At 46.1% G+C, this 72,089-nt stretch overlaps 1 protein-coding gene across 1 annotated transcript; it reads right to left on the reverse strand.

Moving 5' to 3' along the window:
* Positions 1 to 26,407: 26,407 nt before the first annotated feature.
* On the reverse strand, positions 26,408 to 51,509 carry LOC129327711 (uncharacterized). Its single transcript, XM_054976466.1, has 6 exons — positions 51,428 to 51,509; positions 35,545 to 35,689; positions 31,320 to 31,670; positions 30,869 to 30,922; positions 29,179 to 29,282; positions 26,408 to 28,233 (listed from the first exon to the last, which is right to left on the reverse strand). Exons 1-6 carry the CDS (start codon positions 51,507 to 51,509, stop codon positions 28,193 to 28,195), a joined length of 777 nt encoding a protein of 258 aa, XP_054832441.1. The 3' UTR covers positions 26,408 to 28,192.
* Between the last annotated feature and the right edge of the window lie 20,580 nt (positions 51,510 to 72,089).

A 72,089-nucleotide genomic window follows, 5' to 3' on the forward strand; every position in this document is an offset into this window, starting at 1 on the left:
AACATCCTAAAAAGGAAATACCTTGTCTTTTCTTGAATAAAGGACTATATACATACCTTACCCTGATAATTCACAAAGTCAAATGTCACTAATCACAAACAAAATCAAAGCTGTAAATTAGCACAGTCAAGTTGGCATTTTCGAACGCAATTGTTAATCAAGAGGCAGGATTAAATACATAGCCTCATTAAAGATTTCCTCACATCATTTAAAGAAACCAGCAGTTATAAGTAATTATAGCCAGTCCATATAAAGAGAATACAGAACGCAGATAATCTCTACAAGATAACAAGCATATGTGCAGCATTACAAGAGGCGCAAGAGACCAAAATTTACAATCACAAGTTTATAAATAACAAGAGAGATCCAGCTCGCTATTCAGCCCCACAGGTTTCAACGTGTTTAATGAAAATTTCCATTGTGCCTCTCCTCTAAGTAACGTGGTCTGCAGAGATCGTGTGGGGATACCCTCTCCAGAGAGCGAAACTGTACATTGGAAGTTGTTTTCCTGATGACCATATGAAATGAAATGATCTACTAAGGGGGCATCTGCAACCCTATTTGCGAATCCACAACGTATGTTCTGACAACCAAGTCCTCAATGTTTAATGTTCCTAGTTCTCCAGAACCTATTGAGGGCAGTGTAGAGCAGCCAGGAATATTCCTCAGCAATGGCCAATATTTGTATATCAATTTGCGGATACGGTGGGCTTTAGGAGTAAAGTCTATAGCCCATCGAATTTGGTTGGAAGTCTGCTTAGTATTCGTCTGGAATAAGCTCTCTCAAGTTGGCTTTACTCAAGTTGGCTTTACTCTGAGCATTCTGTAACACTCCGGTACGGTAACCTCTGTTGTAAAAGGATTGAAGTAAGTTGCTAGATTCTCTATCATAGTCAAAAGGATCCTAGGCATTCCGTTTAAGACGGGAGTTGAACCAGTCTCCAAAATTAGTCACATCTGCAACATCTGAAATAATCAAGAACAAATCATTAATGAATCTGTAATACACTTTGATGTTATAAAAATATGGGTTGACAGAACTATTAAACACCATATTCTCTTCCAAATTGGACATATACAGATTTACCACGCTGGGGGCAGTGGCGCACCCCATGGTGACTCCCTTAGTCTGAAAATAAAACTGATCAAAAAATTGGAAATAATTCTTCTCTACCACTAGATCAAAAACTGTAGCAGAAATTCAGTGGGAGGGTCATGATGTGGACGAAATCTTAAAGTCAGCTCCACAACCATCCGAGCCCCATCATGGGGAATGGATGTATATAGGGCAGTCACATCCATCATCAATAATAATGCATTCTCCTCTATACTCTGTCCCTCTATAAGTTTAATGAAATCCCCAGAATCCCTAATATACGCTCTGCTCTTCTCAACCGCTGGCTGCAAGAACAAATCTTATTACAGTTCGTGTAATAAGTTAGGGTTCAATGATATGAGAGGTACACCAAAGTAAAAGTAAATGTAATCGTTTATTGCCAAACAAACAGTATTTCCCTGACTTCCCTGAATGCACTCTAACCTCTAACGCCTGCAGCTCCTCCCTCTTAGCTGGTGGGGATCCTCTATAAACTCCCATCCTCTGTGTTCCTGTAAGGAGACAGCTCTAAAATACAACAGTTAACATTCTATGGAAAAGTCAATGATGCTTGGAAAAGTGGAAGGCAGTAGGAAAAGAGGAAGACCTAAAATGAGATGGCTTGATTCAATAAAAGAAGCCACGTTCTCCAGTATGCAGGATCTGAGCAAGTCTGTTCATGATAGGATGTTTTTTTTGGGGGGGGGGGTCTTTTATTCATAGGGTTGCCATAGGTCAGAGGCAACTTCATGGCACATCTCCCACACACACACTAGTAAAGTGAATATATTTCAGTTGCATGCAAGGAACTTGTATATCTCTCTACATTTTTCAGCAGTATGGCTTTATGGCAGTATTATAATAGGTTTGCGGTACAGAGATTTAGCAAGATACACACTACTTCCAGGCTGTACTAGCCAATAGTTAGAGTTTTTTTTTTTACTCTAAGGGACACAGGTAGACAAAGTCCAGACTGTAAACTGGAATAAGTGATGTTTGCTGCTTGATTGCACCGGTCTAAATTTTGCTGTGGATTCTGATAATTTATTGTGAATAAAATATTCTTGTTAAGCGCAGAATGCTGCTTTCACCATACAATAGATCACACAAAGATATGTGCGTGCTATAACAGGGGAAAAAATAGCTTTCTCTCTGTGTCAGTGAACCGGCAAAACATTTTATTACTATATGGAGATTTTGTTGACAGGTATGTGGTTGGGCAGAAGACAAAGAAAAGGCAGATCTGATACTTCGAAGACGTTTTGCAGGTGAATCATATTTATGAATGAATAACAGAAGCTAACGTAGCTAATCCTTAAATTGAAATAGCTCTGGGTGACTAAAATAGTCTCAGTAGATTTGGAATGCAATAAAGGAATGCCATCCACCCATGTAATCCACCTTTTGGGGTGTCTTGTAAATATGTTGTGAATTGCTAGGAAGAGTTTCCTTCTCAAAAATCTTTCAGTGAGTGAAGAGTTTTGTCTCTGTTGCACATGCTGAGATATGCAGGTGCACAAACTAAGCAGTACACTGCTTGCCATTTCACACATCAGCTTACAGCTGCTATGGGATTGTTGTAAATTTATAGGAAATGTTCCCATCTTGTGGATGTGGCCTGCCTATGGGGGGGGGCAGAGACTATGGTTGAAGAATGGTGTTTTTTCTTAATGACTATAGGTATCTTCTCAGTAGACCTTAAATGTTAGAAAATTGCTCTTCCCAAGCAACTTTGAGGTCTTGGAAGAGGTGAGCCCACCCGTTCAAAGCAAAGAGAGGAAATGGATATATGTGTATGTTTATAAAAAAAGAACAATTTTGATTCTGGAAGAGTCCGAGTAAGAAGCAGATGGGTGCTGCTGTGAGATGACTGAAGCATGTTGAGATGCAGGCTTCTTTTTTTAGAGATAATTGATATGGGGGAGCAAATCTGGTGCCTCTTCACCTCCACCTGTGTTGCACCTGTATATTTTTAAATAAAGCAAATATTCCAAAATGCCCTGACTCTCCAGGGCTTTTTCCTCTGAAGGGAACCACCCCAGGTAAGCAAAGCCCCATGATTTCTGACTGCTTGGAAAAGTGAGGGCATGCAACAGTATATTTTAAACCATCATTGGATGTTATCAGAAGTTTTGTAAGATATCTTTAATCCAAGGAACTCTATATTGGAGAACTAGCTGTCAGGGCCAGATCGGGGGCAGAGCAGGGGGTAGCCTACCCCTAGTGCTGCCAAAGAGGGGGCACCAGGTATGGCTGCCAGCTGCTGGGAGCGCGCTGTGGCTTGCCACACGGGAGGCTGAGCGCAGGGTTGGGAGGCCCTCGCCTGTCCCACTGATGGGGCGGCTGGCTTGCCATGTGCACAGGACCTCCCAGCCCTGTGCTCAGCCACCCGCACAGCAAGCCAGCTGCCCCAGCACACACCTGTGCCACCGCCGCCAGCTCTGTGGCACACCGTGGCGCACCGTGCACTGGGGCAGCTGGCTTGCCACCCGGGCAGCACAGGGCAGCAGGGCAGGTGAACCACACGGAGGGCCTCCTAGCCCTGTGCTCAGCCACCTGCATGGCAAGCCGGCTGCCCCAGCGCGCACATGCCCACACCACCACCACCACCGCCAGCTCTGCAGCGCACTGGGCACTGGGGTGGCTGGCTTGCGGTGTGGGCAGCATGCCTCCCGCCCTGTGTGATGATGCCATGGAAGTGACATCATCATGCAGCAATGTGAGCGCGCACACACACACAGGACGGGACAAGGGTTGCACCAGGTGCCGGCAACCCTCGATCCGGCCCTGCTAGCTGTGACAGAGATGTTATAGAGAAAAGAACCTTCAGTGAAGGAGAGTGTGGGTGGACATTGATCTGGGTGTCACAAGGCAAAAGAATTTGGGGGGCAGGGACAACTTATTCAGCATTGCACAGACATGCAACTCATTTCTGGCACAAAAATAGAAATGGCATCGTCACATTGGGCGACACTCTAGATTCACCAGATTCCATGGTTAAATCCTGTTGAGCAGCAGCAGAGGAAGAGGGACCCAGGACAGGAGGGCTCTTGCTATAGCAGGACACTTGGCCCCTACAGGCACAAATCCACTCCTCTTTTCACCTCAACTGGCATCCAGAAGTATACTGCTCTGAACATAGAGATTCCACTTAAGATCTCCATCTCCACATACTAAAACTGGGGATCAGAATCATGTGGAGAGAAAGGAGATCTTTCTAGAAACTTGAAAGAACCTCCAGGTTTGCTGAAAAATCCAAAAATTTTTTTTTAATGATGGGCGGTTAATCTCCCCTTCAAACAGAGGCATGTCATCTGCAATTGCACAGACAATGCACCTCCATCATCCTGTCCCGCCAGCAGACAGGTATGGAGGGCAGGGAAGGTACAACAGAAACTGTGAGCGGAACTACAAGTGACAAAAGGCACAGGTTGGACCCTTGTCAGCTTCCCTCAAGTTTTGATGGGAAATGTAGGCATCCTAGTCTTGCAGCTTGGCTCTCTGACTGCTGTCCAATGGACTTTTCAACTGTCACTTGTCCAACATTCCGCCAAGCTGCCTACATTTCCCATCAAAACTTGAGGGAAGCTGACAAGTGCCCAACCTGTGCCTTTTGTCACTTGTGGTTCTGCTCTGAATCAAAGTTCCATGATCTTATATAGGTTTTTAGGATTGAAGGCACATTTTTGTATGTGTCTATATGTACACACACACATACATGCACATGTATACCATGACAAACCCCATATAATGATGATTTTTTAATTTATTTTATTCGACTGATGATGATGACAATGATGATATTGATGATGATAATTGTGCTTATATACCACTCTTCTAGACAGATTAGTGCCTTACCCAGGGCGGTGAACAAGTTAGTGTTATCCCCATGATACAGCTGGGGAGCTGGGGCTGAGAGGAGTGGCTGACCCAAGGCCACCTACTGAGCTCATGGCAGTAGTAGGATTCAAACCAGTATAGTGCTGGTTCACAGCTGAACTATTTAACCACTGTGCTATAGCAGCTCTAGTGTGAACCTACCCAACCATTATGCTTATCTTTAGAAGCCCTGCTTTGGGTGCCCCTATCACTAGAGGCTAGATGGGTGGCAACCTGAGAATGGACCTTCTCAGTTGGGGCACCAGAATAATGTAATTCCCTACCAAGGGAGACAGATACTGAGCATCATGTTAATCTTTCTTCCTTTCCTCCCTGCAATGGCTTAGACATTGTTACTGAAAGCCAGACAAGATTCATCTGGAAAAAATGCTGATATGGGAGTTTTGTATTTTGGGAGTCTTATTGGGAATGTCTGAATATACAATGAACATGAAACATGAATGTACTCAGCAATGTGTTTAAGTACCCTTTAACAAATTTAGCATTCATCTCCTAAATACTGTGCCAAGAAAACCCTAAGATACATGCCACAAAAAGTTGAACTCTTCTAATTCTAATTTTCCTACAAATTAGGAAAATGTGCATATATAAATTACTAGGATCCTATCATTAGGATGGGCAAAGTTCTAAAGCCCCTTTCCCTGAAAAAACAAACAGCTGTGATGCCTCCTGATACAGAATGAGCTGCAGACTCAGAGAGGAAAGATGTAACTCTTCTCCTTTAGGCAAAAATGGTCCCCTCAGGGCTTCTTTATGTCCCAGCCTGGGAGGGGGGGGGGTCTTTTTCAGTTGGAGAAACTGTGTTGATTAAAGCATGTGTACTTTAACGCCATAACCCAGATCTCTCTCTCCTCCTCCATCAGTAGCTGTTTTTTGCTGCTAAATGAGAGATCTCCAAAGTAAGTCGTTAGACTTTGATTAACAACCAGCATCATCAGTAATAATTTTTATCTTTATTTATTTATGTTATTTATAGTCCACCTTTGTCACTGAGACTCAAGATGGATTACATTGCATAGCATAATTCAATATGATCTACAGCTGGAACATACAATAAGCGATGCAATCGGGTATTGGATAGAAGAAAATTTCAAAACAAACAGAAATTTGATACAGTTTTTAACAATGCTGAAACAAAGCACAAGCATTTAGATATGGCATGTTAAACAAAACAAAAATTACCTAGTAGGGGCATACTTAAAGCAACAGACAGTACATAGTAGTATAGTCTACAGTCCCTGTCCCTTGACCAAAGTATCTTTCTGAACCATTCCATTCAGTTTTGTATAGTTCATGGAAAGCCAAGCGAATGGGTGCCCTCCTAACCTCCTCAGGCAGGCCATTCCATAAGGTGGGAGCCACAACAGAGAGAATGTGCATGCATGGGCAGCTGTTGATTTTGCCCATTTGCATGGTGGCACCTGCAGAAAGCCCTGTTCAGATAAGTGAAACTGCTACGGCGGAGCATAGGGAAAGAGGTAGCCCTGCAAATATGAGGGACCAATGCCATAATATGTGATAAACTGAGCCCAGCAACTATTGATGGGTACTAAATAGACGCTTTTTACTCAAATGGGTGGGCTGTATTGTAGGGATGAGGTCTCAGATGCTTTACTAATGACTTAGAGACCATAGACCTCATCACTATATTGCCTTACATATTATCTGTTGCTTTAAATATGTACCCCTATGTACCACCAGTGCTCCATGTTGTCTAATGTTAGTCCTAGAATTAATTATGTTTCTGCTTCAGTATTTTTTTCTACTCTGTATTGGATTCTTGCTAAATACTATGTCTTTTAAACTTGTACCTATTGATCCTATGGCATTGTTTATGGAAACGTCCTTGATACTGTATTGAAATGTACTTGATACTGATTGTACTAATCTCATATTGTGTAATCCGCCTTGAGTTTCAGTGAGAAAGGCGGACTATAAATGACATAAATAAAATAAATAAATCTGTGCTTGTTGGCTCTGCTGTGTGCTTTGTTCTCTTCTATATGAAAACAAAATTTCAAAATCAAGACACGTAGGGAGTTAGCCTAAGCAGGTCTACTTAGAAGAAATCTTGATGTTATTCGGTGGGGCTAACACCTAGGAAAATTTACCTAGCATTATGCTTTACAGGATGTGAAGATCTGGAAGAAGGGGCAATGCATTGAAATAAAAATAACAGGCAGCCTTGTTCTCAGGGGACTTTTAAAAACATAAGCATTCCTTATTCCTCTAGCTCCCCCCACCACACACACACCCAAAGAAACAGACAATACAATAAATGCTTTCATTAGCAGTAACATTTCAAGATGCTGCTAGAATATACATCTCTCATGAATCATATTTGTAGCTATGACAAGGTGTACAAACCAGTCAGGGAGAACGCTGAAGACCTGGGATGGTATGGGAGGGGCTCATACACGATATGATGTTACCTGGGGTATACAGATTTTTAGTACATTGCACTATGATTGTAAGCAGGGCTGTGCTGTCTCCATTGTATTGTACTCTTTACTTCACCAAACAAAGTCAGGTTTCTTTTCAGAAAAAAATGTTAGAAAATTCAGAGGTTTTAATTTTTTTATATATCCGACTCCTTTACATTTTTGCAAGTGGAGCATCAAGTAAGTCCCCAAATAGCCAAATAAGGCAGTTTCTTGCTAGCCAGCTGCATAACTTAGGCACTCATCTCTTTCTTTAGCTACATTTCAATTGTTAAACTGTCTCCCTCCAGCCCTCACCTTCAAAGGTGGGGTGCATAAGTGCGAGTTGCCATCACCTGTCAAAACCCCTTAGCAAAGATTTCTGGCAAAGATACACAAAAGGAATGTACTGTGTGCTTTTTCTTTTTTCAAACAAATCAGCATTCTGTTCCATAAACCTTGTGAACTTGGCCCTGTTGGAAAAAGACTATCAAATTAGCTGGGACTATGATCTGATTGGGGTGTGTGTGCGGATTTCATATGTTCTTCAGCCAACCTTTGCACTGGGACTAGAGCCAGGTCCTTGAAACAATACAAGATGATGAATACTTGGCCAGTGCCACAAAGATCCTCACTCCATCAGGTCATCAAGGATGAACAGCCAAATGAGGCACAGTTTAATAGGGTAACAACTGAATAGCCAAATAATGGCTCTGGCATGAGAGAGCAAGAAACCAGTCATTTCCCCAGCAAAATTACTAAGGCTGTTACAACTTGCTACAAATGCGGCTGTAGATCAAACTCTTTGTCATGCTGGAATTCTGTGACTGGAGTTCTAGGTGTGTTTTTGTCCCTAAAAGCAGCTGAGCGGGACTATTGTATTTGTGGAAGGGGGCAGTTATTCCCCCTCCCATGCTGTTTCTCCAACCCCCAGGCCGAGTACCAATATTGAGATTTCTTCCCAACTAACATGACGGATCCATTTTTTATTGGGGTAATAGCATAAAGAAAAGAATTAACACCCCCCCACACGCACAATCCAGTTGAGTCCTGTTTACAATTTACAGTGACCGCACATATTATCCATGTACAATATATACTTGATTTTTCTTTACGTGTATTTTGAATAATTCTTGTTACACATCCATAGCTGAACAAGTGATTGAAATCATAGAAATATCCAGGTACTTGTCCTCAGTTTCATTTGTAAGGTGAGTGTACATTTCTTATAAACGGATCATGTACAGGCACCATGTATGTGCATTCACTGTAACATGTGGATTCAGCTTGTTGTTGTTTTTTTGAAAGTTTTTTTATTTTTCAATATCTAACATACAAAACTGCAATAACAGTAACTACAAAAGACTACAATAGCACAAGGGAAGGGAAAGAAGGGAGAAAAAAGAGAAGGGAAAGGGGGGTGGAAAAAAGGGGAAGGTACCCTACAAACACTAAACACTACACTTCAATGCTTTCCCTTCATACTGCCATAATAAAGAAATAGCTTAATAAAGTAGTGATGGAGTGGCTGATCATACAAAATACAAATTACAATTCAAATTAAATCTTTTTCCCTCCCCTGGGCCTCGGACGCAGTTCTCTCTAAGCAGCTACAGCCGCAGCGCTCGTTGCCTCCCCGCTCCCTTCAGGCTTCGGATCTTCTTCTTTTTGCTTGGTGTCTGGCCCAAATTCTGGATTTTTATCCACAAAATCCCTTAGCTGATCTTCCGAATTAATCTTGTAAGCTTGATCTTTATAACTAAACCCGATTCCTTCCGGGAGTAGCCATTTGTACTTTATGTCACGTTCCCTCAAAAGAGCTGCCAACTTCTTGTACTTAAATCTTCTCTTCTGAACTAAAAATGGAACGTCCTTCAATATCTTGACTTTATTTCCCAGAAAGTCCAACTCCGCATTGTATGAATTATATAGGATACTGTCCCGGACCCTCCTAGATGAAAACTCAATAACAATCTCACGAGGCAGCTGTCGCTTCATTGCATATTTTGAAGATGCCCGACGGACTCCCAAAATGGCGCTTTTCACTTCTTCTTTAGTTGCCCTCGCGGGTGTCGCTAAAAGTTCCGAGGCGAGATCCCACAAATCCTCGTTTTCCTCCTCTTTAACATTCTGGAGATGCAAAATGGTCTGTGTTCGCTCCACTTGCAGTCCGATCAGCTGGTTTTCCACCAACTTTAGCTCCCTGTTCGTTGCTCTCATAAGTGACGCACTTTCCCGGGCAGACTTCTCTGCCCCCCCGCTGCTTCTTTAATGGCTTTCACGTCGCTCTCAATTAAGCCCACCCTTTGATCTGTTTCATTCAGCTTGTCAACAAAGGGTTTTATGGCTTCAATGACCGATCTTTTCACCAGTTCCTCGAGCGTCTCGCCCCTCTGCAAGGCCGCCGTAACTGACTTGCCAAGAGCAGGACTCTGCTTTTTCACTGCCATTTTAGGGGGGGGGGAACCGCCAATCTTCCGAGACTCTGCGAGGGGGGAAAAATCCGAGTCTTCTAACCATCAGACCCCACCACTCCTCACATGCGCTTGTAGTAACAGAAGGGATTCGCTTACTTGCAGGCTTTCGCCTAATCCTGTTCCTTGCCGTTTTCCATGGCCCGGCAGCACACTAGGTGCCGCGCTCGTCTGCCGGCCTCCATAGGGACAAACGGGCAATTTACCCCCTGCCTCGATCTGTCAGAGGGCTCTTCCCGCCACGCCCCGGACTGAGACTTCCTCCCTGAGAGTCTGGGAGCTAACCTTTGCAGATCAGCCGCCCGGCCATGCGGCTCGGCCGCTTCTTCCCAGACCTGCCGAGAGGAGCGTCCGACATGGCCGCGAAAACGAAACCGAATCTGGATTCAGCTTGTTGTGACATCCAGTTCGGTGTAGTGGTTAAGAGTACGGGGCTCTAATCTGGAGAACCGGGTTTGATTCCTCACTCCTCCACTTTAAACTAGCTGGGTGACCTTGGGTCAGCCACAGCTCTTTGGAGCTCTCTCAACTTCACCCACCTCACAGGGTGTTTTGTTGTGGGGATAATAATGATATACTTTGTAAACTGCTCTGAGTGGGTGTTAAGTCATCCTGAAGGGCGGTATATAAACTGAAATATTATTATTATTATCCCGCACAGTGAATTGTGCATCTAAGAGACCTGACTTCAAGTCTCTACTCTGCCATGAAGCTTTCTAAGTGACCTTGGGCTATTACTCTCTCTCTCAGCTTCACCTGTCTCACAGGGCTGTTGTGATGACAAAACAGGGAGAAACATGTATGCTGCCCTGAAAAAGAGTGGGATTAAAATGTACTAAATAGATGGACATTATGAATCATTCCCTGTACAGGTCAAAATACCTGTCTGGAGTTCAGGACCAAAATACTTGTTAGGGTTACTACTCTAAACACTAGCATCACAGGTAATATGGCCCTCGGTTCCCTGATAATCCAAACTCTGACACTGAGAAGTCTCCAGAACACCAAGAGAGTCAATATTTGGAGGGAAACTGTGGCAACCCTTCAGTGCCTCAGGTCCACAAATGAAGTCCTCCTCCAACTCCCACAAGCATCTGAAGTAAAGTAGATGGGTCAGAAGATCTTCTTCATTGCTGGTACCTTATGTATGGAATAGTTTTGCCAAGCTATCAATGTTTTAACATTAAAACCTAGTTAAAGTTTCTGAAAATTCTTTTTGTTAACAGTGTCTTTTCTGTCTTGTTTTAAAATCTTGCTTTGTGTGGCTTTACTGTTTTATTATTGCAGCAGTCTTGAGAGCTTCATTTGGGTTGAAAAGGGAGCTAATATTTAAAAATGAAGAAAGGAACACATGGATTTTAAAATGTAAGAGATTTGCCTTGATATGTGGCAGCAAGCAGTTAACACTTTGCTCACATAATGAGCCTTTTCTGATTCATAATGTTTATGGTGTTTCATCGGAGGCCATTAAGAATAGGGTGTCAAAACGGAGAATATGCTCAGCTGTGATAGATACATAGGAAGGAGATTAACTGTCCAAATGACTGACCTAGAAAGAAGGGAGTTGCTGCAGTGGATAATCTCCACCTCCCCCACCCTCACCCCTCACAATTCCTTCCACACTAAAGAAGAGTTACTGCATACCATTTTGCCTTGTGACTCTACTAGTCATCATGAAATGGAGGGAAGTTCATGGTGGGCAGGAAATGCATTGTAAGAGGAGAAGGGTGATCTCTCCTTCACACATTAGGGAGAATACAGTTTTACAATCATACATGAATTTTGGGTTCTCCTCAATTCCTGAGAATGTGGTGCCTGACTAGGATCAGGAGTAGGGGTGTGCAAGGAAAAAACTTTCGGCTTTCTTGTTTCGGGATTACCCGAAACAAGATTCTCTACCGGCATTAGCCGAAAGCCGAAACAAGAATCTCTTTCGGGATTCGGGATTCGGCATTCTTTCGGGATTCTTTCGGGATTCTTTCGGTTTTTTTTGTTGGGAAAATGCCTCCGTCTTTCAGGACGCCTGGAGGAGGCATTTTCCCACCAAATAAGCCCAAAATTGGTGGGGACCTTCCTCTAACCCTTCTCTAACAACTACCCAAGTTTCAGACAGATTGGACTTTGGGGGGCCATGTTATGGCCCCCCAAAGCAGGTCCCCCCATCCTCCCCATAAGAAAGCAAAGGAGCAGCATATTGTTAGCATGCTGCTGCTGATCTTTCTTCATTATTTCCTTCCTTTGCCAGGGGTGGCATTTTGCATGCAAAATGCCCCCCAGCCCTCAGGGGCCCTTCTCCCACCCCTCCTCCCACCCCCCACCAAGGCTCAGCCTGCTCCCACTTGGGGGGGCCATTTCATGGCCTCCCCAAGTAGGTGCTCTAATCTCTACCACTGACAGCTGGGGGAGGCTTGTGTTGCCAGGGGTGGCATTTTGCATGCAAAATGCCCCCCAACCCTCTGGGGCCCTTCTCCCACCCCTCCTCCCACCCCCCACCAAGGCTCAGCCTGCTCCCACTTGGGGGGGCATTTCATGGCCTCCCCAAGTAGGTGCTCTCAGCCCCTAAAGTCCACCCCTCACAGCCCCACACAAACCCAATTCCCCCCCAGCTGCCACACACAGACCCAAATCCCCCCAGTAGCCCCTCACAGACCCAAATCAACCCCCACCTGCCCCACACCCACCATAACCCCAGGAACAGGCTGGCCTGCCCTCCCCTTTTGGGAACCCCTAAACTCTCTTTCCCAGGGCAGTTCTGCACAGACAAGGGGTGCCACAATGGTGGCAGTGCCAAATCGTCCCTGGGAAAGAGCACCTGCCCTGGCACACAGACAACCACCCCCCTGACCCCCCCACCACCCGCAGAGAAGGCTGGCCAGCCTGCCCCATTGTTCCCTATGCTGGGAACCAACCTCCCATCAAAGAAGGGAACACAGACACACAATCATTAAGTTTAAAAAACCTTTATTTTCTCATTTTCAAATTACAAGTGGTCAACAAATCACAACATATTACACTTATTGTCCCTCATAGCACAACACAACACAATTAACTACACATCAGAGAATCTTAAACACAATTTTTTTTTTGAAATGGACAAACAGTAAAGTTTTGAACATTACAACAGGTTACATAGTGAGCGGGCACAACAGGGCATGGAAACAGAAGATGATCATAATAACTACCAGCCTAATACAACTCTCCCTCCATAACATGACTTAATGGGGGGGAACCACTGCAACAAAATCCCCCCCCAACCCTCTGGGGCCCTTCTCCCACCCTTCCTCCCATCCCCCCACCAAGGCTCAGCCTGCTCCCACTTGGGGGGGCCATTTCATGGCCTCCCCAAGTGGGTGCTCTGCTCTCATCTCTACCACTGACAGCTGGGAGAGGCTTGTCTTGCCAGGGGTGGCATTTTGCATGCCAAATGCCACCCTCACCCTCAGGGGCCCTTCTCCCACCCTTCCCCCCACCCCCCACCACATGCATTCCTTGACAATCAAGAAATCTGGAGTTAAATATAATGTGCATGTAAGTCCCTCAAAGACAGAAGCAATATGACCCATTTGATTTCCACAACCTCAGACACAATTAGGGATCCGTTTCCCCTTGGTGGGGGATCCCCCACTCTCACCTATCACCCCGAAGGGGGAAAGTCAGTGAATGAGCCTTCAAGGTACGCTCCAGGGGCTGCTGCCGTGATGTCACTGATGTCATCTGGCTGCCCTGAGAGTATGCCTGTGCTTTGCAGTGGGCTGATTTGGGCCCTACAGGCCAAAGCAGGATCCCTTGTGGCCCAAATCTGCCTGCTGTGAATTGTGCGTGCTCCCCAGCCTTGTGTGATGATCACATCACTTCCTAGAACAGACATCATCATGCCAGAGCATTGCCATTAAATGATCATGCGTGTGTGAACAGACCCTAAGTATCCTGTAGGCTTCAGTGATGGTATAGTAATGTTTTCACTCACATTATAGAGAGAGAGAGAGAGAGAGAGAAGGGGGGGAGGCACTGAAACTAGATTATTTCTTCTATTTTACTGTCCCCTTCCAAAGCCAGGGTGGCATTGGCACAATGCCCCCCTCCCCCCGGCCAGAGCCTTAGTACCAGTATGCATTGACAGGCCCATGCATCATAGTCCTTTTTGAGACCCAGCCAAGTTGTGTGCCTTTTGGAGAAAAATGTTCAAGTTGCTGGTGGGGGTATGAACAATTTTTAGATATCCACTGTAGTGCAATGGCTAGAGAGTTGGTCTAGAATCTGGCAGACTCTGATTCTGTGCCTTGTAGGCTTGATGGATGTTCTTGGCTCAGCCTAAGTAAACAATTGTGTTGTGTTTTCCAGAGGCAGTCTAGGTGATTTTGGGGCCCTGGACAAATGTTCTTGACGGGGCCCCAGAACCAGTGCCGCCCCACCACTGGCTCCTTGCCAAGGCCAAGCAATTTGGTCACCTAGGCCCCAGATAGAGTGGGCAGGAGTGCGTTGTTTCCTTCCTCCCCCCCCTCCACCCCCTCATACAACTAAGAAGGCCATCGGTGGAGTCACTCCAATGTGAGGCATGGAGCAGCTGTCTATTGTTAGCCTGGTTGTGATGAGGGTGAAACAAATCAAGGGAGAACAGCAATGTGTAAACCACTCTAGGTTCCCATGGGGGAGAAAACCGGGGCATAAGATAAACCTTTAATTTGGTGGGGAGGGGGTATATACATTTTATTTGTATGTGTCTGTATGTTTTATGCATTCAAATCACTTGTGGTGTACTTTAGAATTATATTGAGCTCCACAGTATCCCAAAAACCTTGTCCATGTATTGCAAACCGAAGTCAATCTACCACATCTAGGGTATTCTTCTTTTCCCTACTGCCTTCAATTTTTCTTAGCATTATTGTCTTTTCTAGTGAACCTTGTCTTCTCATGATGTGACATAAGCACTATCATCAATTGATATCTTCAAGGGAGAAAGCAGGCCTGATTTGGTCTGGATGCCACTTACATGTCTTTTTCGGAGTCCATGGTACATGTAAATTGAAACTTTCTTCCCACTTCACAGTGTGAATGCTTTTTCCTCCTATGAGCTTTGTCTAAATTTTACTGTACTGATACTGCTCATTTGGCCAAAAGGCCTGCCCTTGATCAATGCCACATTAAATACTTCATAATAAAAATATGTTTTTAGAACCATTAAAAAGTGTCCTTAAGTGCCATACGCTGATTTAAAAAACCATAAGCTAAATGTTTGGGAACACAACCAGATATGTGAATGACTGAAATGCAGCCCAATCCCACTGCTACTTAAAATCCATTTTTGATGGAGGTCTGGATTGTCTTACATTGGTGTCATTGGGCTTGGAATCAGGAACCTGGAAGCGTTCCGTGGGGGCTACAACTTTCATGCCAAGGCTAAGAGGGTGGGAACGGGATCTCTCTGGGGTGGCAAACTCTGGCCTTGGAAGTTACTGGCAATTTGGGGGTGGGACTTGTGGAAAGGAAAATCTGAGTAGGGATCTCCCCCAGAATCCATGGTCCGCATTTGCCCTCTAAAGAGATTGCCCTTGGAAGCAGCCAGTTTATCTGTAGGGAACTACTCTCTCTAACCTGAACTCAAGCCCAACCAGGAGTTTGGCAGCCCTAGGAAAATTTCTGAAAAAGATGGCAAAGGAGGGCCAGCAACTGATAGAGGCATGGAAGCCCACACCAGGACAGTAGCAGGGGCCTACTTGGGCAAAAGGGACGACCAGTGCTCTCATCCCCCATAGTCCACTCCTTACAGCCCCACACAAACCCAGTTCCCCCACCCCAGCTGCCACACACAGACCCAAATCCTCCACTCAGCCCCTCTCAGAACCAAAACCACCCTCAGCTGCCCCACACCGAGTACCCCAGGAACAGGCTGGCCAGCCTGCCCCATTGTTCCCTATGCTGGGAACCAACCTCCCATCAAAGAAGGGAACACAGACACACAATCATTAAGTTTAAAAAACCTTTATTTTCTCATTTTCAAATTACAAGTGGTCAACAAATCACAACATATTACACTTATTGTCCCTCATAGCACAACACAACACAATTAACTACACATCAGAGAATCTTAAACACAATTTTTTTTTTGAAATGGACAAACAGTAAAGTTTTGAACATTACAACAGGTTACATAGTGAGCGGGCACAACAGGGCATGGAAACAGAAGATGATCATTATAACTACCAGCCTAATACAACTCTCCCTCCATAACATGACTTAATGGGGGGGAACCACTGCAACAGGGTCCAGCAGAACCTATGTCATTTCCTGTGGCTGTGCTTTCAGTTCAGACACACAAAGCTGAACTGGGCACTTCCAAGGCACTGGACAATGGTATTTCTGGAGCAGTTCTGCAGAGGTCTCCCCCCACCCCCACACCAGCCTCAGAATTTACCTGGGAACATCTGTGAGAGATCATCATTGGCCGGTGCCCATCCACCACTCTTCCCGCATCCCCCAACCATGCAAACCCAACATTAACATCAAATTTTTTTTTTTTAAACATGAACATTCAATCAACTTTTAAAAAACATAATCACAACATTTTTTTTTGGTTTTTTTTCCTTTTTTTTACATGAACAGAACATCAACTTTTAAAAAACATAATCACAACATTTTTTTGGGTTTTTTTTTTACAATGATTTCATCTGATAAAAACACCTAAGCAATCCCTATCTAACCTGTTTCTCCCTCCAGTAGCAATCCATGTTTCTGGGGCATTATTTTTCATAATAAATTTGGTCCCACAGGGTATGTCTCAGTGATGGGAGATGTTTTGAATACCCTGGGGGGGGGGGGGCTTTCAAATTGCTGGGTGTTTTCCCTTTGCCACTGGTTCCTAACCACCCTCCCTCTACTGGCCGGTTTTAACTGTATATACAGGGTTTTATACAGGGGAGAGCGCGATTCCAAAGGATTGGACTCATAGAGGATGCAGGCCACAAGTTGGGCTCACCTCAGTCACTCTGGAAGTCCAGTCCTGAGAAATCGAAGAGGCGAGAGTTGACCTTCAGGAAGGTCAACTGCTCGACTCTCCATGGGAGAAGGCGAGTGCGATGTGGGCCGACAATGTCGCCCGCATGTGAAAAGACGCGCTCGCTCTCCACGCTCGTCGGAGGGCATGAGAGCAGCCGCTGCGCCTCGAGGGAGAGGTCCGGCCAGACCGACTCCTTCCTGGCCCAGTAGCTGAGCGGATCGGTGGAGAGCGACTCGCAGGGCTCCGCGAGATAGTCCCTGACCATCGCCTCCGCCGGATCCTCTCTCACGGTCCTCACGACCCCAGAGGGGACGAGGGCCCACCGGAGCATCTCCATCTCCATCGGCACTCCGGTGGTGGCCTCGGGGGGGGGCCTGCGCAGAGGGGGCGTCAGAGGGACCCGCACGGCAGGGCCCCTCTTGCGTCCCCCCTGTCGACAGGCGTCCCCTCTTGGCCTGCCTGCGCCTCACCCAAGAGCAGAGCCCGTCTCTGGCTTGGGTGAGGTTCCCGTCCCGCTCGGCGAAAGTGCCCTTTATGCGCGGGTCACACATGGTCGCCAACATGTATGACTCTTCCTTAGTGAGAGGAGTTAGCCTGGCAGCTATGCCCTGCTGCAGCCTTCTCACTAATGCGCGCACCGCTGGAACAAGGTCAGCACGGGGCGCGACCCGGTCTGCAAGGGTGGCCAGATTCCTCTGGAGCGTGTGCACCAGGGGAATGACCAGACCGAGGGTCGCCGTGTCTGACGAGACCGCCACAGTGAAGTCCTTGAAGGGCTTCAGGACCTCCACTGTCTGGGTGATGGTGAGCCAATCCTCCCGGTTGAACTCACCCACCTGACTCGCACCGCGTTGCTCGGAGAGCCACGCGTGGAGTGCGGCCTGCTGCTCCACCAAGCGCTCAAGCATGGCGCAGGTGGAGTTCCAGCGAGTGCTGACGTCAGTGATCAGAGCGTGCTCTGGCACACCTGTCCTGACCTGTGTCTGGCGCAGTTCGTGCGTGGCCTTCACGCTGCGCGAGAAGTGACCCGTGAGCCTCCGACATTTCTGGACAAGTAACTGGAGTTCACGGGTCCGGGTATCCACGGGTTCCTTCGAGGAGCCCAACCCCAGCGCATCTCTCACCACTAGGTGAAGCTTGTGAGCGGCACAGTAGACGCTCTCTCGGCTCACTAGATGCGCCGCTGCCCTCATGTTCTTGCCACCGTCCGTCACCATGCATCCCACGGTGGCGGGTCCCTGGCCTATCCACTCGTCCAACTGTCTCCTTAAGGTGGCAGCGATGTTCTCCGCCGTGTGGGACACGTCAAGCACCTCGGCGTGAAGCAAGGCCTTGCAGTAGCCGGCCTGGCGGTCTCGCATCCTTCCCTGTCTAGCTGTGCTAGGCACCTCCCCCCGGCCCCCACCCAGAACCGACTCGGGTTCCCACCAGTGAGCAGTAAGCGAGAGGTACGCTTGCTGCACACTTGGGCAGGTCCAGATGTCCGATGTGAAGTGCACAGTTCTCCCGGCAACCCGGGACAGCTGTGCCTTCACATGATCCCTGGCAGCCCTGTAAAACGAGGGCACCACCGATCTGCTCAACGACGTGCGAGCAGGGACGGCGTACCAGGGAAAGCAATCTTGGAGCAGCCCTGAGAAGCCGAAGTCTTCAACTACGGAATACGGTTGCCCATCCACTGCTATCATGTTGACGATGTGGCGCGTGATGCGCCTGCTCGCCCTCCGGATCCCCTCTCTGGGCACACTAGCGCCCTGCATACCAAGCTTCTCCGGGAGAGAGGCTTGGCGTCCCTTTCCTGCAGGTACCCTTGGGGGGAGAGCACCAGAGGAGCCTGCCTCCTTCTGGCTAGCTGGCGGCCGTGCGGCGCCACTCGAACCCTCCTCCCGAAGAAGCACCGCCTGGTGGTGCCTCTTCATATGGTACCTCATCCCAGATGTGGAGAGATGCCACACATCTTTGCCACGGCTGACGCGCTGCCTACAATGCAGGCACAGGGCTGCTCGGGGATCCTCCGCTGCCTGGAAGTGCTTCCAGATTTCGGAGGAAAAGGGCATCCCACGCTTCCCAGGAGAAGCGCGTTCAGGACCACCCTGCGGCACCTCCTGTGAGGTGCTCTGGCCGGACACACCGTGTCCCACTCTCGGCCGGGCAGGTGGGGATGGACGAGGCTGAAGGGGCAGAGATGTGGGCTCTTCCACCACAGTCTCTGCCTCTTCCTCCCGCGTCCTCTCCTCCTGCACAGCCGCGAGAGGCCTGCTGCTGGCCTCAGAGGAAACTGGGGTGGACCGCCCCAGGGGGGGTCTCACGGGCAGTTCCTCCAACATCCTCCGGGTTCCTGGGGTGAGCGGGAGCGCAGGGAAAGTCATGTGCTCCGCGCCCATCCCAGGAGACACCACATGCTGCCCCTCCTCCAGCAGCTGGCTCGCAACCACTGGAGGAGGAGGAGCCTCAGCAGCAGGCCCCTGCCCAGTGCCAGCCCCTGCCTCACGCACCCGGGTTGGGGGTGGCCCTCCAGCAGCTGCCTCAGGAAAGAGAGTCTTGCGAACCCTCTTCCTGTCACCAGAAGCCAGGCTGGTGAACGGCAGCAGCGCAGGGGAGGGCCTCCTCCGCTCAGATGGGGGGGCTGCCGCAGCAGTCCCCCTCCCCCTCCCCTCCTCCCCTCTAGATTTCTCCCTAGCCTTTCCCCCGGGGCCCCTCTCTGCTTTCCTCTCCGACATACTTTCCCCTCCCAAATTCAACCCTAACTAATCAGAAAAGATTTAGAAAACAAAGGTCAACTTTGTTTTCAAGACCTAACTAACCTGCTCTAAATCTGTGCTTCTAGTGGCTCTGTGACTTGGAGATGAACAATCAAGTGCCTTTTTAAGCAACCCTATTTATGTCAGGGAACCTGAGCCTGCCAATCAGCTGAATTCCTCTGGAATTGAGCTGGCCCTAAACCCCAATAACAGGTGACAAAGCCTTAAACACTCTCACACTAGTATGCCCGGGCCGACCTGGCACCACCACGGGTGCCAGAGATGGGCAGTGGAACCCTAGTTATGGGGGCACTAATGGGAAGCCTATTGACAGCTATTACAAATTTTTATGTATATATATATATATATAGAATTCAAACCTAACACTCACTCACTAATGCTTTCCCTGCTGAGTCCCTATTTAGTTTTTTAAAAAAAACTAGGCTCGGTTTCCCTAATGATTATGTTGAGGGCAATTATCCACTGATCACCTACCAACTGGCCTACCTACCTAAGAGACACTATTTAGCGGGACCGATGTATCTGTGGTATGTCGGTGTGGGGTGTGGATGTGGTGTTTTGAAGATGAGCCTCCCCCCTCCCAAGCTAGCAAGAACCCACCCCCAAGGCCACCCAAATGTGAACCCGGACTCGCTCACAGTAACACCAGTCCTGCAGTCCAGCGATGTTCAGGCGGTCTTGCAGCTGGTCCTCCTCTCCTCCACGATGCTGTCAAGAAAATTGGAAACGTTAGCAGAGTCAACACCACACGCCGCACACGCAACCCCCAAAATTCAAGGCCCCGTTGCACAAGCCAAGTCAGCCCCCCCCCCTTAAAGGCTAGGGCCAACCAGCAGCAAAACAAAACACATCCACCCAGCAGAGCTTCTGGCCTGTGCAGGCCAAAAGCTGGCACACTCATTTTTTAGTCCTGTGAAACAGTAGTTCATGCCCACCCCACACTCAAACTTGAAAAATGAAACATGAAAGAAAGCAGGCACTGCAATCAATGCTGGCCCCCCTAACCCCCAAACAATATCCTCTTGCCCAACCAGAAAATGCCCCCCCCCCCCGGCCCAAGCCATAAAGACAGAGCCAAAGCATATGCTCGCAGGTAGGCACAGCAGCAGACATAAGCTCAAAAACCAAATTTAACAACAACCCTACCAGTCCACCAGTGCAGATGTCCAGCAATGTTGATCCTCCACGCAGAGATCTGCAGGCCGATGTCCACCAAGTGCAGTCCAGTCCAGAAGAGGTCCACCAACGATAAACAACCTGAATGTGAAGCAAAACAGTGAGTGCCAGGCCAGCAAACGGGAAGGGTTACCAAAGCCGGAGCAGCAGGCCTGTGTGTGGGCCGAAGGCTGGCACAGTTGATCAGGACGGAGCCTGTTGGGAATCCTTGCAAGCAGGGGAACAGACACAGAAACGCAAGCCACACCATTCCAGATTGTGGAGCACTACTGTGAGTGCCAGGCCAGCAACCAAAAAGGGTTACCTTGGCCAAAGCAGCATACCTGTGTGTGGCCCACAGGCTGGCACAGTTGATCAGGACGGAGCCTGTTGGGAATCCTTGCAAGCAGGGGACCAGACACAGAAAAGCAAGCCACACCATTCCAGATTGTGGAGCACAACTGTGAGAGCCAGCCAGAAGAAAGGCTTCTGGCCTGTGTAGGCCCAAAGCTGGCACACTCTTGTTTTAATCTTAAAACAGTGGATCAAGCTTAAAGAAGGCAAGCACAACAACCAATGCTGAACCCCCCCCCCCCACCATCAAACATTGTCTGCCCAACCTGTCCCCCAGGCCATACCTGTGTGTGGCCCACAGGCTGGCACAGTTGATCAGGACGGAGCCTGTTGGGAATCCTTGCAAGCAGGGGACCAGACACAGAAAAGCAAGCCACACCATTCCAGATTGTGGAGCACTACTGTGAGTGCCAGCCAGAAGAAAGGCTTCTGGCCTGTGTAGGCCCAAAGCTGGCACACTCTGGTTTTAATCTTAAAACAGTGGATCAAGCTTAAAGAAGGCAAGCACAACAACCAATGCTGAAACCCCCCCCCCCCCACACCATCAAACATTGTCTGCCCAACCTGTCCCCCAGGCCATACCTGTGTGTGGCCCACAGGCTGGCACAGTTGATCAGGACGGAGCCTGTTGGGAATCCTTGCAAGCAGGGGACCAGACACAGAAAAGCAAGCCACACCATTCCAGATTGTGGAGCACTACTGTGAGTGCCAGCCAGAAGAAAGGCTTCTGGCCTGTGTAGGCCCAAAGCTGGCACACTCTGGTTTTAATCTTAAAACAGTGGATCAAGCTTAAAGAAGGCAAGCACAACAACCAATGCTGAAACCCCCCCCCCACACCATCAAACATCGTCTGCCCAACCTGTCCCCCAGGCCATACCTGTGTGTGGCCCACAGGCTGGCACAGTTGATCAGGACGGAGCCTGTTGGGAATCCTTGCAAGCAGGGGACCAGACACAGAAAAGCAAGCCACACCATTCCAGATTGTGGAGCACTACTGTGAGTGCCAGCCAGAAGAAAGGCTTCTGGCCTGTGTAGGCCCAAAGCTGGCACACTCTGGTTTTAATCTTAAAACAGTGGATCAAGCTTAAAGAAGGCAACAACAACAACCAATGCTGAAACCCCCCCCCACCATCAAACATTGTCTGCCCAACCTGTCCCCCAGGCCATACCTGTGTGTGGCCCACAGGCTGGCACAGTTGATCAGGACGGAGCCTGTTGGGAATCCTTGCAAGCAGGGGACCAGACACAGAAAAGCAAGCCACACCATTCCAGATTGTGGAGCACTACTGTGAGTGCCAGCCAGAAGAAAGGCTTCTGGCCTGTGTAGGCCCAAAGCTGGCACACTCTGGTTTTAATCTTAAAACAGTGGATCAAGCTTAAAGAAGGCAAGCACAACAACCAATGCTGAACCCCCCCCCCCCACCATCAAACATTGTCTGCCCAACCTGTCCCCCAGGCCATACCTGTGTGTGGCCCACAGGCTGGCACAGTTGATCAGGACGGAGCCTGTTGGGAATCCTTGCAAGCAGGGGACCAGACACAGAAAAGCAAGCCACACCATTCCAGATTGTGGAGCACTACTGTGAGTGCCAGCCAGAAGAAAGGCTTCTGGCCTGTGTAGGCCCAAAGCTGGCACACTCTGGTTTTAATCTTAAAACAGTGGATCAAGCTTAAAGAAGGCAAGCACAACAACCAATGCTGAACCCCCCCCCCACCATCAAACATTGTCTGCCCAACCTGTCCCCCAGGCCATACCTGTGTGTGGCCCACAGGCTGGCACAGTTGATCAGGACGGAGCCTGTTGGGAATCCTTGCAAGCAGGGGACCAGACACAGAAAAGCAAGCCACACCATTCCAGATTGTGGAGCACTACTGTGAGTGCCAGCCAGAAGAAAGGCTTCTGGCCTGTGTAGGCCCAAAGCTGGCACACTCTGGTTTTAATCTTAAAACAGTGGATCAAGCTTAAAGAAGGCAAGCACAACAACCAATGCTGAAACCCCCCCCCCACCATCAAACATTGTCTGCCCAACCTGTCCCCCAGGCCATGCCAAGAATAAACTGCAACACCTTTTTGCAGAGGCAGGCCACAGCAGCACATTGCCCAGCATCAAAAAAATTTACAAAAATTTTAAAAAGGCCTACCAGGTGTCCTCTCAGGATGTCCAGCACAGTTGATCCTCCAGGCAGATGTCCTCCAGGCTCCAGGTGCAGTCTCTCTTCTTCTCCTCTCTCGATCACAGCTCAGCAGCAGCAGCAACAGAAGTGTTCCAGACAGTCTTGCTCCAAATTTAAATCCCCTGCTGCAGCCTCAGCCAAAGATTTAAATCTATTGGCTGGCATGAGAATGCAGCAGTGGGATTGGTGACTCCTAAAGTCCCCACTCCCCTGCCTTTCCCCACCCACACTCCAAGAGCCACCCTCCTCCTGCTCCCCCTCCCCTACCTGTTAGTTTTGGCGGGAATCTCTGCTGCTTTGCAAATGCAAAGTGCAATGCAATGCTTGCACCTTGCATTTGCAAGGCAAAGCAGGATTCCCTATCCTCCTTTGCAAGAGGGGTGGGGGGTGACAGAAGGAGTGAGTGATTCACTCCTTCTCCCCCCCTCCCCTCTTCTAAGAGCCTGCAGGAAGCCTTTGCTTCCAGCAGGATTTTGCTAGCCGCTTGCTAAGGAAAACGGCTAGCAAAAACAAAATGGCGATTCTCGAATGCCGAAAGAATGCCGAAAGAATCCCGAAACGTTTCGGGTTTTTCTTTCGGCAATCCCGAAACGTTTCGGCATTCCCCGAAACGTTTCGGGATTCTTGAAGAATGCCGAAACACTTTGGTTTCGGCATTCTTTCGGCATTCAGAATGCCGAAACGCACATCCCTAATCAGGAGCATAGCGCACATGAGGAAGGGGCTTCAGCTATCTTCCCCTACACCATTTTCCCAACCTGAAACAGTCTGAGGTATGCCATTTTGGGAAACCAATATGTTCTACTGGGTATGTGGGTTTCCCCAACAGGCTTACTAGCCTGACCCTGTACTGTTTCAGGCTGGCAACTGGTGGGAGGAGTGGGGACATGGTTGGAGGGTGGCAGTGTGAATGCGATGACATCACTTCTGGGGAAAACTTGGAAATGGCAACGGGTATCTCTAGGAATTGCTGGAAACTCTATGGTAAAACTGGCTCTGTTGCCTGCCACCACTGTGAGTGGTAGCAAGAAAGAAAATGAAAATAACAACATTGCTGGCCTCTGCACAGGAGTGTTATTTCAGGGTACAATCCAGAAATGACAATGGGTAGCTCTAGGAATTGCCAGAAACTCTATGGTACAATATGGAAGTGACATCACCAAAGTCACATGCCTCCTACTGGTTGCCAGGCTTGGTCTGGAAACCCTGTCTGGAATTGTGGAAAAGCCACAACTCATGTGTGATTGTGTACTGTGTGGACCTAGACCAACCTGTGTACTCTGCTGCAATGTGTTTAGCTGAGAGTTTGCTGCAAAGGCAAGTGCTGTTTGGAGTCACAGTAAGATTACCAACTCTGTACTGAGAAATTTGTGTGGAAGGCAGGATTTGGAGAGGGGAGGGAGCTCAGCAGGAATATGTTACTGTAGAGTGTCCTCTGAAACTACCATTTTCTGTAGGAGACCCAACTCCTGTCATCTGGAGATCAGCTGAATTTGGGGAGAGGTGGGTAACCCTATGCCAAAATAACATGTTTCTCTTATGTGTTTTAATTCATTATTTGGTCTTTGACAATTGCCTGTTCTTCTCTGTTTTGTGCAAGCTTTTTTAAGTCCATATATGCCCCCATCCCTTTTTTCACCTTTGTTTTATACAATTGTATCAAGGTTCCTGCTCAACTTTATTCCAGTTTCCATTCCATTGTTTCTTGTATGGAGCCCTCATTTCTTAGACTGTGACCCAGAATATACTTCTTCACATTTCGTATGAGTTTTCTATGTTGCCAAATTAATTCCCCCTTTCATCCAACTTGCTTTAGCCATCCATCTCCAGCACTTACCTTTTCCTTTTTTTATTTCCACACTTCAGTTCTTCACACTGATATAGAGCTGCCCTCAAAGGCCTGCCAGACCCTCTCCCATAAGTCCCACTTGAAATTTGTGCGAACAATTTTATTTGGGAGAACATTTGATGTGTTAATTCTGGGCAGGTGTTTTATTTTGTCACCTCTGTTACTGGCCTGTGCTTGGTCAGCAGGTCTCCTTAGGAGTCAGTCACTTAGCCAGCTGCATTTGAGGCAGAAGGGGCTGGAGCTGGAGCAGAAGGTTTGCAGCTAGTAGACTGGTTAACCCAGCAATGCAACTCTCTCAGCCTAAATAGGCTGGGGGTTTTCTGGGCTGGCTCAGCTGCATTTGCTGGCAAGTGTTAGAGTTCAAGAGGCTAGTGTGCCTCCCACTGGCAACCTCCTGACCCTTGCAGCCATCTGGTAGACCAACAGGGGGAAAATAAAACAAAATTGCTGTCGTGTTCACAGTATGATATTATTTCTGGGGTAACATCCTGGAAGTGCTGCATTCCGCTCCAGAATTTGGCTGAAACTATAGAGTTTCTGCTGAATACTAGAGTGCCATGATGTCACTTCTAAGTTCAGAAATGACATCAGGCTGTCAATATGAGTGACAGTCATCAGCTGGCAACCCTAGCTGGGAACACGGTTGCCAGGCTAAAGCTAGGAACCTCTGAGAAGAATTGTATGGTGGGCATAGGGTGCTGGTGTTGTACAGGTGTGTTGATGTCATTTCTGGTAAAAAGTGGAAGTGATATCTTTAGTTGCTCTAGGATTTACAAAAACTCTATGGTTTGCAAAATACTAAAGCTATCCCCATGTAAAAACAAGGACAAAAGTGTGCTGGTGCTCCTCCTCTGTTTCCCTCTGCTGGTGCCTGGGGTGACAGTAGGCAACAAACTTGGATGCTGGGAGGCCTCCCACTATAGCAGGAAGCCTGGCATCTCTTGCTGGAAGACATCTTATATATTACTTGCATGACAGAAAGTTGGTATTTAAATCTTGGGGAAAGCCCCATCATGTATCATTCATTGCATTTGATTGCATTGCATTTGATTATATACCTCCCTTCCATCTGGGCCTCTCCCTCCCCTTCCTCCATTGCCTTTGTCCACCCCCCCCCAAAAAACCTAAATTTAGATTGTAATTTTATAGGGACAAAGGTGTGTGTTCTATTAATGTTGCTCTGTTAAGGAAAACACATATCGATGCTACCATAAACACAACAAAGAACTGGAATAAAACTATTTTAATTGATAAATAATTGATTATAATAATCCAGAAACAATTCTGGTAAACATAATTACTAATTAGGAGACTATAATAGCTATTCAAATATATCTTACATTTAACACTGAATGAAGAAAAAAATAAATACTAAAACAAAGTCCGGGAAACAAAGCACATGCGGACATTCAAGACAATTCATATAGCTACAGAGATCAGCTGTGAAGAGGTTACAAATATCCCAAAGCAAAACTTGTAGTAACCATCATTTCTATTAAATACAATGAAAATAGAATTCTCTACACCAGTGCTATTACCAGAAAGTTCCTAAACAATTATCACTCCTTGCAGAAAGAGTCTTGGGAGAATGACTCCTTGGCTGAATAAGCATCAGGATTACTGGGTTGGAATGTTCTAGTTTTTCCACTGGTGATCGTGGGGTGGGGAGCTCTTCTGGAACTCCAAAATGGCTATGCCAGGCACCAGAAGACTCCCTTGGACAAAAGCCACACAGCACTAAGAGCGGGAGTCAGGCAAGATCAAGCAGAAAACCTGGTAGAATTCAGCCCAATCACAATAACCCTGCGCTTTGGCCAGCTATAGCTAAAGGATGCTACCTTTGTAGTAACCAGTCTGCATTCAGAAGTACAGTCTGGTCAGCCATTTTGTTAAAAGGCTGACCATGTCAGTCCAAAGCAGCAAAAAATAAACAGGAGTCTTTGTCACATCTTAAGGGCTTTCAAAAATTGTATTCCATCATAAACTTTCATAAGATCATGTGGGAATAAAATTGTGTTAGTCATTTGGCTGGGTCACGGGAAATGTGGCAACTGTAGCTAAGCAACAGTGAGGCTTGCTTACCCACATCAGGAAAGGGATGAGGCACAGCTGGAACATGGCTAGGATGTACAACTACATGGGTGTAGCCCAGGAGGGGCATAGCTAGGGGGCTATTACAGAGCATGATGTCAGGCCCCCAAGCACTGAGGGACCTAGATTCTGTAGGGTGCTGGTTGTCTGCTCCATGGAGCCTTAGTCAGATCTACTGAGACAAGAGGTGATTAGAACAATTCAGGATAGGCAAGGGTGAAATACCAGCAGCAGCAACTTAGGGGCAGAGGAGCTAGAGGTGGGTAGTCTAGTTCAAGACATACAAAATGTTGGCTTCCAAAGGGCAGCAGTGCAGGGGAACAGAGTAGGCCCTTAGCCAAGCACAATCCTCTCTGCGCAGACAGGGCAGACACAGCAATGTAGGCTTAAAATGTGGGCTTCGGATGCTATGCTGGACCAGGAATGGTCTTTGAAGTTAACTGACAGTTTGATCAGGTGGGCATTACATGGTGTTCTTGAAGCTCGGAGCTCAGTCCATATGGGATGTGATAGAAACAACTAAAGCCCCTGAGACTGGTTGCTTGGCACAACTGCTTGACACACATGCACCCCAGTGCCTTGTATATGGAGAAATAGCCTTGGGAGAGAAGGCAGGATGCTAGGCTAGGCCTTGTAGCAAATGTTTGGGTCAGCTTGGAAACTCTATTGTGCCTGAATTAAGTTGACAAATTAGAGTGCCTTTGTCTTGAGGTTCAGAGAGGTGGTCCATGTTCCAAACTATTACTAATCTAAAGTGTACTGTGTATAAGAAGTGATATGTCCGGAGTGTATGACATTTTCAGGAAGCAGCCAATGAGGAGTTTCCAGTTAAGGCTTTTCAAGCCAGCCACATCCTTTCCAAAGTTTGTCTTCTCAGAATCTACCACTTTGACTAGCATGTGGCATAAAATTTCCCATTGTGTTAGCATGCTGCTGGTCGGTTTTCTTCATACAGTAGCAGACCTGAGATAAGCAAGAAAGATCTATTAAATCAAAGCCGCAGACTCACATGCCGACGCTTACCAGAAATGGCTCCCCTTGGATAATGGACTGGGGCGGGGGGGGGACTACCCTTTTGATCTTGCCCCTTCATTCGAAATCTAGATTGGAACTACCCTGTCCTGCAGGACTATTCATCCTTTTCAGGATAATCTACTGAGTCCATTTCCCATTAGCAAGCAGACTTGCTAACTTTGGATTGAAAAACACCTCTTAGATGGGACCAGTGAGTTGGCTCGGATAAACAGAGCTAGAGCAGCACTCAAAAGGTCATGGGAGGAAATGGAGAACAATATGATTGGTCACTAATTGAGCAAGGGCAAGACCTTCTCTTTCATAAATGTAGCCTGACAATATCAGATTTCCAATACAAGCTGTCTATCAGAATAGGTCATATCAGTAAAATATGGATTGGTGAGCATGTTTACTGTTATTTACCTCCATGCCATGGAAAGCTTCAATTGCCCATTCCCATGCCATGGAAAGCTTCAATTGCCCATTTCCACACATTAAGCTTCTAGTAAAGAAACAAGACATTTTTCTATAGGGCTGTTGCATCCCTGAACCTCTAGATGTGGTTTCCAACAGACCTGGAGAAAAATGTCCTGTCACTTTACAAGAGGTTTAATGTGTGCATGTCATGGAACAGGGATGAATAACATCACCTAGTAAATAACATCCCATTAAGCTTCTATTAAAGGAACAAGGTGTTTCTTTTCCCTGCAGGCACTTGGCAACCCTACTTCCAGGCCCCAGTAAAGGGAACTGTTTTTTCCACCCCTATTCCTCTGCTTGGGACTGTAGTCATTTATTTCAATATAATATAATATATTGATTTCCTTTCTCCTTCTCCTTTCAGTCCCCCCTCCCCGACACCATGGTGCAACAAAAGACTGACTGGATACTTACTAGGAAAAGTGATCCAAAGATCAACATTCCTGCAAACAAGCAGCCCAAAATGATCAGGGCGAGGGCCCAGGGAGCCATTGATATATGCTCTGAGTCTGAAGAGGCTGTGTGGAGACAGAAAGAGAAAAAACGCTTGAGGTCAAAACCAAGGCAAGTATTATCCTCCTAGGCTTCTAGACCATCTTTGGAACACACATTTTAGAACTCTAACCCCCTCCCCCAACCCAGAAAGCCTGAAACTGTGATCAGTAACACAGACCAGCACCTTCACTAAGGTTACCAACAGGTCTGAGGAAAAACATTCTGTCCCTTTAATAGAGGTTTCATGTGTGGAAATGGGCAGTTGAAACTTTCCCTGGCATGGATGTAAATAGCATCACCTATTAAATAATTTCCTATGAAACCTCTTTTAAAGGGAAAGGAATTTTGTTCTCTGGGAAGTTGGTAACCCTACCTTAAATGGGTGTGGCTGCTCTTGGGTACATCTTCTGGGTTCTGGGGGACATACACATGATGTGGTATCACAGTGCAAAACATATTTGATGCCTATAAACATGAAGCAATTAAATGGAGTATAGCTGGGGAATGCTGAATGTGATGGCAAGCATCTATTTTTAGAGCCATGTTGCTTCTGTACATGGAGCTTCCATTCAGCATTTATGCCTATTTTATACCAATTGACCCAGCTGTTTCCCCACATCCTTAAAGGGTCAGCCCACTCACTGAATGCTGCTGGCTTTTCCCCTTCACTCCACATGTCTCTGATTTCAAAATGGTAGCAAGCTATTTTGCTTCCATTTTTTCTGTGCCTTTTCTGAGAATGCACTTTCTCACAGTCCTAGAAAAGATGCTGAAAAAGCAGAAGCCAAACAGCCTGATACTGTTTTGAATTCAGACGTGTGGAGTGAAGGGGGAAAGCTAGCAGTGTTTGGTGTAAGGATGTGTGGAACCAACCCTTATCTCATATAAAGACATCTAAGCCTAAGGTTATCCCCATACCTCATGCAGCGAATTCCATACATTAATTATGCAGTTTGGAAAAGTGTTTTCTTTTGTGCGTCCTCCTGAATCTCCCACTAAAGCTACATTTCATTGGGGAAGGGGATAATTCTGGTATTTTGAGAACTAGAGAGAAAAATATATGTCTGTTTACTCCCTTTACACCATTTATAATTTGATGATGTTCCCTCAGTTTCCATTTGTGAGGGGAGTTTGAGGTGAAATCAGATTTAAGTGGCAACCTTATTTTTAAATATATGGTGGCTCTTTCATTTTCTTGAGGTAAGAAATGTCCATGATTGCCCCATGTTTACTTATAACTGTTTCTCATGGGGTGGGAAGCATTATTCATTTTAAAGGGAACAGTTGCTATGGTTGAAACTCTGATGTCAATTTAGAAGGTGAAAGCATTCATGGTGGAATTAAAGATGTTTCATGTCCTGTCCTGTCATGTCCTGTGTTAGTCTTTTCCCATTAAAATGTAAAGCTAAGCAGTAAGATAATTTAGCAGCACAAAAGCTCTAGACTTGGGTTCAGAATCTCAAAAGCCTCCTCTGTCCACTGTGACCACCTCTCATACAATCACCATTACACGATTTTAAAACTGCATATAACAGTTACTCAGTCATTCACATATAGATGACTATTCTGTCAGACCACTAGTGGTCCATTTATATGGAATCAATCTTACTTGTGGTGCTTGCTGCAGTTGTAGTAGTTGCTGGTGCAGTTGTGGTGGATGCTGCTGGAAAACAAAAAGGGTGAAGGAGTCTTAGTAGACAATTTCACTCAAGATGCAAATTAAGAGAGGAATAGAATTTTCTGTCAAAGATGAAATGTGACCATCACCATTGGCTGGCAGCAACCACCTCTCAAAAACATATTTATGAGATGAAAACAGAAATAAACATCCCATTGCTACTGAATACTCCAATGTTTTGCCAGCACCAAGCTGGATCTCTTCATTCTCAACTTCTTTGAATAGATCTTCCTAAGAGGATGAGGGAAGGAAATACACAGAACCCCCAAACACCTTTGAAACTCCCAGTTGTATATGGCATTCAAGGCAAGTATAGGAAAGACTTGTAAATAATCTCATGTGGATTATATTCACTTTGATTCTTGAGAAATTAAATTCTTACTGGTTGCTGCTGTGGTGGTTGTGGTGGGGGCTGCTGTTGTGGTTGTGGCAGGGGCTGCTGTTGTGACTGCTGGTGTTGTGGCAGTGCTGGCGGGCACCACTGCCCCTCCCGTTGCAGTGCTGGCAGGCAGTGGAGCAGCAGTTCCTGATAGCGATCCGCTTGCAGTGCGAGTAAATGATGAGGCAGTACCAGTTCCTGATAGCGACCCGCTTGCAGTGCGAGTAAATGATGAGGCAGTACCAGTTCCTGATAGCGACCCGCTTGCAGTGGGGGTAAACGCTGAGGCAGTACCGCTTCCTGATATCGACCCAGTTGGATTGGCAGAAGGGACGTCTCCACCAACTGATTGGGCTGGTGAGAAAAGGTAACAGAAAGGTCTGTGAACAGGGATGCTTCAAGGTGTTTTGTCACCTCATACAAGGTATTCCTGTCACCTCCACTTGCCTTGTCCCTGGTCAGGAGGATCAAGGCTAGCTTGCTGATGGTGGCTCAGGAGGAGCTTGCATGGGCATGGGTCCACGAGGTGATGACTGGCATAAGCTATCTCTATATCTCCTCTTGCTCTGGCAACAATGGGCAGCAAACCAAACTCCTCTGGGGCACCTGCACCCTCCTCATTGTACTGTCCAAGCAGCCTCCTGACTGGCTTGGGCAGAGAACAGGCTTTGTATGTGGAACAGCCATCAACTGACTCCATTTCCTGGTTCTTCAAGTCATACACATATAATTCCCATCTATTTAGAAATCCTCACTTGAATGTAGTTGCAATTTATAGCACTTCCATCGAGAGAAGTCTATGCTTTTCATTAAATGATCTGTAGCTAGGGCTGCCAATTCCAAGCTGGAAAATTCCTGAAGACCTGGAGGTGATACCTGGGGGGGATAGAGGTTGGGGAGGGAAGGGAGCACAGCAGGGATGCGATGCCACAGAGATCACCCTCAGATAGGGCTGCTGATTCTCCAGTGGGTGTGGGGGATCCACCGCTCCCTTCCTCCTACCCCACCATTACTCACCTGGCCAGCATGGGAAAAGGTGGGATGACAAGCCTCCTGGCACCCACTCCCAGCACAGCACAACAATGTCACTTCCAGAAATGCTCCTGCGCTTTGTGCCAGTTCAGTTTGGGCCCCAAACAGGCTGGTTATTTAAGATGCCCTTCAAAAGGTGAGTGCCAGGTTCCCTACCTCTTCCACCAGGAGGGTAAGGGGACCTGGTAACCCTACCCTCAGAAGTTGCCATAGTCTCCAGGGGAACTGATCCCTGTAGCCTGGAGATCACTTGTACATCTGGGAGATCTCCAGGCTCCACCAAAAGGTTAGCAATTAGGTTAGGTCCATTAGGGTTAGCAATTAGGGTTGGCAGGCCAAGCCTGGCAACTAGTGGGAGGGTTGGAGGCAGGGGCTTGCGGGGGGGGGAGTGCTTCACGAGCCTGACAGTGTCACTTCCAGGGAAAACCGAGAAGTCATGGTGGGTACCTCTAGAAATCTCCAGAAAGTATGATAAAACCATAGAGGGTTGGCCCTGGTAAAACTAGGGGCAACGGGAGCTCAGGGTGGGGGGTTCCCCATCCCCACCCTACTGGCAACTCTACCTGTAGGTGGCAACTGGCAGGAGGCCTGGGGTTGGCTGGGGACATGGGAGTGTCAGATTGGCAATGTTGCTACATCACTTCTGGGTTTATCCAGAAGTGATAAAGAGTAGCTCTAGGAATCTCTGGAAAAATATGATTTTACAATTCTTTCTTCTCAGTTCTAGAGAAAATGGCTGTTTTGGAGGGTGGACTGTATGACATTATTCTTTGCTGAGGCCCCTTTCTTCTCCAGGCTCCATCCCCAAATCCCCAAGAATTTCCCAATCTGGAACTGGCAACTCTAGTTGTTAGATTCATACTAATTGTTACATTTTTTTAATGAGTTGGGTCTTCCACACCAAACTGCATTCCCCTCAGACAGACGGCTGCTGAGGAGAACTAATTGACCAAGTTTTCCAGGGCCCCAGTTCAGGTTGGGGCCATGGTGCAGGAGGCGGAAGGGCTTCAGCCTTCCTCCTGGCACTGTTTTTCCAACCTCATGTGCACTAAGTACAGCACTGATTTATACCCAACTAAAGAGCTCTGAGATGCTTTAGAAAATTTCCCAGACGGTCTTCCCACTAGGTAGTTTACTGATCAAAGACCTGCTTGCTGTGTCAGGTGAATTCCCTCCACCTGCCTTCATGTCATTCCTTACTTTTTGGCCTGCAGGGCGTTAGCACATTTTAAATAATTGCCTGTTGACAGACATTAAGACCCAGCCAAAAATCCTACCCAAACGAAACCTTGGCTAGCAGGCAAACAAATACTAGTTGAGCTAGTTTAAAACTTGGGGCTAAGCTTGGGGATGGTTATTTTAGCTTTAGTATTTGAATAATTAGTTTTGTCTTGCCTTTTTGCATATGCAATGCCATTAAAAACGCAGAACAAGCAAACAATTATTGCAAGCAATTATTGCTCAGAACCATCTCTTGTCACCAGCATCTAAAGCAAAACAGCCACTAAGTACTGACAGATCTTTTATCAAAACTTTTAACATCAAAATTCTCAGAGGCACAGTGAGCCCCACTAGCAGCCTTAAGGTGGTACAGAAAGTTCTCCCAGGTAATCTACAGACTACGGACATCAGAGGGTGGGTCTCTATGGTATCAGCTTGGGAGGGTGGTCTCTATGGTATCATATCCCTGCTGTGCTCTCCATCTTCCCCACACCCCACTCATCTCTGGCTTTACCCACAAATCTCCAGAAATTTCCCAAGCCAGTGTCCCCAACCCTATTCATTCCAACAATAAAACCATGCTATTGTGAATGCTCCTGGATCAGAGCTGCCACGCCAAAATACAACTGTCCACACCTTTGCTATTCCTCTGTCTTGCTTTGGAGACCAAAAATAGCTGACAGCTGTTAAAATACTTCTCATCAACCCCCCCCCCACCAGCTTACTAATTTCCCTTATTTTTCTCAGCTTCATCTCCATTTGCCTTTTTGTCTTATTAGCATGAACTCGAGACATTTCTTCACAATAGTACATGTCTAAGATGTGAGGGGAGGGGAGGCATGGTACATCCCAGTCTAGTGATCTCAGAAGCTAAGCAGGGTCGGTACTTGGATAGGGGACCACTAAGGAAGACCCTGCAAGTGAAGGCAAGGGAAAACCACATCTGCTTCTCACTTGCCTTGAAATCCCCTTGTTGGGGTCACCATAAGTTGGTTGCAACTTGTTGGCACATACAAAGGTAAGCTATGAGGTTTTTAACAAATGCCTTACATGGACCAGATTATTGGCCATTTTCTGTCTGCTTCCCTACACAGGTAGGGTTTCTAACCCTATCGTGGGAATTCCTTAGGGCTGGTGCTGGGGAGGATGGAGTCTGGGAAGAGAAGGGAATTCAGCAGGGATGTATATAGCATCCGTCTGTCTTCCAATGCTGCCATTTCCTTCAGGGAATTGGTTTCTGTAATCTGGGGATCAGTTGTAATTCTGGGAGAACTCCAGGATCCATCTGGAAGTTGGTCAACTTTAGGCTTCAGTATAAAACAGGCTTCTTATTAGGGATGCATCAGCATAGTTATTTTCATTTATTTGAGCAAGATCTAGGTCCAATAGCATCTTAAAAAACAAATAGATTTCTAAGATATGAGCTTTTGAGAGACAAAGCTCCGTCATCAGATATCAAGAGTGGAAAAGGAAAGGTGTCTATATAATCCAGGCCGGGGGGGGGAGGTATTCTAATTCAACCATGGACTTTTTCTTGCATTACTGATGCTAATTTTCTGAACTTTGCACACCCACTCTATCAAGGTAACTATGTAATATAGCTAGATTCCTGACACTCTACTCGTTGTTACTATCATTAATACTTTTGTTTGTTTCCTTGGTTTCTATGTTATTTTTATACCACTTACATGCCCTATTCCATCTACATGCATAGATACAAAAATGACAATTAAAATGGGTTAATTTTAATAGGAAAAAATCTTCATGAGGAAAGAAAAATTAGTGTGAAATGAAGTCTCGCTGATTTGTTTTGCACAATGGGAAAACAAAATCAAAACAAGGATATTCAAGTAATGCTAGATGGCTTTCAAAATTTGGTCTCATCCTTCAGACTTCATTGTTTGGTTACCTTGGCAGCAACCTTTTCAGGTAAAAAAAGAGAAAATAATCCCATTAGAAATGAAAAGAGGCTTACCTTTCACCTGATAGCACACAGTAAAACACAGGAGCACAGTCCTTAAAATATATGCACGTGATATCTTTGATTGACCCATGGTTGGCAAGTGGATGGAAGGAGAGGATGGGAAGCAGCAGTTGTCCTGGAAGTCGTTTCAGATCTCCTGAGTTCTTCGAACTTTACGTTGCTTAAATATGGCTCGCTCCATGAACGCTGAGCCAGGTGTCACCACATTGAACTAGCCCAGGCTATCATTATAAGACTGGCTGCTGACATATCATTTGCCTAACAGGATCCATTTCTTGGTGTTTTATTAAGAAAATAAAAACCTTGTCCACTCATTCCACAGATGTATATCACAGGAAACTGACACATTCTTCCACTTGGATAATAAGGATTATGGGGAAAAATAATTCTTGGTGAACTTTAGAGAAATGATTTATTAGCCACCACTGGGAAAATTTTCAGCACACCCAAGAGCTGTCACAAAACTAGACCTGTATCCAGAAATTTTGTGGTGAAAAAATCTAAAGGAGGTTGTATGTGTGAATCAATGCCGAGTAGCCAGAACCTAAACACAGCTAGTCTAATTGGTTTAATATTTAAAATCACATTAAATATGATTAAAGAAAATGTATTTTTATAAAACATACAAAATAAAGACCTCTTGATTGAGGTTTGTTGTTTATTACACTGCATTTGCACTCATTGGCCAGAACAAAGGAAGGCAGGAATAGAATCATAGAATCGGAGTTGGAAGGGGTCTTATAACGCATCTAGTCCAACTACCTGCCCAGTGCAAGAGCTTTACTTCTTATGAGGTACAGCTGCATTCTTTTCCTTATTTCTCCACAAGTTCAAGAAGTAGAGGGTTACTTTTCGTTAACGAAAACTGAAAATTCAGAAGAGCCACCAGTACTACAGGGGATAAAGGAATGTGAAATAACCACACTTGGGGTTTTTTGGGCTTGTATCTGCAGTTGGAGAGTGTGGGAAGTGACTGTGACTGGTGAAGACGTGAGCAGTGATGGGAGAATCCATGGACAATGTATGGCCTTGTCACTTTCTGGCTCCCTTCCCTATTGCATACCCATTTTTCAACAGCTGTTTTGTAAGTTATTAAATTGTTGATGTTTAGAAGAATGACCCATTAGGGAGACTATAGTCTGTTGCTGGGCAGACTAGACCCCCTCTATATGGAAAAAGAAAGAAAATAAAGAGGAAGGAAAAAGAAAACTACCACACAACAAATTAGTGATGAGATTGTGAATCGCTGTGAGATTGCATTCAGTACTTCATATTTAGTACCTCTTTAACCTTCCTGTTATTCCAGGAAGGAAGTAGGTTTTAAAATGGTTGCTCAGCAACCATCCACATGATTCTCCATGTTGCGCTTTCTTCCTGGTATAAGCTGCACCTCCGTGGTGCCAATGAGGTTGGGATAGCATCTGCTCAGGAGGGAAGGAATTTGCATACATTCTTGATTGGCCATTGGACTAGTAGACAGCTAGATGTGCCCCAGAGGTACGAACGACTGATGTGTATATTATATGCAAATAACCATGACTCTGCTGGAAAGGTTTGGAATAGTTCCTATTGAAAAACGTTCATATGGATATCATTGCATGGAAATGACAAATATAGAGTTTTACCCCTCATATACACAAAACCCCATAAGCAAGAGCTCATGAGAGTAGGCACATGGGGTCAAGACAAGGGACAGTCATGAGGCATAGAAATAAAGCAGAAATGGCCCGGTGACTCCATACTCAAGAATGGTTACTGAAGGTGAACAGGGAGTATGACAAAATGGGGACATGCAGAGAGTATGATGAGGCAGTGAGGATGAGTAAGTGTCTAGGAAATAGAGGTGAAAGATTCTACTTTGGGATTTCATCATTAAAACTCATTACCTATTCTAGGTGGTGCAAGTTTGGACCTGGGTGTCAGGCAACCGAGTTCAATTGTTTTTGGGAGGTAAAGAAAAGGTACAATATATTCCAAACCACTCAGATATATCCAAAATATAATTTGTGTTTTAGCACTAGTCATTAGTAAAATTCACTGGGAAATTATGATTATATGTACATTTTGAATGTAAAAAATTACATATTTCTTGTCCTCCATTTATAGTGAAATGTTGACGTTACATTTGGCTGAATGACCACTCATCATTTTGGAAAACCATATTTTGATGGTGGACTGTTTCAACAGCCCAAGTTTACACTGCCATTGAACCTTTTCTGTGCTGTTTATATTATCATCCTGATCACTGATAGGAAAGAATATTGTAATGCAGATTATAATTCTGGCCAATGTTACTTTTATATTTATGCTATAAATCAGTGATAGCAAGAGCTATATTAAATGTCCAGAGATTGTCAATGTTCCCATATGAATGATGACAATCACCACACTTTTAAAATATTTTCTATAACACAAGGAAATTGTATTCATTTAGATTTCTTATTGCAGTCATGTCAAGACCAGCAATACTATAATTATTCTTGTAAAGGTAAAGGTAGTCGCCTGTGCAAGCACTGAGTCATTACTGACCCACGGAGGGACATTACGTCACGATGTTTTCTTGGCAGACTTTTATTACAAGGTGGTTTGCCATTGCCTTCCCCAGTCATCTACACTTTACCTCCAGGAACCTGGGTACTCTTTTACCAACCTCGAAAGGATGGAAGGCTGAGTGAACCTTGAGCCGGCTACGTGAACCCGGCTTCTGCCAGGATCAAACTCAGGTCGTGAGTAGACATGGGCACGAACAGCATTACGAATGGGAAAAAAAACACAAACAGCCCGTTCGTCTGTTCGCAAACAAGCCGTGGTCATTGGTCATTGCAAACCTCGTTCATTGCGTTCATCCGCTGTTCGTGAAGCCAGACAGCCAGGCACCTTCAATAAATTCCCTTGGCAACGGAGGCTGGGAGTGCCTGAACTCTGTCTGCACTCCTTCTGTCGCCCTGGAAACCCCAATGTGAGCCCAACTTAGCTTGATGGGCAGGTCTTCCTTCAAGAGTGGAGCAGCAAGTTGGTTACAATTGGTTACATGGCAGCAGAGACTAGGAGGGATGGAGGGTGAAGAGGTGGTGTTCTGTAGCCATGGGCACTCTAATCTCATCCCTGCAAACCCTGTTAGACAGTTCTGACTGCCAACCACAGACCTGCTTTTCTCTATGAGACCTCTGCTTATAAAAGGGCACTGTGCTCCCAATTCTGGCTTTCACTTTCAGCAGGCAGCAGAGTGGGACAGAGCTGTTGATAGCCTTTTGTGAGAGAGACAGGGAGAGTGCATTGGAGCTGGGATTTGTTTCTGTGTGTGGTGGGTGGGAAAGGGATCTATCTCCTCTGGTTCCAGGGCTGCTGCCAGGCTCTGGGGCCAAGCTTAGTGGGCACCTCGGCTGAGGGCTCACATTATTATTAAGGCCTGATCTGGTCAGGTATCTGGGAGTGCTGGGCTAGGGCTCTAGCCCCTCCCTCTGGTTCCAGGGCTGCTGGGGCTCTGGGGCCAAGCTCAGTGGGCACCTCGGCTGAGGGCTCACATTATTAGTACTAGTGCCTGATCTGGTCAGATCTCTGGGAGTGCTGGGCTAGGACTCTAGCCCCTCTCTCTGGTTCCAGAGCTGCTGCCAAGCCCTGGGGCCAAACTCAGTGGGCAACTCAGCTGAGGGCTCACATTATTAGTACTAGTGCCTGATCTGGTCAGGTCTCTGGGAGTGCTGGGCAGGGGGGGGGAGAGAATGGGTCCCTCCCACCTACCTTTTCCGCGAAGGCAGGAAGGTGGGTGCTGTCCGCTGCTGCTGCTCTTGGCCACAAGGGGCAGATCAGGAGCTGTTGCAGATAAGGTTGTACCGCTTAGTGCCCCCTTTCCATGGGCACCTGCTGTCCCCTCTGAGCAGGGGGGAATGGGTCCTGGCTGCAACACCCATCCTTTCCGCGAAGGCAGGAAGGTGGGTGCTGTCCACTGCTGCTGATTTTGGCCACGAGGGACAGCTCAGCTGCTGTTGCAGATAAGGTTGTACCGCTTAGTGCCCCCTTTCCATGGGCACCTGCTGTCCCCTCTGAACAGGGGGGAATGGGTCCCGGCCGCAACACCCGTCCTTTCCTCAAATGCAGGAAGGTAGGTGATGCTGGCAGGTACCTGAACTGCCTTGACAGGTAAGCTTTCTCTGATTGGAGCAGATTCTGTGGAACTGCCGGCCTCTGTTGAGGAACCCTTTGCCCTCCTCTCCCAGACAAGTTCCCCTTCCCTCTTTCAACCTCTCCCTCTCTGGATGGCACCAATATCACCCCACCCCACAACTTGTCCTGCCCGTCCCATCCTGTCAGCGAAGGCAGGAGTGTGGGTGATGTCAGCTGCCTCCACCTTTGGGCATGGGGAACTACCATGCCGCGGCTGCCATTTTTGGTCCTTCCCGGTCCCGCTCTGCAATGCGGCCATGACAAGGAACCTGTACCCTCCTCTCCCCGACAAGGTCCTGGTCGTTCCCTCTTTTGACCTATTTCTCTCCGGAACACTCTGATCCCTCCCAATGACCTCTCCTGTCTTGCCTATCCCATCCTTTCCGCGAAGGCAGGATGGGGGGTGATGTCAGCTGCCACCACTTTTGGCCACGAGGGACAGCTCTGCTGCTGTTGCTGATAGGGTTGCACCACATGGTACCCCCCTTTCCATGGCACCTGCTGTCCCCTCTGAGCAGAGGAAAGTGGGTCCCACCACAACTCACATCCTTTCCATGAAGGCAGGAAGGTGAGTGCTGTCTGGAGATCTTCAACCAGTAGCCCACCAGTCCTCACTGCTGCTCAGTAGACTGGTGGGGGGACAAGGGAAAATTGCCATTGCATCAGTGGTATGATGTCATTTACAGGGTGAATCCAGGAGGAGTAACATCATGCTGTTCTATGATTTATTTATTTAAACATTTATATCTGGCCTTTTTGCCTAGTTCAAGCGGCTTACAATGAAATTTACATTGCAACTATACAGTTTCTGCTGAATTCTAGAGTGGCCTGACAGCACTTCTGGATTCACGCAAGAAATGACATCACATTGATGACACACCGGAATCCTCAATGTCCCTGCCTCACCCATCTCTCACCAGATGCCAGCCATTGGCTTGTGGTCATAGGCCTTGGTCACATATAAAGGCACACTTGGCAGCTATTTGGATACCAAAAATCTGTGGGTACCTCGTGCCTACACTCTCTAAATGCCTTAGGGAATAGCTCTTTGTCCAAGACTTTTTTTGGTGGTGTTGCCTATGAATCTGAGAATACTATGTAGTTCAGATTAACATATATTGAGCACAAACAGGGTAATATTTAAATCTACTAAGTGAAATGTTAAAATGGGAAAATACTATCTTTCTCAACGCTTGATTTCTTTAGAGTGCTATTGATATGCTTCTTTGCACACGATATGCCACAAGAAGAGTTAAAAGAAAAATTTTGATTCCCCTAAAGCACCATTTCCTCTTTACAAACTTGATTCTCTTTTTGACTTTGGGGTTATTGGTGTAATTTATTTGTCACATCATTTCTCCCCCCCCCTCACCTCCCAGCACTCAGAGTGATTGTACATGGAGTCCATTTTAAAGCATAATCTGTGGTAGTGACGCCGGCAAAAAAGTTTCTGCACCATGTAAGCCAGATCAGTGATCAGAGGCCAGTTGGAATCTGTCTTGCAGGTGCGAGTGGACTGCCACATGGCCCGCTGCAACCATTTTGCTTAGAGCATAACTTGCTTCCCTTCTAACATTGGCCATTTCCACACATGTTGAATAATGCACTTTCAATGCACTTTCGTAATCCTTTAGAAGTGGATTTTTTTTCCACACATGGAAAATCAGTTTCAAATCTTCACTAAAGAGTATTGAAAGTAGATTATCCAACGTGTGTGGAAGCAGCCTTGGATTCTGCATTAGCAATGACAGGGTCAGATGGTGCCAACTTGTCTGGTTGTTTGGGATACTATCCAGTTTATTTGGTCTGAGGATGTGGACAGGGTCCTTCGGGCTTAAGCCCTACCACTTGCTTGTATGACAATTGTCCTTCCCGGCTACTTCAATCGGCTAGGGAGGGAGGGCTGACAGACTGGGTATGAGAGGCAGTTAATGCTTCCTTGAGAAAGGGGGTGGTTGCCCCAGTCTAGAAATAGGCTGTGGTTTGTCCTTTTCTAAACAAGCCTACCCTGGACTCAGAAGATCTTAATAACTATAGATCAGTCTCGGATGTTCTTATTACTGAGTACGGTGATTAAAAGAGTGGTGGCTGGACAACTTCAGGCTTCCCCAGATGAGGTTCATTGTTTAGATCCTTTCTATTCTGGTTTTAGGCTTGATTATGGGACTGAAGCAGCCTTGGTTGCCTTGGTGGACGTTCTTCAGGAGATGGACAGAGGGAGTGCAAGTCTTTTGATTTCCCTGGACCTCTCAGTGGCTTCTGATACCATCAATCGTGGTATCCTTCTGGATCTCCTTTCCAGGCTGGGATTGGGAGGCACTGTTCTGCCACGGCTCTGGTCCTACCTGGAAAGATTGGATTTCAGAAGGTGGTGCTGAGGTACTGCTGCTCAGCCCTTTGGCCTGTGGGATCCAGCAGGGTTCCATCTTATCCCCAATGCTCAGCCCGTTTGGGGCCAAAATTGGCCCCCGTGAAGTGCAGGAGCACTCCCGCAGCCAGCACGATGATATCACTTCAGTAAGTGACATCATCACACCCCACTGGCAGCATGCTTGCTGCATGCATGTGCAATTTGCCTGCCAGTGGCTGGTGATCTCCAGGTGGTTTGCCACCTCTTGCTGATCACCCACAATCAGCGAGCAATGGAGCAAACTGCCCGGAGTTTGTCTTCCACCAGCGGACAACTGGGAACCCTACTTCTGAAGTTCTGAGGGTCACTGAAGAAATGGAATTACTCATTCTCCACCAGTGGAGGAAGCATTCAGATCTCTAAGCCTGTGTGCTGTAGTGGGTCAAGTGCTGGGCAAGGGTCTGGGAGACCCAGATTCATATCCCTGCTCTGCCAGGGAAGCTTACTGGGTGATCTTGGGCCAGTCACACACAGGCCGTCTCCACATGTCCCCCCTCCCGAAAAATGGCAAAAAACTTACAGAATGACATGCCTTCATGCTGCGATTCTCCATCATAAATTCGCTTCGTGGCGCGTTTTCTGACGTCATCATGCCACGAAGCAAAGTCATGTCAGGAAATCGCGGCATGAAGGTGCGTCGTTCCATAAGTTTTTTGCCATTTTTCGGGAGGAGGGAAAGGCGTGTGGAAATGGCCATACTCCACCTGACCCAATCTCACAAAGTTGTTGAGAGGAAAAAATAGACAAGGGGAGAATGACGTAAACTGCTTTGGGCCCACTCGGGACAAAGTCAGGGAGTAAATAAATAAATAAATATCCTCCTGGAATATTTATTGGGCTGGAATGGTGTAGCATCACATAAAATTTGCTTAACCTTCAGACAGTTGTTAATATTCATTGGAGTAGCAGAAATCAGATTTGATGCTCATGTTGTCCTCTTCTGCCCCTAGTCTTCCACAGCCCTTTTTTCTGTCTGCCTGCAAGCTGATATGGGGATTTCTGTCACCAGAAATATAAGTGGTTCTAACTCATGTCCCCAACAAGAGCAAGAAGTGGAGAGTGGTCCTCTAGCACCGCCTGGGTTTTCTTTTGCTGGCATAACAGAAAAAGAGAATGGAGAACGACAGATAGGCTATGGCATGGCAGCTGCATCAACTGTAGCTGGGAGGTAGGGATTGAGTCTGGGGTGCCAGGGGTCTCCTGACCTTGCCACACCAGTCCTTTGTAGCACAAGGACAGTTCGTTTTCTTCCTAACTTCAAATCCTTCCTATCTAGCATCTTTCTAAAATAACATTGTGCCTCAATCTCTGGTATGATTACATTGCAAATATATATATATATATATATATATATATATATATATATATATATATATATATATATATATATATATATATATACTAAAAAGTCCCATCCATGAAGAATCAGTGGCACAACTGAGTACAGAATCTATAAATTCCGGTGCTTCGTCTGGACCATCATTTCTATCTTTTCTTATTCTAGCTGAAAGGCTTGTTCCTCAGGAGCGGTGTAGATTTTACAGTTGTACCGGACGGGGCATGTCTGAGATGTTAACCATCGGTCTCGTAGGATACAATAGATCTAGAAAGCAGAAGCAGAGGGAGAAAAATATTAGCAGTGGAGTAACCTCTGGAACGAGGTGTTTTCTGCCTGGTTGTCTGATGCCATATCTCTGAGGGTACAGTCTTGTATTCTGGCTTAGTACATCTGTAACATTTACGAGTACTGATTTTAATCTCCACTTTATCCTTAGAAATTTCGTGAAAAGTTCAGTCTATATTCACCTTTTAACTACCCAAGCACACTAGCAATGCAATCCTAAGAACACTTTCCTGAGAGTAAACCCCATTCAATGGACCTCAGCAGGATTCTGAATAGACTTGCTTCTAATTGCTCTCTAAAATAGTTAAAAGGATTTGACTAGTACCCTGATCTGCATTAAGATCTTTAATGGATCCTTAATCAATTGAGGAGTCAGTGAGGAGACACTGGGATCATGTTTCTTCAGTCTGCGGTGAGAACAGATAACAAAAATGAAGCAGCCTGCCTTTCTTATGCATCTTCATTACTTGACAAGAAACTTAGCTGTGGATGCTGGGCCCAGTTTTCTGTGTTTGCTTGCATGTATTTAGATTTGCATGTGTTTAGATTTCAGGGAGGATAGCTGGACAGAATGGTTCTGAATTTCATGTACCGGAGTGCATGTCAAACCTCTTTTTATTTTTGCCTGAAATATGTAGTTCTGATGAAGAAACAAAGCCTTTTTTTCCATAGTTACACAGTTTCGGTGAATAAATATGCAACAACACATTTTTACTCACCAGCATTAGATACTGAAAAAGGTATCTTGGCCATTATAGCTACCGGGAAAATCCTGGTAGACTGGTGGCCTGACAGGTCAACTTTCCTGAGCCTCCCCCTGCAACCCCAGTTTGGGATTGATGAAGCCAGGCATGTGGCACAGAAACAGGTTTTGCTTCAGCGCTGCCCCCCCACTCCGTCTTGGCCCACCTCTGCTGAGTCCACGCTTCCTGCTAGGCCAGCGGGCAAGAGGGCAACAAGGCCAGGCATCTGCTTCTGCCCAGCAGTGGTATCCTTGCCAGCTGGTTCACCTGCAGCCCAAGTGCTTTTTTCATCCTTCTCCATCCGGTGAGGGGTGGGTCAGGCAATGGGCTGGGGCTGGGGCCTTTTCCAGGGATGTGTTGGCTGCCCATTCTCTCTCTGATCTGTATGATAAGAGCTGGCTAAAGCATGAATCTCAAAGGAGGAAGGAAACCTTGTTCAGGAAGTGCAGTCAGTTGCTAAGGAAGGTATGAGTTTTACCTGGACTTTAATCCAGCCAAAGGAATTTTTCCCCAACTGAATAATATTAGTAGTAGTAGTAACAACAACAACAACAACAACAACAACAACAACATTTGATTTATATACCACCCTTTAGGACAACTTAACGCCCACTCAGAGTGGTTTACAAAGTATGTTATTATTATCACCACAAAAAAACACCCTGTGAGGTGGGTGGGGTTGAGAGAGCTCCTAGAAGCTGTGACTGACCCAAGGTCACCCAGTTGGCTTCAAGTGGAGGAGTGGGGAACCAAACCTGGTTCTCCAGATTAGAGTCTTGCGCTCTTAGCCACTAAACCAAACTGAGCAAGAGCTAGAATGTTGATTTACCTACCCCTGGTGAAAGGGCTCTCTCTCTGTTTTCAAATTTTGCCTGTTTGTAGACTGAGAACAAGATTTAATATCCTAGCCCTAAGCCACAGTTGCACAGGGTGTATTTATGCTGCAGGCTTTAAACTTAGAGTCTCTGTACACGAGACATCTTACACAAGGACGCGCAAGTGAAGGGAGACGCAATGTTAGCCAGGAAGCATCGCTCAAAAAGACAGAGCCAAAGGCTCTGTCAGTTTCACCTCTCTACACAGAGATGGCAGAGAAGGCTCCTGAGAGGGTTTGTTAATTTCATCTTTGCCTCCCTGAACTGACAGAGCCTCTGTCTTTTTAAACTACACTTTCCAGATAACATTGCGTCTCCCTACAGTTGAGCATCCTTGTGTAAGAGGTCTAATGTAGAGAGACTCTAACAGCCATTAGCATTCCCCCCCCCCCCAGGAATTCTGGGAACTGTAGTTCTGTAGGATGAGCCAGGGATATGCAACAGGGAACACTCAGCCCAAACTAGGGCTCCCAAACTTCTTTCAGGGAAGCCATGACAATTAAACTGATGCCAATCATGAAAGTTTGCAGTGTGGATCTAACCCACAATGGTACCTCCTTGACTGAGTTGTAACAGCAAACAGTTTTCATATTTCCTGTATGTATTTAATGATAAAATTACCAATTGGTTTTCCACTGGCCTGACTGGTGATCAGATGAGGTTTTCTTCATGTAGGAGAGGGGCCAGTTTGATGTGTTGCACCTTTAAGACCTTCGCTGTGCTAAGGTTATAGCTAATCATAATTTTCATTTTCAGCTCAGGCTTTTCTGTTTCTCAAAAGCAGCTTCTCTAAACACCGGAGCTGCCTTTCTCTTCTGATACCTCCTTAATTAGATGGACAAATGGACAAACAAGGAGAGTTGGTTGTTGTGGCAAATTACCATTTTTGTTGGCTCAGCCCCTTGACCCCCTCATCTCTGTTCCTGGAACATAGGCCCTGCTCCTTGACACCACTGAACACACTTGGCAACACTGATCCCACCCCTATGTGAGCACTTGTCCAGACCCCAACTTGAGTAGGACCACACCTACTTTCTAATGATATCAGTTCAGGCAATGATAGCCCTCTGATCCAAAATTACATATACCTGAACACTCTTAAACAAATGTTAGGAATATTGCCTCTACCATTTTTTAGAACATAAGACAACATACCTCCAGCATGCTATCTTTCTTTATGGCAAAAACAACGATCAGAAATCAACAATGATCTGACCTATCATATTACTGCCTCAGCATTTCAAACTTGGTTACCACATATTTATTTATTTTTACATTGCAAAAACAAATTCCTTATCCCCAAAATCTTTTTGGATGAGATACACAAGGCCACCAGCAGTGGTTAGCAATGTGTGTATGTAAGCAATTTGCTTACCATCATTGGGATACCAGCCAGCAAGAACACTGTCACTACAGCACCTAAGCAGATCAGAAAGATGGCCCAGCCCTGCAGACATTCAGGCTCTGATGGTCTGGTCTCTGTCGGGAATAAAAGGTGCAGTGAAGCCTTATTACTGATTTAGTTCTCAGACAGCAATCTCACAAAGTAGCTAATAACAAAAATATAAATATAGTTGAGCTATTTGTATCTAATTAGATAGTTGGTTTTGGAATTTCTGCCCCACCTCGTGGCTTCACAGAACCACCCAGTGCCCTAAAAAGACTCAGAAGGGATAGCAGTGATAACAGGATTAGTCACATTCATTTTTTTAAGAAAGAGGAGCCTGGATTTGCCCTTCCTTAAATAGCTGACATTCCCCACTGAAAGCCATAAAAGAGAGTGGCAGTACCAAAAACTGATGCACAATAGTATAATGAAAATGTATTGATGAATAAAAAGATTTACTCTAATTTCATTTGGGGTTATGTAGCCTAGCGTTCCCTATTGCCAGGTGGCAACAGGCAGTCCCCAACCATTGCACAATTGTCCACTGCCAATCAATGTGGACAGGGAGGGGGAAAGGGAGGGAAATGGTATCACCAATGCCATTACATTATTTCCAGGTGAAACCCTGGCAGTCATGTCACTGTCCACCATGACACTCTATGAATTCCACCAAACTCTGTGGTCTTTACCATAGAGATTTGTGGTATTCCTAGAGTGTCACAGAGTGGGTGTGACATCATTTCTGGATTTTTGCCTATAAATTATGTCATGATGTTGGCAACACCATTTTCCAGGACTCCACTCTCTGGAAAGCTCTCAGGGGTTGCCAATGATAAGCTAGCAACCCTACTATATCTCCTTATCAGGAAACACTGCTCAAAAAAGGTCGGCATTGGAGCTTCATACTTGTACATAACAAATGGCTATTGACTTTGCCTCTTCTATAGAGGGTAGTGAACCAAGAGCCAAAATAAACACCTGAAAGACTTAATAGATTTGGTAGCATCCAACAATGGCTTGATCGGGCTGATAAAAGCTGACCAATTGGTCTGTTTTGAGAAAAGAAGAGGAGGGAGATGTTATGTGGTATAGACTGGGTATCATCACCCAGGCACCAATGCAGACCCCCCCCCCTAGCTACATGATCATTTAGGCTGCAATGTAGACATCAAGCTTGAAATTGTCTTGGAACCCCATCACAGCTCAGCTAGAGTTGTTCTAAAGGCAACACATCCCTGGGACAATCAGCTAGTTATCTAATTCCAGAAGAAGGAGGGCTGTAACTCAGGAGTGGAACACGTGTTTTCTGTGGGAAAGCCCCGAGTTCAGTCTTTAACACCTTGAATCAAAAGGTGGCAGGGATGGAGATGAGTTTGATGAGAGTCTGCATAGACGGCATTAGGCTAGAGGCCGCAGGGTTTTGACTAAGCGTACAACCACTTCACACAGGCAAGAAATACTTATCAGTGTTAGAATTTGTTCTCTTTCTGCAGTTGTCAAAGTGAACTATTCTATGCATGTCCGGACATATAGATTATATGTGTCCCTTGTTTCTCACACTTAATCATACCATCCCCATTTTCTATTATTGTGTGAGTGTTGTGTGTGCTGTCAAGTCACTTTTGACTTACGATGACCCTGTGAATTAACAACCTCCAAAACATTTAGAATAACACCCTTGCTCAGATCTTGCAAACAGGAGTTCTGTGGCTTTCTTTACAGAGTCAAGCCATCTGATTTTGGGTCTTCCTCTTTTCCTACTGCCTTCCACCATTCCTAACATTATTGAATTTTCCAGTGAGTCTTGTCTTCTCATGATGTAACCAAAGTAAATAGCCTCAGTTTCATCATTTTAGCTTCTATGGAGAATTAGGTCTTGATATGATCTAAAAAACCCTTAACTGTCTTTTTGGTGTATGTAAAACTCTCCCCCAGCATCATACTTCACATGAATCAGTTTTCTTCCTGTCAGCTTTCTTCAGTGCCAAACTTTCAAATCCATACATATTTCTATTCTTAGAGTCATTAAACTACTGATTGAATAAGGCATCTTTGAGACTGTGCCTGAGTTTGTGTGTATATATGTTTGTGTGCGTGTGGCAGTGTGAGTGTGGAGAATACAGCGTTTGGATAGTTCTAATTAAATAGCTACACTTCCGAGGGCAGATTATTCACTTCTAAATGAATCATGGTGCATTTGCTATATTCGCCCATTAAAAAAAACAAAAGCAGCCCTTTAGCAGCAAAAATGCGTTCTTTGCGTTACTTTTGAGTGTGTCACAGCCACAGTGGCTAAAATGATTCGGTGGCTTACCTGTGCCGTTGGGTGAAGTGAAAGAGTCTGGTGAATCTGTGGCATTTGTTGTGGCATTAAGAGTCCCTGCTGAGTCAGTGACAAATGTATTTGTAGTTTTAGGGATGGTCTCAGGAGGAGTAGCACAATCCACAGGACTGGCTGTGGTGGTGTGAAGCGCAGCCGTTCCTTGAGAAATGGTTTCATCACAGTGATGGGGTGGGGGATGTTTTCGGGAATCTGAAACCAAATAACAGTTATACAGCATTGGTGGGGGGGGGGGGGAGAGACAGAACCATGTTGTTCCTTTTATTGCAATTGTTCACAGATATCACGGTACTCCTTGTATTTGTTGAAGAGACTCCCGCCCTTCTCTTAAGGATCTCGGGAAACTGTAGGGAGCCCATGATAACTTACAAATGATTGAACAAAAGCCCCTGACTCCTTAGTTGAAGAAATGGCCACCATTCATTCAGAATTACTAAAACACAGCAAAGACAAAATAGCTTCAAATTATAAAGAAATGTTTCTTCTAACTTAAAACTTGGTGGTGAAAAGTGCCATCAAATTGCAGGACACTTATCCAGTGGGATTTTCAAGGCAAGATACATTCAGAGGTGGTTTGCCATTGCCTGGACTTCCTTGTTGATCTCCCATCTTATTATTAATCCTGGGCTGACCTTACTTAGCTTCCCAGATCTGCCAAAATCAGGCTAACCAGGATCACCCAGGTCAGGGTACGTAAAATTTGCCATCCATTAAAATTTGCCCTATTTAATAATCCTGTACCATCCATTCAGCTGATTTAGCCACTGATTGTACTAATTAAAGTGTTTAGCCCTAGGGATACAGCCAAATTTCTAAACGGTAACAATCTGACCTCAAATTGACAGTTTTGTCTAGCTGCTCTTAGAGGCAGGACAGGATAAACAGAGTATTTTCATGGTCACTAAGCTGAATATTCATGTTGTAATGTGTATTCGGATATGTTTTATCCAGAAATTTAACTAACTTTTCAGCAGGTTCTTTTTTTTCATACATACATGTGTCTTATTTGTTTCCTCATATTTGCACTGTTTTACACATGGGAATGCCAAAAGAAATGTCAGTAACCATTGATGAATTCTTATTTAGTACCAATTCTCACCTTTTTTTTGCCCTACGTCATTAACACAGTGAATACATTATTCTTTCTTCAGCCACCTCCTTTAGTACTGACTCAGCCTTAGGATATTACCTGGCCCACTCTACTTGTCAGGTACACTTAACATGCCTCCCAAGACTGCCCAAGATGCTTTGATTCCTGTGGGTAAAAAATCCAAATGATGACCCTCCTCTCACCCTGGTCTTTTGGGTAGTCATATAATCATAAGCTAAATCAACAACAAGCTGATGCCTGTTGTGGACATCAAACCATCCACCAGCTGAGGCGAGCTGCTTCACCCTGCTTAATGTGAGGCCTGCCCCACCTGCCCCTCCTGTCAGCCTAGAACCCTCACGAACCTTTTAACAATCCCAGTGGAGCCACAAGCCACACACCCTCAGCTTTAATTGTTCCTAGACTCAATACCCCCCAAGCAAAATTATTTGCTTTCTCTCAAGAACATATGTTCTCTCAAGAACATATGTTCTGTAGGCCACATTATGAGCAAAGTTACACATTACCTCAGCAAACGTGCTCTTAACCCTGTTGTTTGTTGCAGTAACACAAATGTGGGAGCACAGGCATTTTTGGGGAGGATCAGTGGTCCTAACCCCTGCCTCCAAATTGCCTTGCAAGTGTCCCCTCAGTCCATTCCCAAGGCTGTATTTTCCTCAGCTGGGCAAGTTTCAGAACATGGATTGGAGGAAAATGTTTAAAAATAACCTGGGAGGTCCTTGCGTAGGAGAAAGTTGTCAGTCGGGCCCTTGAGTGCCCTTTCTTGCATTCTCCCGTGCAATGCTGCCCCTCACCAGCCCTATAGTCATAATACGATGGAGACATAGAGCAGAACCACAAGTGACAAAAGGCACAGATTGGACACTTGTCTGCTTCCCTCAAGTCTTGATGGGAAATGTAGGCAGCTTAGCGGAATGTTGGACAAGTGACAGTTGAAAAGTCCATTGGCAGCAGTCGGAGAGCGAAGCTGCGAGACCAGGATGCCTACATTTCCCATCAAAACTTGAGGGAAGCAGACAAGTGTCCAATCTGTGCCTTTTGTCACTTGTGGTTCTGCTCATAGAGTTCCCAACTGTACACATTTCCATCGTAACATGTACAGCTGCTCTTTTTTCAATGAAATGTCAGGGCCATGAAAAATTGGATCAATGAATTGTCCCTCCAATACTGTTGATATCCAGCATCAAAATGGTTGAAACGAAGAGAATTAGAACCTCACCTGCCATACACAGAAACAGGATGAAAATCACAAAGAATATCCTCAGTGGGCCTTCCTCACAGACCATCCGTTTCTTCTCCATGGTAGCGCAGCAGCCCGTGTAACATTTGCTGTTCCTTTATATAGGCTATCACAAGAACCAGCTCTTTCCTAATTCGACAACACCTTCACAGTGACAGAAATGTCCTAAAACACTATTATTGTCAAATTTTTTTCCTCCAGTGAATATATATGTATTTTTTTTCATACTGTCACAGATTAAGACAGGGACGGGCCTGTTGAACACAAACCCAGTTATTTGTTGCCTTCTTCAGAAAAGCATCTCTTCCGGTTGGTGGAGAATACGCCGGGGGGGGGGGTATTGTTTAAAAATAAATAATTAAATAAATAAGTCCCTGAATAATGACCTCATCAAGCAAAATAGCTCAATGCTATTAATTAAAGAAACAAAATTTAACATTTATGGCTTTGTGATTAATAGTCATGTTAGAATGATCCCAAGTTGAACTCAGAGATGGGTGTCTCTGAGGATGACAGAGCACGATCCTGAAGTGTCCTGTTATTAATTTTCTGTAGATAGGCCCTGCCTTTGTAACAACTCACCACCACGTTATTACCAGCTATTTTGAGAGTGACTAGGAAAACAAGGACATGGAATGTCCTCCCTAAGGAAGCCTCACCTTAGCCTCAGTCTGCAGACTTTTAGCAATCAGCGCAAGGCAAGGAGAATCCTGGTGAGCATAGACAAAGCACCCACAACAGCAGGAACCAGAGTATGAGTAACCAACCATATAGGGAACATAAGAAAAGTCCAACTGGATTAGACAAGTGGGTCATCGTAGTACAGCATAGGGTTGCCAGCTCCAAGTTGGGAAATTCCTGGGGATCTGGCGGGTGAAACCTGGAGAAACCTGGAGAAAGTGGGGTTTGGGGAGGGAAAGGACCTTGGCATGGCATAATTCCATAGAGTCCACCCCCAAAAGTAGCCATTTTCTCCAGGTGAACTGATCTCTGTGGCCTAGTTCCGGGAGATCTCCAGCCACTACCTGGAGGCTGGCAACCCTAGTACAGCACCATGTATCCTACAGAGGCAAACCAAATGACCCATCAAAACAGCTGTAAAAGAAATACCTTTCTCTGAAGTTTCTCCCACCAGCAACTAGTTTTCAGAGGTATACTGACTATAAACATAAAGTGCTTCCATTTAGCCATCATGGCCAATACCTATGGATGGACCTATCCTCTATGAATTCGTTAATCCCCTTCTACGGCCATCTAAGATAACTTTGTGGCATTTTACTTCTTCGTTTTGTTTATTTTGAATGTACTTCTTTGGTTGTGTTGTACTTCGAGTATTTAGGGAAGAGGGAGAAGGCTCTCTTTTGACTTTCTTCGCACTAAGCATGATTTCATAATCCTCTGCCATGCCCTTACTTGGAGTCTGGTGTAGAGAAGGAACCTTGAACAGGGATATGGGAACTGTTCACGGAACTCGCATTTCCTGTAACAGACTGTCCATCTACCTTCAAAGAGTGGAGGGAGGGGCCAAAAGCTGGTCCCAATGTAGCTCTATGGGATTCTTCCATATATGGCTGCTATGAATTGTAATTAGATTTGCCACCAAGATTTTACCAAAAGTCACTTTCAAAGTGAACTTGAGGCCTTCTTCTTAGGTGAAGAGGAGGCGGGGGGATATGGTAAACCTCAGAGAGGGCCAGATGAAGTCCAGAGTTGACCAGCTGTTGATCACCAAACTAGGGCCAAATCCACATTACTTCTTTTTTTCCGCGTTTTCCCCGCATTCTCCCCGCAATCCTGAGTGCCGGTCACATTACCTCATTAAACAGACGCATTTCATTCGCATTTCTCCCGAATATGTGGTCACAGTTTTTCAACGGGAGTTTCACAGTGGCCGTGAATGGTCCAATGCGCAATTTACGCGTTTTTTTTAAAAACCACCCCCCTTCCTGTCTCTCCGGCCGTTCCGAGAGTTGCTATTGGCTGATTCAACTTGCAAGTGCTCCGTAGTCTGCAAAAGACTGTTTTTGACTTCATAGCATTGGATTTATTGATTATGCTGTTTCTGAATCAAATCTGGTAGTTTGAAAAATCATTTTGGGGTGAATCCATCCTCAGAACGGACTCGCAAAACTTCCTTTTTAACTGTTTTTTATTTTTTTATTTTATATTACTGTAATATCGAAATTACAGTGAATCAATCATTCAAAATAAAGAAAACAGTCGCTGCCGAGGGCCGCCCCAGCGGTGGGGCTGGAGGCGCTGGGAAGCCGGCGGGCTCATCGCTCGCCTCCTCTCCCGCCGGGGTCAAGAAGGTGCCCAGCAGACCGAGTTGAAGCCCGGGCGCAGCTGGAGGCTCCCGGCTCAGAGCGGAGAAGGGACTGGCCGAGGCATCCCCGGCTGAGCCGAACGGCGGGGCTTGCGGGGGCTGCCGGGACAGCAAAGGTGGCTTGGCCCGTGGGCTGGCACATCCGCGGAGGGGGGCTGAAGACGAACAGGGATTTTAAAAACTGCTGCCGAGTGAAGCGGGCGGCGGCGGGCCGGGGATGCCGGCCGAGGAGACAGCCGTGTCCCTCCGAGCCTCTCTCTGCAGTGAGCCAGTGCTGCGCTGCCGGGGGGCGAGGGTGCGCTGTGCTGCGAGGCGCCCTCTCCACTGTGGGCGCTCCGGCTCAGGCGCTCGCCACGCAGAGGCCCAGCTCGCAGGGCGCCTGCCCCTGCGAGGTCGCCCATCAGCGCGGCGGTCCGCGGGAGGGGAGGGGGCGCAGCCTTCCCCCCTTGGGGTAAACGGCCCTCTGGCCACCAAGCCGGCTTGACCCCGCAGGCGCTGCCGCTCCAGTCTTGGAGAGGGGGGAAGGGGGAGCGGACGGCTGGGTGGCGTCTCGGCACGCTCCACTCGCACAGACATGCAACCCGCACCTTTCAAACCAGCCTTTCAAACTGCACCTTTCAAACCACCTTTCAAACCAGCCTCTTCATCCAAAGTGACTGACCAGCCTGAACCCGCCCAAAGCTTGGCTTTGTGAAACTTCAGTAAAATTCGAGCACTGAACTGTCCTGCATAGGAAATGCCCACGAAAGCTTCCCGCATGCTTCAAAATTTCCAAAAAAGAAACGGAAGAGCCATCAGTGCTGTCAGTGGGGGAAAGAGAGGCATCATTATCTTCAATGATGTTTCTTTATAACACAAGATCGAAATAACGGAAAAGTGAGCTCAAAAAATTTTTTAAAAAATGGGCGGGGAAAAAAGGTCCCGCCCAAAAAAGCAGTTTTCGAGCGGCCGTGTGACCGGAGGGACGCGCGAGAAAGGCGAATTGGAAGCAGGGATGTGAACGAAGAGGAAAAAATCACGGATTGGAGGCAAACGGAAGATATCCGATAAACATGCGGGTAATGGGTGAATGTGGATTCGACCTAGGACCTCCAGTGGAAATGAAACATATGAATAAAGGAATGGAGAAGGTAGCCCTCTGGTCATGTCCTCTTGTTTGTTCCCCAGTTCTGTTAATTAGATACACTGTCTGAGCATAAAACATCTACTCTTAGCTCTAGTGGAATAGCTATTGGTAGATGTATTTTCTTTATAGATATAAGTAAAATATACATGCTGATTATGCATTGCATAAAGTATTTCCTTGTATTTGTCCCACTGCCAGTAGTATCACTGGATTCCAAACCTGCAGTGTTGAGATAGAAAGAAAATGAATGAGCTTTGATTATTCTTCATCATAAATGCCTTGATCAGCTATAGAAAGTCAAGTTGTCAAGTTTCTTCTCTTCCTATATGTAATATTATATAACAACATATGTACATATAACTCTAGCAATTACCAGCATTCTGAGATTTTTTTGAGCTCATGCTTATAAGCAGGGCTTTTTTTCTGGGAAAAGAGGTGGTGGAACTCAGTGGGTTGCCCTTGGAGAAAATGGTCACATGGCTGGTGGCCCCGCCCCCTGATCTCCAGTTAGAGGGGAGTTTAGATTGCCCTCTGCGCTGCTCAGCGGCGCAGAGGGCAATCTAAATTCCCCTCTGTCTGGAGATCAGGGGGCGGGGCCACCAGCCATGTGACCATTTTCAAGCAGTCCCGGAACTCTGTTCCGCTGAGTTCCTGCTGAAAAAAAGCCCTGCTTATAAGGATCTTTTTTCACTTAGTATTTATAAAGATTCTAAGGGTATAAACTAAAAGCACCTGTCCCACAGTTTCATTCAGACTACGATTGCCGTTTGCAATAAATTCTGTTCCTGTGATATTAGCAACAGGCTAGTGAGCAAGGTCAGTGCTGGCCAAACAACACCTCAGATCTTCTCTCCCACCATTTGTTTAACGTTTCAAAACCTTTTATGGTTTTTTTCTGCCCTCCTGGTAGACAATTCAGGATGGAGCATAGTTTCTGCTCACCCAAGACAAAAGACTTATGTTTTTGTAAGCAATTTCAGAGTGAAATTGATGTATAGCAAAACCTGATTTAGGCACGATTCTGTGGTACAGGGCAAGATAAGTCTAAACTTGTCCTAATCCATAAACAATTAGTATCTATGTATAGTCTTGCCCTCTAGAACTGATGAACGGTCAAACATGAATTTTCTACTGATGACATCACAATAACTCACACGCACATGAATAAAAAAAAAACAAAATACAATGCCAGCCACACAGGTCAGTGTTACCAGCTTTACAGGCAAAGTTGAAAAGTTTGTGCTATTCAGCTGATGGGCAGTCAGCTCATACCAGACACCCCCTAACCCTAGCATCCACTTAGCCTGTTGCCAGGCTATAAACCAGGCACTGAATGAAACTGTGTCCCACTACTTATCTTCATGACAGGAAAATCTTCTCTTGCTCAGGTCAGTGGAGCAGGGCTAGTAAAAAAAATTAATGATACTAATTCAGAATTCTGCCCATAGCATTTAAAATTATGTTACATCACTTCATGTAATCTGACTGGTTGCCTACGAGTCCTTGAAACCCACATTGCATCAATAAGTGTGAATCCCCTCCCTACACACACACACACACCTTTCTACTTGGCTGAAAGAGGACAGGGAAGGACAGCCTTGTCTCTACGCAACGTACAATTTATCCTGCAGTCCAAGGTTCTAATTACAGCCCTCGGCACATTACATGCTTTCTGTAGACTTGTGCTCAGTCAAAGGAGATAGGGAAAAAATTACCAGGCAAGGATCCAAGATCTTTGACGACATTGTTGGTTTGAGCACAATTCAGCTCAGTTAATGAATCATTGTTGGAAAAAAATGCCTAAATCATGAGATTTCACCTAAAATAATACCACAATCAGATGCTTAGTATTCTTCATCTAATTTCATACACTGAATAAACAAACAAGCCCAAGTATTCAAGTCCTAAACAAACCAGCTCACCAGGCCCAATGTTTTTGAATGGCTAGATATCCTAAATGCTTCTGTTCTCCTCCTTGGTATTCCCCTCTTGGTCTGTTATCCCTGAAACCTTCTATCTATCCCTGACTGTGTCACACTTACTTTGGGAAACCAGCATCTCAATCCTTGTAATCAATTCCTAATCTCAGGAAGTGGAGACATCATGAATAGAAAGTGTTTGTCATTCATCTGTTTCCCTCCATTGTTGTCTTCCACCAGCAGATGAAGAGTTTTCTGTTTCATCTGGTGTAGAATTATTGACCCACCTTCTCTCTCTCCTGTTCACTCTCTCTTCTCTAGTTTTAAAACTTGGCTTTTAATCTCTTTTGATAGTTCACTGCCTTAAAGGCCTTAATTGGGCAGAAAGGTGTCATACAAATGATTTAAATAAATTTTTAAAAAATCATCCCGCAACCTCCATTGGTGTAATTCAGTTGCTGCAGGGCAGGTATGTGCAAAACCCCCCGGAGGAATTCTATTCTTGAATTCCCTTATCCTGTCTCAGCACTCTGGATTTCTGTTTCATATTTTAGTGCCAGTTCACATTTCAGCTCTGCAATGTTTCTAATAATAACAATCATGAAGAAGAAGATTTTTGTAATGCATGTTATTTTTATGGCTTTTGGAGTTACTAGGAAAGTCCCCAGTAATTCAATCTACTGGAAGGCTGTATGCAGCCAGGAGCAAGCCAAGTTGAGCCCCAGCAATGCTGCCATGGCTGCAGAGGTTACATAGCTTGGACCCAGCCAGGGGTGCTGATAGTCATAGGGTCGCTTGCCACCTCTCCCAAACTGCTGCCTGCCCAGTCTGCCTGTGATTGTTTCTTGAGCTTTAGATAGTCTTCAAGTTGCACAAACAGTTAATAATGCTAGCTTCCACACATATCTTCTTGAAAAGAAGAATATCCTTCCCAGATGAACAGTCCCAGTAAACCCAGCGAGCCCAAGACTCCTCACTGGATGATGCAGAAATGGTGATGGAGCCACTTCATGTACTTGGAAAGCAAATGGCTGCAACAGGAGATGCTTTGGGTGCAGGCCTCCAAGGATGTATAATACACAGCGGGGAACATGTAAGCTGGATCCTTTGAAGCAGACGCACAAGTGCTTGTGTAGAAGTGGATGTTGCCCTACTTATTGCATGGACAAAAGCCATGTGGGACAGGGGAACTTTAGTAAGGAAGTGGAATCAAGCAAAACTTACCCTTCCTGCTATGGCTGCAATGCTGAGTTGGGGAATTCCTGGAGATTTAGGGGCAGAGAAGGGAGGGAGGATTTGGGGAGGGGAAGTTCCTCCATGAGGAATAATGCCATAAGGACAATAATGGAATAATGCCACAGGGAAAGCAGACATTTTCTCCAGGGTATGGAGACTAGTTGGAATTCTGGGAGATCTCCAAGCCCCACCAGGATATTGGCAGTCCTACTTCTTACTCTTCTACCAGTCAAGGTTCTGCTGATGCCAGAGGCATTTTTGGCATAAAAGGAAGAGAACGGCGCTTTCATCTGCTTCCCTTTCAGTGCAGCCACCTCCAAATATCCTAGCGTTTGCAGGCACAGCGCTGGCAACCCTATTCTGCAGCCGTTGTAGAAAAAATGTGATCAGATTGTTACCATTAAAGCTATTTAATGCAATGTAGGTCAATTTGCCAAAGCCTTAGGAACAGCAGCGTAAAGTTGACTCACCTATACCTAATGCTTTAATGGTTTTCCCACCAAGAGCCAAGCATACTTAGTTATGGTTCGCTTCAGTTAGGAAAGTGAGTTCAACAGCAGACAGGCAGACAACACCTTCTTCAATAAGTGCCCTCGTTACCGAAACCACTAATTAAGAACTTAGCATTGATGGTTACTCCTTCAAACTGAACTAATTTTTAATATTATACAAAGTACTAATAGGTTCACAGAAACAATCCCTAATTTAACATTCTCTCTCTTGAAGATAGAGGTGTGTGATTCTTCTTAGGCTGGGGTGTCACCGAGTTACGCACATAGATTCGCAGTCTGGAAAGGGTGAAGTAGACATTTGTGAAAATGTGTGTTATGTTTGTTGCCACCTAGTGGCCACACTTCCTTCAGGGATTGCCAGCCTCCAGATGGGGCCTGGGCATCTCCTGGAAATACAACTAATCTCCATACTGCAGAGATCTTCTGGAGAAAAATTGCTGCTTTGGAGGGTGGACTCTGTGGCTTTATAACCTGCTGAGGTCCCTCCCTCCCCCAAACCCTGCCCTCCTCAAGCTCCACCCCAAAATCTCCAGGAATTTCCCAACCTGGAGTTGGCAACCCTACATAAATCCCACAGATCAGGTGCCCTCAACATAGTGCCCGTGGGCTCCAGCTAACATGTTTTTAAGTGCCTTCCAAATATTTTTAGAAAGTGGGCAGGATTATATTCCTTCAAAAATGTCTGCAGCTAGAGGAGTATGACTCTTTTTGAATATCATGACAATATCAATTTGACCCATTTTCACATGCTAAACTAACATTAAGGTCAAGTCCAGACTAAAAAAAATGGAAGACATCTTTCTTAGGGAAGGCTTGGACAGATAAGGGAATTTTTACTTTGGAACAATTGATAGGTAATGATGATGAGTTCTTGTCATTCTTTCAGCTGAGGTCTAAATATGATTTGCCAGCTTCTACTGAATGGCAATATTTAACAATTGCAACATTTGTTGGCATCCAAATATGGTCCGGCAGCTTTGAGAGCTTCAGAATCAACTCTACTTTTTGAGATTCTTCTTGAATCGATACAGAAGGTGAAAACTACAATATTTGTATATAAGTATATGAGATAGGTTAATAAATATGATACACAGAGCATTATAGATTAATGGAATAATGATCATTCTGGAGTAGGGGTGTGCAAGCCAAAAATTTTCGGCTATAGCCGAAAGTAGAAAGCCGAAAGAAGATTCTCTATCGTTAAAGCCGAAAGCCGAAACAAGAATCTCTTTCGGCTTTCGGCTTTCGGGATTCTTTCGGCATTATTTCGGCATTCTTTCGGCTTTTTTCTATGGGAAAATGCCTCCGTCTTCCAGGACGCCTGGAGGAGGCATTTTCCCACCGAATAAGCCCACAATTGGTGGGAACCTTCCTCTAACCCTTCTCTAACAACCACCCAAGTTTCAGACAGATTGGACTTTGGGGGGCCATGTTATGGCCCCCCAAAGCAGGTCCCCCCATCCTCCCATAAGAAAGCGAAGGAGCAGCATATTGTTAGCATGCTGCTGCTCATCTTTCTTCATTATTTCCTACGGGGAAAAAATGAAGAGGCAGGCTTCCTTTGCCAGGGGTGGCATTTTGCATGCAAAATGCCCCCTCACCCTCAGGGGCCCTTCTACCACCCCTCCTCCCACCCCCCACCAAGGCTCAGACTGCTCCCACTTGGGGGGGGGCATTTCATGGCCTCCCCAAGTAGGTCCTCTCAGCCCCTAAAGTCCACCCCTTACAGCCCCACACAAACCCAATTCCCCCCAGCTGCCACACACAGACCCAAATCCCCACATTAGCCCCTCACAGACCCAAATCCACCCCCACCTGCCCCACACCCATAACCCCAGGAACAGGCTGGCAAAGGCCAGCCCTCTCCCTTTGTTCCCTATGCTGGGAACTTCTAAACTCTCTTTCCCTGGGCAATTCTGCACAGCCCAGGGGTGCCACAATGGTGGGCACACTTCTGAGTGCCAGCTGGTCCCTGTGAAAGAGCACCTGAACCACAGACACCCTCCCTCAAATTCCCCCACCACCTACAGAGATGGCTGGCCAGCCAGCCCCATTGTTCCCTATGATGGGAACCAACTGCACAACAAAGAATAAAACAAGAACAACACAAAATAAAGTTTTTTAAAAATTATTTTCTCCCTTTCAAAGTACAAGTAGGCAAAGCATTATGACACATTACACCAGGAGTCCCCCACACAGAAAAATTAAAACAAAACTCACTTAACATCAGAGAATCACAAAACAAGATTCCTGTCAAAAACACTTTATTTCTTGAACAGTTTTAGGTTACACAGCAGGGGGGAACACCAAAGGGCATGGCAGCACTATCTTACACAAAAATAACACAACTCACTTAACATCAGAGAATCACAAAAGCACAATTCCTGTCAAAAACACTTTATTTCTTGAACAGCTTTAGGCTACACAGCAGGGGGGGACACCAAAGGGCATGGAAGCAGTATCTTACACAAAAATAACACAACTTACTTCACATTAAAGAATCACCCCAAAAAATTGCTGTCAAAAGCACTTTATTTCTGTAACTGCTTTAGGTTACACAGTAGGAAGGCACCACAGAGCAGGAAAGCAGTGTACTACACAAAAATAACACAACTCACTTCACATCAGAGAATCACACAAACACAATTGCTGTCAAAAACGGTGAAGTGGGTTGTATTATTTTTTGTAGTACATTGCTATCATGCCCTGTTGTGCCCTCCTACTGTGTAACCTAAAGCTGTTCAAGAAATAAAGTGTTTTTGCCAGGAATTGTGTTTTTGTGATTCTCTGATGTTAAGTGAGTTGTGTTATTTTTGTGTAAGATAGTGCTGCCATGCCCTTTGGTGTTCCCCCCTGCTGTGTAACCTAAAGCTGTTCAAGAAATAAAGTGTTTTTGCCAGGAATTGTGCTTTGTGATTCTCTGATGTTAAGTGAGTTGTGTTATTTTTGTGTAAGATAGTGCTGCCATGCCCTTTGGTGTTCCCCCCTGCTGTGTAACCTAAAGCTGTTCAAGAAATAAAGTGTTTTTGACAGGAATCATGCTTTGTGATTCTCTGATGTTAAGTGAGTTGTGTTATTTTTCTGTGTGGGGGACTGCTGGTGTAATGTGTCATAATGCTTTGCCTACTTGTACTTTGGAAGGGAGAAAAGAAAATTTAAAACTTTATTTTGTGTTGTTCTTGTTTTATTCTTTGTTGTGCAGTTGGTTCCCATCATAGGGAACAATGGGGCTGGCTGGCCAGCCATCTCTGTAGGTGGTGGGGGAATTTGAGGGAGGGTGTCTGTGGTTCAGGTGCTCTTTCACAGGGACCAGCTGGCACTCAGAAGTGTGCCCACCATTGTGGCACCCCTGGGCTGTGCAGAATTGCCCAGGGAAAGAGAGTTTAGAAGTTCCCAGCATAGGGAACAAAGGGAGAGGGCTGGCCTTTGCCAACCTGTTCCTGGGGTTATGGGTGTGGGGCAGGTGGGGGTGGATTTGGGTCTGTGAGGGGCTAGTGTGGGGATTTGGGTCTGTGTGTGGCAGCTGGGGGGGAATTGGGTTTGTGTGGGGCTGTAAGGGGTGGACTTTAGGGGCTGAGAGGACCTACTTGGGGAGGCCATGAAATGCCCCCCCAAGTGGGAGCAGTCTGAGCCTTGGTGGGGGGTGGGAGGAAGGGTGGGAGAAGGGCCACAGAGGGCTGGGGGGCATTTTGCATGCAAAATGCCACCCCTGGCAAGACAAGCCTTCCCCAGCTGTCAGTGGTAGAGAAAAGAGCACCTACTTGGGGAGGCCATGAAATGCCCCCCCAGTGGGATCAGGCTGAGCCTTGGTGGGGGGTGGTAGGAAGGGTGGGAGAAGGGCCCCTGAGGATGAGGGGGCATTTTGCATGCAAAATGCCACCCCTGGCAAAGGAAGCCTGCTTCTTCATTTTTTCCCCATAGGAAATAATGAAGAAGATGAGTAGCAGCATGCTAACAATATGCTGCTCCTTCGCTTTCTTATGGGAGGATGGGGGGACCTGCTTTGGGGGGCCATAACATGGCCCCCCAAAGTCCAATCTGTCTGAAACTTGGGTGGTTGTTAGAGAAGGGTTAGAGGAAGGTCCCCACCAATTTTGGGCTTATTCGGTGGGAAAATGCCTCCCCCAGACGTCCGGGAAGACGGAGGCATTTTCCCATTGAAAAGCCGAAAGAAAGCCGAAAGAATCCCGAAACGTTTCGGCTTTTTTCTTTCGGCTACCCGAAACGTTTCGGCATTCCCCGAAACGTTTCGGCATTCCCCGAAAGAAGCCGAAACACTTTTGTTTCGGCATTCTTTCGGCATTCTGAATGCCGAAACGCACATCCCTATTCTGGAGTGTTCAATTTTGATAAAGCAATGAGATAGGGCTTTAAGTCACGTACTTATTGCTGCTATGGATTGAAAGTTGTGATTTATGTTTAGGGTATATTGGACACCACGGCATCTTTTTACAAAAGGCTTCAGCACAGTGTCTAACTGTTGGCAGTGTAATGCACAAAATGCATCTCTTAAGCATTTGCTCTGGACATGTTTAGTCATTCAGCCCTTCTGGGAGGAAGTTATTATATTAATTTTGTGTTAAGAAACTCACTTATTTTTTAGGATGTTAATGTACTGTTAAACTACTTTCTTGTCTCTTGGAATCTAACCAATGGTCAACAGAAATGGAGCCTCCACGCCCTTACAGTTACTAAAAGACTTATACTTCAACATTGGAAAGACAAATGCCCTCTTCTTGTAAATCGCCAGATTGAAGATGTTATAAACTTATAAAGATCTTATAAACTTATCAATATTTGAACGTATCACATGTAGAAGGCAACAGCGTATGGACTTATTTTTTAGATATTTCAAAATCTTTTGTATATCTATGTATAGATTTGCCAATAGTTTTTTTGTAGCCAGCATTGTTTTCTTTTCCCCCTAATGTTTGCTTTTTTTTCTGTTTTACACAAATAAAATAATAAAAAAATTAAATTTGTTTTTAAAAGTGGGCAGGGCCAGGTAGGGCTTTTCTGAGCAAGCCTTCTGATTGGCCATTGGTCATTTGACTGGCTATGCAGATTTTTTAAAATATTGGTTTAGCAGCAGCTGTTGTCACAGCTCAAAGTTTTCACTATTTGACAAAAGGTACGCTATGGCAGCCATTGTGTAGCTGGTTCTGCTTCCTATGGCAGCCATTTTGTGCGTCCACCACACTGTGTCAGAATTCCAAAGGTGCCCACAGGCTCAAAGAGGTTGGGGCCCCTGCTATAGATCATTTCTGCTGACAGAAGGGATTTCCATCAATACAGCAGATTTTCCTCTCCTCTCCCGCTGCAGCCCCCAATTCTACCTAAAATGCTGTTCCTAGAAAACAGAGGACCCACAGAAACAAGTGGGGAGTCAAAAGTTTGCAATGGGAGGGGGAATCACAGAAAATTGTATCCCCTTCTGTCAGTGGAAATCCTCTATGGGATCCAGTCCAAGATATTATGGGCTTCTTTTCCAGTAATATTTTCTACGGGATGTATCAAGGCTATATCACATTCCAGAAAAGCTAGGTCTCCATATTTCTGACCATGTTGTTTGAATATTGTTTAAAGGCAGGGCTTTTTTTCAGCTGGAACAGCGGTCCAGCACGTCTTGAAAATGGTCACATGGTTGGTGGCCCCACCCCTTGATCTCCAGACAGAGGGGAGTTTAGATTGCCCTCTGCGTTGCTGAGCGGCATGGAAGGCAATCTAAACTCCCCTCTGTTTGGAGATCAGGGGGCAGGGCCACCAGCCATGTGACCATTTTCACCTAGGGTGATTTAAACTTTAAAAAACTCCCCCCTTGTTCCAGCTGACCCAAAGTGACGTCATTGTGCAGTCCTGAGTTCCACCACCTCTTTTCCTAGAAAAAAGCCCTGTTTAAAGGGTCTGAAAAGAGACCATAAACATGCATTCCCCGCCCCTCACCCCCGGAAACGTTGCTTGGCTAGTTCGGGGGGTGGGAACAATCTTCTCGACATTAAGCACTGCCGACATGTAACATTGCTTTAAACCATAGAGTTTTGAGTGAATTCTAGAGCATCACACCAGCACAATAATCTCTCTTCTTCTTCTTCTTGCTGGAAGTGATGTTGCATATCAGTGCAACACTGAGGAGCTTCCTTCCTTCAGCCCCCCAACCTGCCAGCCCATTAAGTGGTGGCGTGGAACAGAGGTACCAGCCAGGATTTCTTCTGTGGCAGTGGGAGACCTGGCCCCCCTGTGATTGGCTGAGGAGGCTACTGAGTGCACATATATTGTTTGTGCCCTCATGTTCTCAGACGTGAAATCTTACAGGAAAAGACACGGTCAGCCTGTGATGAAAGTGCAGGTCCCCATCTTCTGTTCTGACAAATGATGTCACTCCATATGCATGGGCTTTGCTCAATGCCAGAATGTGGCTAATAGTTGGGTTTTTTAGTACAAAAGGAACAGAACTTCTTTGTGGCTTGGTTTATTGCCTTGAGCCATTTCAAGCTTGTTTTTTATTCTTATTTTTATTTATTAGACTTATAGTCCGCTCTCCCCACAACGCAGGGTCAGAGTGGATTACAATCCAATTAAAACACAATACACTATACAATAAATAACATATAGCTAAAGCAATTTAAAACTGGCAGCAAAATTTAAACAGACGATGGATTTCACAGTCCTGCAAGATCACTGGGTCTACAGAGGCTAATACACAGCAATGAGCTAAAAAACAGGAGGGAGGGTTCTCTCCCCCCCCCCCCAGTAGAAGGCCGAGAGGAGGCCCACCTGCCTCAACCACCAAAAGCCTGGCAGAACATCTCTGTCTTACAGGCCCAGTGGAATGCTAAAAGATCCCGCTAGGCCTGAGTAGTCTCACCCAGAGAGTTCCACCAGGTTGGGGCCAGGGCCGAGAAGGCTCGGGCCCTGGTCAAGGCAAGACAGATCTCCTTGGGGCAAGGGATCTCCAGAAGATGTTTTCCTTCTGAGCAAAGTGCCCTCCGGGGTATATAGGGTGAGAGGCGGTCCTGACAGTATGCTGGTCCCAGTCCGCTAAGAGCCTTAAAGGTCAAGACCAGCACCTTGAACCTCATCGGGAACTCCACTGGGAGCCAGTGCAGCTGGTGCAAGACAGGTGTCATATGGGCTCAGAACTGCGCCTTGGTCAAGAGCCACACTGCTGCACCCTGGACCAGCTCTTGGGCTGGAACTGCGTGCATATACAGGCTCCATTAAAGCATCACACAAAACTATGTTTTATTTAACCTAACTGTATTTAGTGTGATTGTCTGAATGCAAAAACAAGAATGAAATCTGTGTAATTTCGTTGATTAGGACCAACCAAAATGACACAATACAACATGCTAACTATGGTTATACTGTGGTTAGTTAGGGTCTATCAAACCAGCAGTTGGAGCCAAGATCTGAAGTTGGTTTATTAACCACAGTTAGTCTTTTCAAATATATATATATACTAGAAACAAAGCCTGTTGTGCAAATAAATACAACGGGCTCTAGAAAGCTGGGGCTGGGGGGGGGGGTCTGGGAAGTGCTGGCAGGCAGGCAGGGGGGTCTGGGAAGGGCTAGCATGCAGGAGGAGCCTGGGAAGGACTGAGGGGCAGGAGGGGTTTGGGTAGAGCTGGCAGGTAGGGGGAAAGGGGGTCTGGGGAGGGCTGAGAGGCAAGAGGGGTCTGGGAAGGGCTGAGAGGCAGAAGGAGTCTGGGGAGGGCTGGCAGGTAGGGGAGCAAGGGGGGTCTGGGGAGGACTGAGAGGCAGGAGGGGTCTGGGGAGGGCTGGCAGGTAGGGGGCAAGGGGGTCTGGGGAGGGCTGAGAGGCAAGGGGTCTGGGGAAGGCTGAGAGGCAGAAGGAGTCTGGGGAGGGCTGGCAGGTAGGGGAGCAAGGGGGGTCTGGGGAGGGCTGACAGGAGGGGTCTGGGGAGGGCTGGCAGGTAGGGCAGGCAAGTGGGGTCTAGGGAGGGCTGAGAGGCAGGAGAGGGCTGGGGAGGGCTGGCAGGCGGGGGCGGGGATCGGGGCCAAGGAGGGTGGAGCAGACAGGCTTGCTCTTCCCACCGCATCCCTGGCTCCAGCAGGCCTCGCTTGGCAGCAGAAGCATCGCTTTTGCCCCATCGCCCAGGCTCCGCCTAGAGTGGTGCACCCCAGCTCCACTGGGGTTTGCAGGGCAGCAGGCACATCACTCTCACCGCCTTGCCACAACTCCACCGGGGCTTGCAGTCACGTCGCTCTTACTGTGCCGCAGTCCTCCTCCAGCTGGGCTACATCATCTGGCGGCAGAGGGACGGGCAGGCTCACCTGGCTGTCCACCACCAGCGGCACCCTCTGGAGGTCATGTTCAACCATGCATTTTTTAATTCTGGTGCTCCCACGCAGGTGCCCCAGGATACACTGTGGGTCGTCGGAAACCCTCTAACACAATTATGTTATAGGATGAGAATTACCAACATTTATCATGTACCAATAATTTAACAATGACATATAATATATTCAACTATTACTGGTGACAGAGAGAAGAAAACAAACCAGGGTTGGAGGCATGGTCTAATTTCTCAAATGAAACATAGCTAAAATAAACCATGGTTTCATGTTATATCTAATTGCAACAGATCCTGCATCTGGGCTGGGTGAGGGGATCTTTAAGAGCCTTGAGGATAAATTAGATTCCTTTCTTGGGTCTAAATGGCTCTCCTGGCTCTGACTCCGATTGGCCCTGGTTACAAAACCACCCCATCCAGGGGTTTTTTTTTTGTAGTGTGTATTGAAGCTATGTGCACTTTAAAAATCCATGTGCTGCTCTTCTCACATGAAATGGTGAGTGTGCTTACTGGGATATATTGAGGTCATTGTGGGTAGTGCTCACTCCCATTTGTAGGCTCCCTGTACCTGTGCCTGTAATGTCTGAAAAGGACTCACACAATGTATAATCTACTCACCTGTTGTCTTCAGTATTCCAGGAGTCCCAACTCTCTTCCTTCAGTCTAGGACAAATAAATTAGAGTAAGCGATTTTGAAAGATGAGAGGACATTCAAAATAAAGTATGTCACTCAAATAGGTCTATGCACTGTTCCCATTTGGGGCTGTTTGCTCCAGTTATGTCCTTTCACTAAAGGAAAAAAGGGTTATATTAATAAGGCACCTGGAGGAGCAGGTTGCTGCCTGTTACTTTTCTAATGCTTCCATTGCAGCAATTCTCACAACTTCAGAGGAAGTGTTACTGAATGCATAAGAGGACACTGCTTGTCCTTGTCTTGTGGATGTATTTCACACAAATGACTGGATTGCAACATCTCTGTGTGCAAGTGTGTCAGGGAGGAGCTCTGACTCTCTAGACAGGCATGTTTTAAAAGAGCTGGGTATGGGTTCCCTTGACCCAACTCAAGTTTCCACAGCCGTATAGCAGTTAAAAAGTAAATATCTGTTAAAAAATAAAAAAGAGCCCCAATGGCCTCAGAATGCTTCTGCAGGGGAAGGAGGGGCTCCTCCTTCCCCCTCAATCCATTTATCTGTGTCACAATAGTACAGGAGGAATCTCCCCCCCCCCCATTTTTACTGCTCCACACGCACAGAATACTCCACGGGGAGTGAGTCCGCACACGTTGGATAATGCACTTCCAATCCTCTTTATAGATCATTTGGAACGGATTTTTTTCATGTGCGGAACAAAAAATCCACCTCAAACGATTGATAAAGTGCATTGAAAGTGCATTATCCAACGTGTGCAGAATCAGAGCAGAAAAAACAGCGAAAAAACTCCTTCCCCAGAATGCAAAGACATTCTGAGGCCATTTAGGGTTCTGTTTATTTTTAACAGCTATCCCCCAAAGCTGCTGTGTAGCTGCAGGGAACTCAAGTTGGAACTGGGGGATCCAGACCCAACTCTTTAAAAACCTGCACTTCTAGCTTGGCTCTTGGTCACAGTGAACTGCCGCTGGTCATCATGAGATTAACTCCCTAAACTCCCACCATCACCATCAGCTCTCACATTCACTTCAACAGTAAAGTACTTCACTTCTGCGCATCTAGCTTGGCCCTCAGTGGTAAAGCATCTGCTTGGTGTGCAGAAGGTCCCAGATTCAATCCCGGCATCTGTAGCTTAAAAAATTCAGGTGACAGGTGATGTGAAAGACCTCTGCCAGAGATGCTGGAGAGCTGCTGCCAGTCTAAGTAGACAATACTGACTGATTCACGTGATCTGAGGCAGCTTCATGTGTTCATGTGTGTCGCAATTGCTAAAGAGTTTAGGGGGGATGTGGATTTGATTTCCATCTAACTGCCACCATCCCATCTAATCTCTGTGGCTTTGGGTCAGTAATAATCTGTAGCCATTGTTTCTGCATCTGCAGAACAGGGAAGTGTGGTACGCCTCACAGATTTGTAAGAATAACCACACTGCAGCTTTTCAGATGAAAAAGGCGGCATAGAAGTGATCGTTGTGTTTTTTTTCCGTTCTTTTTTTCCTTATGTGCAAGAACAAATATGATTAAGATTAAATGATTATGATACAGAGCAGTTGAGGCTGATAGCAGTTTGGCATGATATTAACACCTTACTACCCTAACAGAGGGGTTGCTGCCAACCCCTGGAGCCTCCTGGCCCTCCGCTGTCTCTTGTAGGGTTGCCAGGTCCCCTTACCCTCCATGCAGGAGATGGATTACCTGGCACTCACCTTATATGATGATGTCACTTCCGGAAAGTGATGTCATTGTGCAGACCACATGCTGCGCCTAGGAGCACTCCCGCGTGTCACAGCATGCTGATTTCAGCCCGTTTCAGGCCAAAATCGACCTGCTGCAGAGTGCAAGAGCAATGCAGGGGGAGTGCGATGGGTCCTGGAGTGCTCCTGCGCTCCACAGAGGGCCAATTTCGGCCTGTTTGGGGCCAAATCGGGCCTGTTTTGGGAGCACACTGCGCCACCCAAAAGCACCCTGGGAGGTGCGTTCCTCTGCCTCCCCCCCCCAGCCAGGGTGGGGGGTGGAGGATGGGAGCAGACTGGAAACCCTAGTCTCTTGGCAGTCACTGCTTGTTTTGTGAGTAGCAAGAGGAATTAAAAGGAGCAGCTGCCATTGAGCACCCCATTCTCTTCATATGAGTGACAGGAGAGGACAAATAAGTGGGCTGTATTAAGGAGGTAGGTATACTGGAGGGAACAGCAAGGGCATCTTGCCCACCAAAACGTAGAGCCACACTGTGAACAGTGAATTTGGAAGTCCTCCATTCATTCTCCACTTCAGACATGAATGTACCAGAGGGCATTAGGCAAGCCACTCTCTGTCTTGGCCCATTTTTACAATATGAGAATTACAATGCTGTTGTGACAATACTGAAGCAATATAAATAAAGCACTTTAAGCACCCTGTAGACATCTGTTATTATTCTTTATTTTGTTTACTTCATTATATGACCACAGCTGTGTGTCATAAGATTCATCATTACCTTGTCCAGATGTGCTTTTCTCACTGTCTTTCTCTGCCCTCTGCCCTCTGCCCGCTATGTAATTTATAAGGTGCTTCATAACCTCGTGGGAACACTCTTTGAACATGCTGTCTCCTTCAACACATCAACCCAACACCCTGGCCGTCTTTTCTCCTGTAAGTCAGAAGTTGTTGAAGAATAAATTAGATGGAGTTGGGCCTAGCTGCCTGTGGGAAACATGTTCTGTCCTTGTTCTGGAGAAACAGGTATAGAAGGTCCTTTTCCTTGGTAAGAATTCATGCGGGTTTAGGATTAAGACCTCTTCTGCTGGTGCACAGGGCAACTTTGCCATATAGGAGTGGTACTCTCAAACCACGTGACAGGCCTTCCCATAGTGAGATGAGAGCCACTGGGTACTGTGGTCTTTTTGACAACTTCGTTCCTTTAATCCAGGCCAGTGTTTTAAACTGCCCTAGTCTAGTCCAGGGTCGAATCCACATTCACCCATTACCCGCATGTTTATCGGATATCTTCCGTTTGCCTCCAATCGGCGATTTTTTCCTCTTCATTCACATCCCTGCTTCCAATCCGTCTTTCTTGCGCGTCCCTCCGGTCACATGGCTGCTCGAAAACCGCTTTTTTGGGCGGGACCTTTTTTTCCCGCCCATTTTTTTTTATTTTTTTGAGCGCACTTTTCCGTTATTTCGATCTTGCCTTATAAAGAAACATCATTGAAGATAATGATGCCTCTCTTTCCCCCACTGACAGCACTGATGGCTCTCTCCCGTTTCTTTTTTGGAAATTTGGAAGCATGTGGGAAGCTTTCATGGGCATTTCCTATGCAGGACAGTTCAGTGCCTGAATTTTACTGAAGTTTCACTTCCTTGGAGTGTCATTATTTCGATATTTCATAATTTCGATATTACAGTAATATAAAATTAAAAAAATAAAAAACAGTTAAAAAGGAAGTTTCGCGAGTCTGTTCTGAGGATGGATTCACCCCAAAATGATTTTTCAAACTACCAGATTTGATTCAGAAACAGCATAATCAATAAATCCAATGCTATGAAGTCAAAAACAATCTTTGCAGACTACGGAGCACTTGCAAGTTGAATCAGCCAATAGGAACTCTCAGAACGGCCGGAGAGACAGGAAGGGGGGTGGTTTTTAAAAAAAACGTGTAAATTGCGCATTGGCCCGTTCACGGCCACCGTGAAACTCCTGTTGAAAACCTGTGACCACATATTCGGGAGAAATGCGAATGAAATGCGTCTGTTTAATGAGGTAATGTGACCGGCACTCGGGATTGCGTGGGGAATGCGGGGAACATGCGACTTAGAATGAGTAATGTGGATTCGACCCAGGACTAGTGTGGGCAGGAACAGCGAGAAAGGAAGTCGTTGTCACTGCAGTGCCACACAGAGAAAGAACCTGACTTATTAAACTGTGCTCTTGTTTGAAAGTATGCTGCCTCCTTATTCCAATGCCTAGCATTAAGGACAAAACAAATACCAGTGCCTGAACCTCTGCAATCGAGACATACACAGAAGTGAAGTACTTTACTGTTTGAGTGAATGTAAGAGCTGCTGATGGTAGCGGAGCTTTAGGAAGTTAATGGCAGTTTACTCTGACCAAAGGCCAAGCTAGACGTACAGGTTTTTAAAGAGTTGGGTCTGGGTTCCCTGTAGGGTTGCCAGCCTCTAGGTGGTACACTATCAAACAAAAGGAAACTCCCTTAGCAACAACCTGAGTAATCAAAGTGGAAACCCACAACTAAGGGATACAGTCAGTCAGGTTCTGAAATTCTAGTGTATTAAAGTGGTGCAGTGCAATGAATAAATAACAATACTGTTATAGGCATATCAAATCACATAAACAAACAGTGTGCAATAAACAGCTCAACATCGGCCAGTTCAGAAATATCCAATGGTGCAATCAAGTTCATATCAAAGTTCAAAGCAGAGATGAAACATAAACAGCAAACCAGAGAAGCTGTGAGGACCCCTCGTTTCCAGACTGCATCAGGGGCCAACAGACCTCCTCACCAAACATCTCTGAGAACACTACTGCCGCTGTTACAAACTTCAGCGGCAGTCCGTCACACCTCTTC

The sequence above is a fragment of the Eublepharis macularius genome, chromosome 4 (assembly GCF_028583425.1).
Source record: "Eublepharis macularius isolate TG4126 chromosome 4, MPM_Emac_v1.0, whole genome shotgun sequence".
NCBI classification, from domain to species: Eukaryota; Metazoa; Chordata; class Lepidosauria; order Squamata; family Eublepharidae; genus Eublepharis; species Eublepharis macularius.

Bases quoted from the DNA above. Each gene is read 5' to 3' on its own strand.
- LOC129327711 (XM_054976466.1), bottom strand. From the start codon at position 51,509: ATGGAGAAGAAACGGATGGTCTGTGAGGAAGGCCCACTGAGGATATTC. The intron at 35,690-51,427 runs GTGAGGTTCTAA...CGAAGAACTCAG, and splicing joins CCTGTTTCTGTGTATGGCAG to GAGATCTGAAACGACTTCCA. The intron at 29,283-30,868 runs GTAAGATTGATT...GTCTCCACACAG, and splicing joins AACTGCAGCAAGCACCACAA to CCTCTTCAGACTCAGAGCAT.